Genomic DNA, 72,089 nt, shown 5'->3' with positions numbered 1-72,089 from the left:
TAAGCCTAGATCACCAACCAAGATTCATGAAAAGATTATGTTTGAAGGCAAATTTGAAAGGTGTACACAAAGAGGATGTATTGGAAATGAAACACAATTTATAAAAGAATGATGAAGGATCGATATGAAAAGAAAATTCAAAATTAAAGGGGAGTGTTAGAAATATAATTTTGAATGTTCTAGAATTACTAGGTGCATGTTGGTGTTAGCCATGACTTTTAAGATACCTAGGTGCGTGAATTTATGTTATCTAAGTTCATTGTCTTTTATATTATCTAGGTACATTATTGTGTTTTCATGCAGGTCAAGTTCATAGTGAGAGTGTGAAAGCATTTACTAGTATGAGTTAGAATTATCTTTTAGCACCTATATAAACCCCCTTTATAATGTTATTATATAAGAGTGGAGCTTTTTATAATGATCTGAAATGAGCTTAATGCCTATCTCCCTGTTCCCTCCTCTTTGTGTCCTATGATATTATCAGGGACCCGCCTTATATTTCCAACACAGTTAACCTGAATATTGTTGACACCCAATTTTGTCCTTCCTTTATTTTTACTTACTCGGGCGTCTAAATTAACTGACGAGCTAAATACTTTATTTTCACTACTATTATTTTCTACTTTGCAAAATATTTATTTTTCTACATATTAATTATTTATTGTCTTTACATAATATATATTGTACCAGCTATCAAATTAGAAGCCCGAAAATAATTTAAATAAAGAAAGAGGAACCCATATTTTTGGACCAACATTTGAGCCCAAATGCCCAACCAATGTTTAATTCGGATCAGCCCACACCCTTTAACAGCTTACACGGACCAGCCCACACCTTATCACACCCGACCCGGCCCACTTCACTCATTTATCACCCACACCAAAAGAGCCCTAATCTCTTTCTCTTTCTCTTTCATCCGCCGCATCTCATTCCCTCTCTCTACTCTCCCTTTCTCCCTCCTCTCCCTCACGTTCTGCCATTTCCACCATACCTCTGTCCCCCACGTTCGCTGCCATCTCCACTTTCCCTTGCCCCCACGCTCTATCCCCCACTCCCTCTCTCATACGATCCTCTCTCTCTCTTTTCTTAAAATCGAATCGAAACCCTATAAATGGGACTGTCTTGAGACGTTTCAGGGGGCGGAACATCATTTTAGAAGGGATGGGTTTTTGGGAGTGAAACCTAATCAACTTTAGGCAAAGGAGACCGAAAATCCCGTGAAAATCACAAGGATCTGGAACCACGAAAATCCCCTACAGAACACAAGTTTTAATCAACAAAAACACCCAACATATTACTCTACTTTCATTTTTCAGTCTGAGACTTTAGTTACTTTAATCGGGTTCGAGTTTTGTCGAGTTCGGGCATAGATTCGATGACTTCGACACCCCAGTTCATTGCACACAAAAGAGGTAAACTTCGATACATTCATTACTCATGGTCTTTAGTTTCTGTTTTGTTTAAGATTTTTAGTTTATTCTGCGATATGTTTAGTGATTGTGTAATTTCTTTGTCGTCGCATTATTTGTTTGATGTTTGGGAGCTGTTAGGATAGGATATTAATCGTTAATTGAATTTGAAAGATGTCTAGTGTAGTTCGAATGCTTAAGATTGAATTTCCAGGACTTAGAATCTATTTAAAGTCGAATATACCTAGGATATACAGTGGGTTAAGGTAGGAAGGAGATATACGTTCGACATACACCCGATATACACACCCGGATGTGTATATTCTAGGTATACTGTGTATATGTTTAGAACAGTTTGACACTGACCCTTTTTTTTTTTACTCTATTTGTTCAAATAAGATACCATGTCATGAATGTAATCTGTTTGGGTTGATATGATGAAATGATCGTACGATACGTCGATGTTGGTTGTTGATTTAATTTGGTCTCAAATTTGTGTTCTGTGCTCAGTCCTATTAGCAATCATATTGTTCTAAATAATGTACCCTGGGACGAATGTAATATGCTCAGATTTAAATACGATAAAGTGATTATATAGCATGTCGATGCTGGTGGTTGGAGTTCTGTTAGTCGAAATCCTGTTCTTATTGGATATTTGCTGGCTCATTAGTTATTAGGTAAGACTTATCAGGAATCTTGCTTAGTTGTAGGTCTGTTAGGTTTACCCAGATTAATCAACATATTTCGTACTCTGACTATGCTATTTGGATTGCTGTTTGTCTCGGTACAGGCTAACTTGGTTTAATCATTAACGATTCAGCTTAATCACTGCCAATACTTAGATATGTCTAGTTGTTTAACATATAGATGTGGTTGATCTGATTTAGTTTCTCGTTTAATAATAAGACGATTATTAGCAAGCCTATAAGTTTGTTCAAAATTTGAATATTGTCAAATCCTGTATATTAGTCATCTGCTGGTTCCTTAGTATACCAAGTTGTTTACCTGTATTGCAGTTTTGATTAACACAATTTATGTGGAAATAGAACCAGCCTGTGGTTTTGAGTAAATTATTTAGCATGGATATTAATGTACATTTAGAGAATAACTCCATTCGAATAGATTACAAGCGTTGTTTAGAACTGGTCTAGGTGCTAATGCATATTGTCATCTATTATCATTCTTATTTGGCTCAATATGAATACTAGTGGCTGTCGATGAAATCTGGTTACCGGTCGAACTCTATGTCATTATGCTTTGTTGAATATAAACTGATCAGCTAAGTGTCAATTTGAAATATGGTGTCAGTTGAACTCTAGAAATGGGCAGTCGTTGTTGTTTTTGTTTTTTTTTTCTTTTACAAATTTTTCCTAAGTTTTTCTCTGTGTGAAACAAATGCTGACTTCGTGAGTATTCGGATGCACAACTGTACCTATCTGTTAGAATATATGTGATATTCATTTTATGCCGAAACATTCTAGACATGATGAACTTGATAGGCATTAATTTAGAATTTTGATTGTTATTTGAGATAATTCACTTTGGATTGGGTTTCTTTAAGGTTTTAGAAATGCTGAAAGTTCTACTAATTGTCTTTGATCAAAAGTGCTGAAAGTTAATAGAATCAGTAATATTCTTTCTTTCAAACTTTTCTTTTCTGAGTCCAAAAGGTTGCAAAGTATGCTCTTTCAGTTCCGAATCTTAGCACCACAAAATGTTCAGAGAACTAAACCATTATTCTCATAGCTAGCTATCATGCCAATGAAATATCATTTCACCGAAAAGCATACAAAAGAAATATTTTGCTACTTGGAATATTAATTAAAAAGAGTAGTTAAAACGTTGATCGGTGTAACACGGGTGAAGCACATATACGAATAGTGTGAACTTTTAGTACCTGAAATGTCTAGCACGACATTTATCTTTATGTTTGGTTTGTTGACTGCCTATCTTTAATAATCAAATCCAAGTTTTGCTGGCAACACGTTGAGGCTTTTACAAAGCAAAACGCTATTGGGATCTTACAGATTTTAACTTTAACATAAAATTTGGTGTTCGACTAATCTTCAAGATTTGCTGCGACTTTCTTTATGCCTACTATCAACATGTGTATTTGGAAGTTTAACATTATATATGTTTTTGCCTTATTTAGCAATTATGTGCGACTCTAATCCTCTTGATCTTTTTTTTTACATGTACACATCGGAGAAAAAATGGAGTCCTAATTCGGGACTCGACATCTTCCGTATTCGATGTTGGGCTAAAGCCCAACGAAATCTTCTTCTCGAGTCATTCCCAACCCGTACTGTATAAAGAGATTCTTGGGCCAAAGCCCATGTGGTGAAAGGAAAATTTGCAGCCATGCTTAAATGGGTTAAGCCCATTTAGTTGTATTTGCTCTTTACTTATTGTGTGTGTTTGATTTGTATTATATGACTAACACTTTATCTTATTTTTGTTATTTTGACTTAGATGTATCTTGGCGGGGTTTGTAGGAATTCTAGTTTTCTTTAGAAGACTAAGTAGGGTCGTTTAAAACTTAGAATGAATTCAAATATTAATGTCTGCAACATTTTTGGCTACACAAAATGATTTCCAAATAGGACGCCAAGAGAAAATAATAACTATACTTTCCAAACAAATCATGTTGATTTCAAAACATTCTAAAATAATGAAGGCTTGAATCATTCCCTTTTATATATTAAACTCCTCTCTCCGACTGTCAACGATTTCGTCATATTTTAATAATGTAAAACTTTAAAACTTTACCGATAATGTAAAACTTTAAAACTTTACCGATACCAATCTTACAATGATTCTTTTAATTTGTTAGTCAGTATAACTTATTTTCTTCAAGTATTTACAAAACGTCATACATCCCGCACTTTCTCCGTTCATTTACAACTAAGCTACTTTATATCAATTATTATTTTCCTACAAGTCCTATGTTAAATAGCATTACTGTATGTCTATCTACAACTTTAACAATTCTTATTTTATTATAAATATTACATCACAATCTTAGCTTAATTAATTGTAAGTCCGGTCGGTTAATCATTGTTAATGGGTCTTAAAGGATGCCTAATACCTTCCCTTTAGACTAATTGAACCCTTACCTAGAATCTTATGTTTCGCAGACCTTAAACAGAGTTAAATTTAAACATAACTTTAATAAACTTTAAGTGTCCTAATTCACCATAATAATTAGGTGGCGACTCCTTAAAACAAACAAAAAATAGGAATCACCAATATTGTCGTACTTCTACTTTAACCCGGTTAAAATGGGATATAACAAATATCACATAAAATGCTTCTTTTATTTCTTCAAAATAACTTTTTATGATTTTTAAGCAAGCTTGAGTAACTTTTACAAAAAATAGTTTAGTGACTTACATTATATTTCGATAAAATTAAATAATTTTTTTCGTTAAAAACCAATCTAGTGATTGTGTGCAATAAAACAAAAATTAGGTGACCCATCTACGAAATCAATCCCAAAAGAATGTTAGAAAGAAATTATAAAGTGGAAAAGAAAAGACGTAAAAAAGAAACAAACCGTTGCAAGGATGAGTTCATCAGATTAGGTAGAAGGTTTAATGGAACCATTTCTTTCTGACTTACTGGAGGTACCTGGGAGAGGTGGTTTTTGATTTTCCATTTCTGGAACTCAAAGGGAAAAAGAGGAAAAGCTTAGAGAAAACTATTGTTTGTTTAGAGGAAAGTAACATTTGTTGTTTGGGACAGTGAAGAAAGGGGCTGCTTATATAGTGATCATTGCTCAATTACAACTTGACAGACACTTACTAACGTGTGTGTCTGCATGTTTATCTTTTAACTTGCACTGTTTTAACAATTTAATTTGTTTGTGTTTCGTATCTGTTGGTGTCTACAATCAATGGAACTGGAGCTGTAATTGATGTCATTTATGTTCTGGTCTTCTATTAGTCCTTTTTTGTTTTTGCTGCTGTAGCTCTCGTTTCCATGCTCGCTTCACATGGAAATAGCAGAAAACTCTGCTGCGGTATCGCTGCCACTATCTTCTCAACCATTATGTATGGATCTACTCTATCCATCATAGTAAGCTCCTTAACACCATTCTTAACTCTTTTTCTGCAGTTAATGAAAGCTCTTTTTTTCATTCTCTTGCCTGTACTTTATAATTTCTGTAAACTTGATAGAAAGGTCCAGACTTTAGGTGTTCAGTTTTTAAGGGCTAATGTTAAAATGTCCAGATCTTATAACAAATGGTACTTTAACATCATTTCTTGTTCTTTTTTCTACACTCACAATTCTTGTTAAGCTGACGAGAAAGTCCCAAATTTGGATGGGGAGTTAGATGAGTTGTGTTATTATTCAATTATGACATAAGGGATATTCCTACTTTCGAGAATGTTTGATTGCTTTCAATAATTAAGTCAATTTACCATGTAGCAGCTATAAACTCGAGAACAATTTTATGTATACAACGACTAGTCATCAAGACGAAGAGTGTGGAGTTCATGCCATTGTTCTTGTTCCTATGTGGCGCTTCCTGCTTCGCCTTTGGTCTTCTTGGCAAGGATCCCTTTGTTGCTGTAAGTACCTTTGCATCTCTCATGTTGATTTAGAGATATGAAGTATACCAAAATATGGATCTTGCAGTTGATTAAGGATTTACTTGACAAGATGTGTGTGCTGTTGCATTGCAGATTCCACATGGATTTGACTTTGGCTTAGGAACAATGCAACTATCTTATATGCAATATACTGTGACAAGAAGGGATCTACCTAGAAATCGACCCCTGATGAGTACTGAAGGCATTTACCTAGAAATCGACCCCGGGTGAGTCCTTGGAGATGAGAAATAACAAAATTACTTAGCAAGTCTCACCATGAGGAAAGCAATCTAGCTTCCATAACAAGTCAAAGCTTGAGCAAGTTTAGACAAATGCTTAATTCTCGAATGAAGTTATGAAATTTGTATTTTTTAGGCGCTAATACCTTTGTGATTTTCTCTTGAGACATGCTTATGATTATCTTTCGAGATATTTGACATCTGTTTGTACTGTTTAGAATTGGACTAGTTCTCACCTTGTCATCCCCAATGACTGCAACCAAGAAAATTGTTGCAAAGGCTCTATGGGAATGGCTAGATGACATCGTCCAGCAATGGATATATGGTACGATATCGAATGATCTTCTCAACACGATTATTCATCAAGAGGACACCGCAGTCGAGGCTTGGAATCGTCTTGTTCATCTCTTCCAGGACAACAAATGGGCTAGGGCTCTTGCTCTTGATGCAAAATTCACGAACACCAAATTGGTGGATTTCCCGAACGTGAAAGCATACTGCACCCGGCTCAAGGTTCTTGTAGACAACCTCGCCAACGTCAGCCACAAAGTTTCCGACGAACGACTTGGTGCAGCACCGTACTCCTCTCCCATCCTTTGACATTGTACGGTCGATGCTCGAACTTGAGGAAGACAGCAATGGAGAGGACGCCATTTACGAATCCGGTTCGAATGCTGCTCTCGTTTCCCACAATATTAATTCTCATAAGTTCTCTATTAATGGGCAGCCCAACAATTCTGAAAATACCTCCAATAATCGAGGAAATTCTCACAATCGTGGAAAGAAGAACAACCGCGGTCGTGGCGGCGGGAACCGTAACAACAACCGTGGTGGCGCTGGGAATGGCCAGAACAGCGGCGGGGGCAGCCAGAACAACCACCAGACTAGTCTGCCCGCCGCGTCGCAGCACCAAGGCGCTACTGCCCAGCCTTGGTTTTTCTCCCCTTGGGCTGCTTCCACAGCCGTGGGCCACCCCACCGTGTCCCTACCCCACCACAGGGTGGCAGCAGCCACGCCCAGCCCAGTCACAGCAGGGCATTCTCGGTGCTCGCCCTCCCTAGTCGTTCTATTCGGCAGCCTCGTCATCATATGGTGGGTATGTGCCCACGGATATTGATCAGGCTATGCATACAATGTCCTTGAATCCGCCCGATGACAACAATTAGTACATGGACACCGGAGCCACATCTCACACGACCAACTCTCCAGGTACTCTCTCGTCTTACTATCAATTGAGGAAAAACAATGGCATTATTGTTGGTAATGGTAACATGATTCTGATTCGTGGTTATGGTCATACTTCCCTTCAAGTCAATCCCTCCCTAAACTTGAAAAATGTTCTACATGCACCTAAACTCATCAAAAACCTTATTTCCGTTCGTAAATTTACTATCCATAATATGGTTTCTGTTGAATTTGATCCTTTTGGTTTTTCTGTGAAGGATTTACAGACGGGGAGAAAAATCATGATATGTGAGAGTTCAGGTGATCTTTATCCATTCTTCAAAAATTATCGAGCCATTTCATCTTCCGCACCATCTGCTTTTACTGTCATCTCTCCTCATATTTGGCACTCCCGTTTAGGTCATCCAGGGGATGTAATTCTTAGTTCTTTACGTAGTAGTAATTTGATTGAATGTAATAAGGCTCGAAACAATGTTTGTCATTCTTGTCCTTTGGGGAAATTAATTAAAATGCCTTTTTATGACTTTCTTTCAACTACTACTATGCCCTTTGACATTGTTCACAGTGATTTATGGACTTCACATGTTCTTAGCTCTTCCGGTCACAGATATTATGTTTTATTTCTTGACAATTATACTAATTTTCTTTAGACTTTTCCCATCAAAACAAAGTCCCAAGTTTATGATTGTTTCTTGTCTTTCCGGATTTTCATTCGCACTCAATTTGAAAAAAAAAATCAAAACTTTTCAATGTGACAACGGGCGTGAATTTGATAATGGTCCTTTTCATAAATTTTGTGAACAAAACGGGATGCTTTTTCGATTTTCTTGTCCGCACACATCACCCCAAAATGGTAAGGCGGAACGAAAAATTAAATCCATAAACAACATGGTTCGTACACTCCTTGCCCATGCATCTATGCCCCCCTCCTATTGGCATCATGCTTTGGCCATGGCAACGTACCTAACAATATTCTCCCTTCTAAAATCTTAGCATATAAGACACCCACTCAGATTCTTTATTAAAAGAATCCATCCTACTCTCATCTCCGAGTTTTTGGTTGTCTATGCTTTCCTCTCTTCCCTTTCACACAAATTCATAAGCTACAATCTAGGTCCACTCCATGTGCTTTCCTAGGGTATCCTTCCAATCATCGGGGGTACAAATGCTATGATTTATCGAGCCGAAAAATAATCATAGCCCGGCATGTGTGGTTTGATGAAAAATCCTTTCCATTTTCACAAATAAATAATCCAACTCCTACCTCATATGAGTTTTTGGGTAATGATAATTCCCCATTAAGAATACATTTGTTGCATGACCAGGCCAATGCTCTACAAATGCGGCCCCCTCAACCTCCTGCAACCCAACACCCGAGCTCACCCATCTCCTCTCCTTCCTTGTCGCCTGTCCAGCAGGCCACTCCCACCACCCCAGCTGCCCGCCAGCTTCTTTCCTCTCCTGGCGCGGCCCAACCCTCTCCTTCACCCTCGCTGCATCACCACGGCAGCAGCCACGTCCCTGCCATCCCCCCACCCGTTCCTCGCATGACTACACGTAGTCAACATGGGATATTTAAGCCGAACTTGAAATACCATAATCAAGCCTTAAGTGCCACCAACAACTCTATCTCCCCTACTCCCCGGAATCCAGTTGGTGCGCTTAATGACCCGAATTGGAAAAATGTTATGCACGATGAATATAATGCTCTTATTGATAGTAAGACTTGGGAGTTGGTCCCTCGTCCTTCAAATGCTAATATTATTCGGTCTTTATGGATTTTTCGGCATAAAAAGAAATCTGATGGTTCTTTTGAGAGGCATAAATCCCGTCTTGTAGGTGATGGCAGGTCTCAACGGGAAGGTGTTGATTGTGACGAGACTTTCAGTCCAGTTATCAAACCGGCAACTATCCGTGTGGTTCTTACTATTGCTCTATCTCACTCTTGGCCCATTCACCAACTTGATATAAAGAATGCTTTCTTACATGGAAACTTGAATGAGACCGTCTATATGTATCAGCCTTTGGGATTTCGGGATCCGACTCGTCCTGATCATGTTTGTCTCTTGCGTAAGTCTCTTTATGGCTTGAAACAGGCACCACGGGCATGGTATCAGCGTTTTGCTGAATATGTGGCAACTATTGGTTTCTCGCATAGCACATCTGACAACTCTCTCTTCACTTACTGTCGTGGAAAAGATACTGCTTACATTTTGTTATATGTGGATGATATTATTGTAACTGCATCTTCAGATTCTCTCATACTCGGTATTATGTACAAGTTAGCTACGGAATTTGCAATGAAAGATTTGGGTCCGTTGAGCTATTTTTTGGGGATTGTCGTCTCCCGGGACAAAAATAGCCTATTCATGTCTCAGAGTTCTTATGCAGAGGATATTCTTGATAGGGCTGGCATGTCACAATGTAAGCCTTGCTCCACACCAGTTGATACAAAGGGCAAACTCAGCGCTACTTCGAGAGCCCCATATGAAGATCCTACGAAGTATCGCCGTCTGGCAGGTGCCTTGCAATACTTGACATTTACTCGGCCAGACATCTCATACGCAGTACAACAGGTTTGCTTGTTTATGCATGATCCCAAAGTCGAGCATATGGAAGCATTAAAACGCATTTTGCGTTACATTCGAGGTACGATTGAGTTTGGTACACATTTATACAAAACCTCTCTACGGTCACTACTATCATATACAGATGCTGATTGGGGAGGATGTCCAGACACTCGACGCTCCACGTCGGGTTATTGGGTATATTTTGGGGACAACTTGATTTCTTGGTCTTCAAAGCGCTAACCTACTCTATCTAAGTCTAGTGCTGAAGCTGAGTATAGAGGGGTTGCTAATGTTGTCTCTGAATCATGTTGGATTCGTAATCTGTTGCTTGAGCTCAATTGCCCTATTCGTAAAGCAACTTTGGTCTATTGTGACAATGTGAGTGCCATTTATTTATCTGGAAATCCGGTACAACATCAACGTACCAAGCATATTGAAATGGACATTCATTTTGTTCGCGAAAAGGTTAGACGTGGAGAGGTTCATGTCCTACATGTTCCGTCCTGTTATCAGATTGCCGACATTTTCAACAAAGGTCTTCCACGCGTACTATTTGATGATTTTCGGGACAGTCTAACCGTTCGTAAACCTACCGCTTCGACTGCGGGGGTGTGTTAGATTATGTAAATATTTAGTCAAAAATATTTTGTAATCTTCTATTTTAGGATAGCATACATTAGAATCAATTAGTCAAATTAGTTCCTAATTTGTAGCCTACAATTACGTTGTAAAGGATGTATATTAACCTATGGAATGAATGAGAATAATCACGGCAAATATTCTCTTACTGTGTTAAATATCAGGGAGTTAGTCAATTCATTTTGTTCATTGGAGAGGCACTTAGCAACCAATAAGTCGATTGTAAACTTCCGCTGCATGAACAATTTGATTGTGCCTTATAAAATTAGAAAATGGTAAACGATAGAGCATGAAGTTGCAAAGGTAACAGAAAAAATTTGTGATTAGTCCATGATAATGCAACATAAATTTTAACAAACATGGGAAGAATGGCAGTAACATCAATAGAATGTTTAGTTTTACAATCAAAACGCGTCAAAGAAAGGAATGAAAAGATTAGCATCGAGAGGAATAATTGATTAGAGAAAGAACGTATAAGTAATGTAATGAAGGAGGCAACAAAGTAGAGATTTTCAATGAGTACACGACCAAATGAAGATTATATTTTCAACCGATAAATACCAACAAAGACAACAAAAATCTAAAAACGGGAAAAAAAGAAGGCGACAAAATAAAGATTTGCGGTGATTACACACAGTACATAAAATTTAACAAAAAGTAGGGGAAGAATGCCAATAATGTTGACACTGTTTAGAATTACAATCAAAACGCGATAAGAAAAGAGGTTGAGAGCGCGTGTAAAAGTATTAAGAAGGTTTTGAACCCTATAACGAAACTTGTTCGAGCATCAACATCACATGACTAGTTCATGCACTTAGGTAGTGTTTGGTTGGAGTTTGAAGGGATTTAATCCCTACATTAAAATCTAAAGTTATATCATGTTTGGTTACTTACTTTTATTTACTCATAAATAACACTTGCATAAGCTATATGCAAAAAATTATTATACACCATTAATTTGGTTTGCGGTCGTAAATTTAGAATAGTGTAATTCAAAGATTAATGTCAGAAATGTTGCGTCAAATTAATCATCCGTGATTTTATAGAATAAACGAAGTATTAATTTAGGGGTGGGCGTTCGGTTCTTTCAAACTTCGATTTGGTTCTTCGATTATTCGTTAGTGCATACCAAATACCTGACCGAATTCGATCCAGTTCAGTTTATTCGATTTTTTCTAATTCGGTTCTTTGATATGGGCTATTCTTTTTAAATCAAAATGAGCTATTTTGTGTTTTTTCTTTAAAAAAGGGGCCACAAAGTTACAAACGTAGCTATATTTTCTCCATTATAAATCATAGTATATGTTGTTCATATTACGCTAATATCACACGGCTCACAACAAATACGCCATAGTATATAGAAAATTGACTCTTCAAACGTATCGACCGAACAGGGCAAACTACATCATATGATTTTCAAAGTTATATCATGATGAAAGAGCACATCAACAAGCAATCGTGCAGATTTCTACTGTTACTAAACACTTGCAAAGCTAGGAAACATGGAACCATTTCAACTTCAATTTGATTAAGATTGAGGAAATAAGATCCAGGACATGTAATTAAAATTGCGGTTAATTGAAGAATCGAAGAATTGAAATTCTATAACCAAGAACCGAACTAAATATTGAAGTTTTTAAAAAATTGACATAGATACCAAATCGATGAACCAAATTAATTCAGCTCTGTCGGATTTTGCGGTTCTTCTGTACGAAAATTTCCTATTTTAAAACTAATCCATCCTTTAGGTTTAAACTTCTCAAAAGAGATTGGAACTCAAATATATTAGGAGGTAATAAATTTTTAGAATTTGAGACAGTATTCAATTCGTGTAAGAATCACCGCTTTTTGATAAATAACTAAGTATTACATTTCGATTATGATAATTAGTTACAAAATATTCTCACATCTAAATGACTGATTAGAATCCAAAAAGAAGCCATGAAAAACAAAAGGGCCCTAAATGGATAACAAAAAAAACACAAGTGATTAACTCTAATATTTGATGAAGTTGAGAACTTCTCAAAATCTTATTCATTACATTATTCCTAGACTTTGTAAAAGTTACAACAGGAACTGCCACTTTATTTATTACTACTAGAAATTATTATTCAGTGCAAATTACAATGCACCATATTTAGTGGCAAATAACTCCATCTCCCCTCTCAGATTCCTTCACTTCCTTCCAGCTGCATCAACGGTAGTAGCTTCCTCAGATCCTTCATTTGCCTTTTTTCTGAAATAATATTATCTCCATTAGAATCTGATTTTCAATTATTTTGTCAAATCCTTTGGTCATAAATCGCGTTCAAAGAATAGTAATCTACTGTTTTTGATTGTTGTTGTTAAAAGCTCATAAAAAAAGTGACAAAAGAAGAAGATAAAATCTAAAGTTATATCATGTTTGGTTACTTACTTTTATTTACTCATAAATAACACTTGCATAAGCTATATGCAAAAAATTATTATACACCATTAATTTGGTTTGCGGTCGTAAATTTAGAATAGTGTAATTCAAAGATTAATGTCAGAAATGTTGCGTCAAATTAATCATCCGTGATTTTATAGAATAAACGAAGTATTAATTTAGGGGTGGGCGTTCGGTTCTTTCAAACTTCGATTTGGTTCTTCGATTATTCGTTAGTGCATACCAAATACCTGACCGAATTCGATCCAGTTCAGTTTATTCGATTTTTTCTAATTCGGTTCTTTGATATGGGCTATTCTTTTTAAATCAAAATGAGCTATTTTGTGTTTTTTCTTTAAAAAAGGGGCCACAAAGTTACAAACGTAGCTATATTTTCTCCATTATAAATCATAGTATATGTTGTTCATATTACGCTAATATCACACGGCTCACAACAAATACGCCATAGTATATAGAAAATTGACTCTTCAAACGTATCGACCGAACAGGGCAAACTACATCATATGATTTTCAAAGTTATATCATGATGAAAGAGCACATCAACAAGCAATCGTGCAGATTTCTACTGTTACTAAACACTTGCAAAGCTAGGAAACATGGAACCATTTCAACTTCAATTTGATTAAGATTGAGGAAATAAGATCCAGGACATGTAATTAAAATTGCGGTTAATTGAAGAATCGAAGAATTGAAATTCTATAACCAAGAACCGAACTAAATATTGAAGTTTTTAAAAAATTGACATAGATACCAAATCGATGAACCAAATTAATTCAGCTCTGTCGGATTTTGCGGTTCTTCTGTACGAAAATTTCCTATTTTAAAACTAATCCATCCTTTAGGTTTAAACTTCTCAAAAGAGATTGGAACTCAAATATATTAGGAGGTAATAAATTTTTAGAATTTGAGACAGTATTCAATTCGTGTAAGAATCACCGCTTTTTGATAAATAACTAAGTATTACATTTCGATTATGATAATTAGTTACAAAATATTCTCACATCTAAATGACTGATTAGAATCCAAAAAGAAGCCATGAAAAACAAAAGGGCCCTAAATGGATAACAAAAAAAACACAAGTGATTAACTCTAATATTTGATGAAGTTGAGAACTTCTCAAAATCTTATTCATTACATTATTCCTAGACTTTGTAAAAGTTACAACAGGAACTGCCACTTTATTTATTACTACTAGAAATTATTATTCAGTGCAAATTACAATGCACCATATTTAGTGGCAAATAACTCCATCTCCCCTCTCAGATTCCTTCACTTCCTTCCAGCTGCATCAACGGTAGTAGCTTCCTCAGATCCTTCATTTGCCTTTTTTCTGAAATAATATTATCTCCATTAGAATCTGATTTTCAATTATTTTGTCAAATCCTTTGGTCATAAATCGCGTTCAAAGAATAGTAATCTACTGTTTTTGATTGTTGTTGTTAAAAGCTCATAAAAAAAGTGACAAAAGAAGAAGATAAAATCTAAAGTTATATCATGTTTGGTTACTTACTTTTATTTACTCATAAATAACACTTGCATAAGCTATATGCAAAAAATTATTATACACCATTAATTTGGTTTGCGGTCGTAAATTTAGAATAGTGTAATTCAAAGATTAATGTCAGAAATGTTGCGTCAAATTAATCATCCGTGATTTTATAGAATAAACGAAGTATTAATTTAGGGGTGGGCGTTCGGTTCTTTCAAACTTCGATTTGGTTCTTCGATTATTCGTTAGTGCATACCAAATACCTGACCGAATTCGATCCAGTTCAGTTTATTCGATTTTTTCTAATTCGGTTCTTTGATATGGGCTATTCTTTTTAAATCAAAATGAGCTATTTTGTGTTTTTTCTTTAAAAAAGGGGCCACAAAGTTACAAACGTAGCTATATTTTCTCCATTATAAATCATAGTATATGTTGTTCATATTACGCTAATATCACACGGCTCACAACAAATACGCCATAGTATATAGAAAATTGACTCTTCAAACGTATCGACCGAACAGGGCAAACTACATCATATGATTTTCAAAGTTATATCATGATGAAAGAGCACATCAACAAGCAATCGTGCAGATTTCTACTGTTACTAAACACTTGCAAAGCTAGGAAACATGGAACCATTTCAACTTCAATTTGATTAAGATTGAGGAAATAAGATCCAGGACATGTAATTAAAATTGCGGTTAATTGAAGAATCGAAGAATTGAAATTCTATAACCAAGAACCGAACTAAATATTGAAGTTTTTAAAAAATTGACATAGATACCAAATCGATGAACCAAATTAATTCAGCTCTGTCGGATTTTGCGGTTCTTCTGTACGAAAATTTCCTATTTTAAAACTAATCCATCCTTTAGGTTTAAACTTCTCAAAAGAGATTGGAACTCAAATATATTAGGAGGTAATAAATTTTTAGAATTTGAGACAGTATTCAATTCGTGTAAGAATCACCGCTTTTTGATAAATAACTAAGTATTACATTTCGATTATGATAATTAGTTACAAAATATTCTCACATCTAAATGACTGATTAGAATCCAAAAAGAAGCCATGAAAAACAAAAGGGCCCTAAATGGATAACAAAAAAAACACAAGTGATTAACTCTAATATTTGATGAAGTTGAGAACTTCTCAAAATCTTATTCATTACATTATTCCTAGACTTTGTAAAAGTTACAACAGGAACTGCCACTTTATTTATTACTACTAGAAATTATTATTCAGTGCAAATTACAATGCACCATATTTAGTGGCAAATAACTCCATCTCCCCTCTCAGATTCCTTCACTTCCTTCCAGCTGCATCAACGGTAGTAGCTTCCTCAGATCCTTCATTTGCCTTTTTTCTGAAATAATATTATCTCCATTAGAATCTGATTTTCAATTATTTTGTCAAATCCTTTGGTCATAAATCGCGTTCAAAGAATAGTAATCTACTGTTCTTGATTGTTGTTGTTAAAAGCTCATAAAAAAAAGTGACAAAAGAAGAAGATAAAAATAGTTGCACCAAAGACAAAAACAACCGAAGAAGCAAATTAAGAATAAGAGATGCGAAGAAGTTCTGAATTCTACCCACAAACCTTAATTTCATGTCCTCTTATGAGTTGCTTGCAAATTGCATTTTGTCGGTTAACATTGTTTAGCTACTTAATTAAAACTGGTCATTTTTAAAGTAGTCAATTTTTTCTTCTTCTATTATTTATATTTATGCAATATCAAACATATTTATATTTATGCAATATCAAACATATGAGGAGCTTTCTTGATCCAAAACTTATGAGTCTTGGAGGTGTAGAATTCTAAAACGATGTATCATCAAACTTTTCTCATTTGTACAAGTTTTGGATTGTCTTTTTCTTTTTCTTTTTTTCTTTTTGTTTTTTCGTGAATGAAGATTTAATTTGAGGGGGCGAGGGGTTGGACACTCAACCTGAAATTTCACAACCTGAAATTTTACCTTTTTTCTCAAGAAACTGGGTTAAACGCCTCAACGCTACTTCCCGAAAAGAATTAAAAAGGATAGTTGTTAGTATTCTAATTTCCAATAAACCATAATAACTCACGACGATTGCACCAAAACGATTACATTATAAATATTTTCTGACTCAAATTTGCTCAATTATTACAGAAAGTTACCACATAACTTTTTTTGTTACAAAAAAAAAAAGATCAATTGAACCTTGTCTAAATATCATATCTCTTTGTTTTTCTAATGATTCTCTACGATACTTAAGCAAGCCGAGTAATTTTTCTGATACGAAAAATTGTGTGAAACTTAAGTAAAATTGAGTGATTCTTTAATTAAAAAAAATAGTGAATTTATTGCAGTGAAATAAAAATTAAGAGACCATTTATAAAGCAAAGAATGAGAGAAAGAAATACGAAGTGTAAGATTTTTTTAAATGATGAAAAACAATGTAGAAAAGAAACAAAACCTAGCAAGGAAGAGTTCATCAGAGAAGGCAGAAGATTTAACAGAACCAATTATTTCAAGCTTACTGGGGCTACCAAGGAGTGGTGGTTTCTTGTTTTCCATTTTCTTCAAAAGGAAAAAGAGAGAGAGCGCTTTTAGGGTTGTGGTATTGGCTTGGTTTGGTGAAATAAAATTGGATGCTTATATAATTATAAGTGGCCAATTAGAGGTTTACAGCTAATTCATAACGTGTCTTTCTTGTGTTTTTTTTTCTTTTATTTTAAATTGTTTTGCCTACTGTGTTTCTGTTGGTTTTTTGTTTCCATTCTTTTGTTTCCTCCATATATAGTACAAAAGCAGGCAACTGAAATTGGCCAGCAAATAGGAATCCTCTATGCGAATACTGTTCTCTTTCTCCAAAAAGTTTTCTTTTGGATGAGTAAGATATTAAAATGTGATTGGTTCCTCAAATATTTGGATGCGGCTATCTATTTTTAGAGAAAGAAATGGTCTTTGTTCATTAACATAATAAAGATTGAAATGATTTTCCCACTCTAAAAATACATTTGGAAGCCTATCTCATCTAGATTTTGTTGTAGAAGTGATGTATGTTATCTTGAACTGGTTTGTTTGTCTCTCTCAATTGGATTGGTATGGCTTACTATTTGTGTCACCAAACAATATGTTGGTGTCTACAATCAATGGGGTTGGAGCTGTAATGAGAGCAGTTATGTGCTGGTCTTCATTGCATATGCACAAAAGAAAGAGAAGAAGAAAATCTGAGCACTTCTTCTATTTGCCCTTACTGTTTTTTCTGTAGTAGTCGTTACTCCTTTTTTGCAGTTAATAAATTAAAGTTCTTTTTGACTATTCTCTTTTAATTTCTATTAAGTTGATAGATAGATAGGTTCAAACTTTGGATGCCAAGCGGTGGTTGGGGGTTAGGAGAATGTGTTATTAGATGTTCAGTTCTAGATAAGGGGCTCTTGTGTAATAAGAAAATGTCCAAAACTTGGAAATAGATAAGCCCTTTAACCCCATTTGTTCTCTTTCCTACAATCTTATTTGTCCTTATACTGATGGACAAGTTCCAATTTTGGATGGAAACGGCCTTACCCTAGCAAGAACGAGTTCATTAGGAAGGCAGAAGGTTTAATGGAATCAATCCTTTCTAACTTACTGGAGCTACCTGGGAGAGGTAGTTTTTGATTTTTCATTTTTTGGAATTCAAAGAAACAAAGAGGAAAACCTTACAGAGAAATATTGTTTGTTTAGAGAAAAGTAATGTTGTTGGCTTGACTTAGTGAAGAAAATTGCTGCTTATATAATGATCAATGCTCAATTACAGCTTGCCACACACTATCTAACGTGTTGTTCTGCATATTTAATTTTTAACTTAAATTGTTCTCCAACTTTGTTTGTGTTGGTTTTTGTTTTTGGTTTCTTGTTTTACTCTTTTTTTACCCTCCTATTTTTTCTTGTGAAAAATATATAGAATATAAAGGCAGCCAACTGAAATTGGCCAGCAACACTTAAGAGGAAAAACATAAGATTTATGGTTAGGAACCAACTTCTTCCCTTCATTTCTTTTATTAATTAACTTTTCTCTTTGTTCTTTTGCCGTTGGTGCAACTATTTCTATCCTCTTCGTTGTCACTTCTTGTTTTATGAACTTTTAACAAAAAACAACATTGAATTACTCTTTTGGACACAATTTATAACTGGAAGAGTTGACAAAGATTGAACTTCATCTAATATTAGAGTTATTTTTCTTCAAAAGATTCAACTCCATCTAATATTAAAGTTATTTTCTTCCTTTGTTATTCATTCAGGGTCTTTTTTATCATGGCTTCGGTTTGGACTCTGATTCGCCAATTAGATGGGAGCATATTTCATGTTATTAGAGTTGGCACAGACTCTTGGTTCAAATTTCACTGTCACTCTAAAATAAAAAGAAAATTTGCACGTGTTTTGCACATGAAATGAATCAAGCTCACACGTGCAAGGTACGTACATTAGGGGTGTACAAAGTAAACCGACAAACCGCACCAAACCGATAAACCGAGTCAAACCGAGAAAAAAACCCGACTAGTGGTTTGGTTTGACTTGGTTTGGTGTTGGAAAAAAAAACCCGACCATAATTGGTTTGGTTTGGTTTTAGCTAAAAAAAAGTCAAACCGAACCAAACCAACCCGACATTACATGTATTCAATTTTTAAAATATTTTATACATAAATATATTTATTTGTAATGTAATTTATAAATATTTCTTAATTTTTTTCATAGTTTTTCATCTATTATCATATTATTCAAGCTTGAACTTAGGATTTTGAATGTGAATAAGTTTTATATCCTATGGATGTTAGTAACTCATATAAAGTCCAAACCAAAACCAACTCAACACTAATACTAACAAAAGAATTTCAATTTACCCATAGAAAAGACAATAATGTTGGATATCTATTCTTTAGTTTTGCATAATTGGTTTAGAGAGTGAAAATACAGAACTTAAGTTTTTTTTCTTGTCATGTAATTAATACTTATTTGCCATACTTATTTTAGCATGACTTAGTATTTTTAGATTATGGTCATTTTCTTTATGGCTTATTAATTAGCAATATTTATTTTAACCGATTTTATTATCTTTTGTTGAATATTTTAATACAATGTCATCACTCTTCTCACATTTTGTGTTATTTTCTTATGAAACACCTTAATTACATAGTTGTATCTTATTAGGACTAAAGAAATATTTGACGTAAAAGTTATATGTTTTGTATCAAGATTATTCGGAAAAAAAACCCGAATAACCCGAGAAACCCGAATAACCCGAGAAAACCGAATAACCCGAGAAAACCCGAGGTTGAAAAACCCGAATTTTATTGGTTTGGTTTGGTGTATAAATTTAAAAACCCGACGCAATTGGTTTGGTTTGGTGTTTAAGAAATCCGAACCAACCCGGTCCATGTACACCCCTAACGTACATGGTGGTTAGTAAAATAGTAAAAGGCCAAAACACGGTGAAAATAATTAGTTAAAGATCCCCAAAAGCAATTCTGCGAACTAAAAATCAAATTAGATGTGTTTACAAGGTAAAATTAATAGTTGACAATAACTAGTAGGCCAAGTTCACAAATTTTCTCCTGTTAACCATAAAACATGTGATTCCTATGCTTTTATTGTTTTGGACATAAATTACATTAAAGAGTAGTGATGCAGTATTGTTTCGTGTTAAAAGCTCAAAAAAGAAGATAGTCATAGTAGTTACGCCAAAAAAACAAAAAAACAAAGATACAAGCCAAAAATAATGTGAAGTTGGGTCTTTAATTACCACAAATGTCAAATTTGTCCTCTTAGGGGTATAAGATGCAACATGTACGTTGTAACGTCTCCTCTTACTTTTTTGTCGAATAAAATTGTTTAAAGTTTAAATCTATTATTTATAGTAGTCACTTCTTGTTTATTCAATCTCAAATGAGCTTTCTTCATCCAAATTTTAGGAGTTTTGGTAGTGTAGAAAGTCTAAAATTATGGATCATCTCCCTTCTCATAGTCCTTCACTTCTTTCTAGCTGCATCAAACAGTAGTAGGTTCCTCAAATCCTTCATTTGCCTTTGGTCATAAATTATGTCCAAAGAGTAGTAATCCAATGTTTTTTGTTTTTTGTTTTTTTTTTTGTTTGTTTGTTAAAAGCTCATAAAAGAAGTGACAAAAGAAGTTATTCTGAATTCTACCCACAGCCTTAATTTGTCCTCTTATGAGTTGCATGCAAATTGAATCATGTACTTTGTAACCTCTCCTTTTTCATTTTTGTCGGTTAACATTGTTTAGCTACTTAATTAAAACTGGTCGTTTTTAAAGTAGTCAATTTTTTCTTCTATTATTTATATTTATGCATTATCAAACATATGAGGAGCTTTCTTGATCCAAAACTTATGAGTCTTGGCGGTGTTGAATTCTAAAACTATAGATCATCAAACTTTTCTCATTTGTACAAGTTTTGGATTATCGTCTTTTTTTTTTTTCAAAGATTTGAGGGGGGGGGGGGGTGAAGGTGGGTGGGTGGCTTGGTCACTCAACCTAACCTGAAATTTCACTATATACCGTATAAAGGCAGGCAACTGAAATTGGCCAGCAAATAGAAAATCCTCTGTGCAAATACTATTCTCTTTCTCCAAAATGTTTTTTGTTTGGATGAGTAAGATATTAAAATGTGTTTGGTTCCTCAACTCTTTGGATGTGGCTAACTATTTTTAGAGAAAGAAATGGTCTTTGTTCATTAATATAATAAATAGTGAAATGATTTTCGCACTGTAAAAATATTTTTGGAATCCCATCTCATCTAGATTTTGTTGTAGAAGTGATGTATGTTTTCTTGAACTGATTTTTTTGTCTCTCAATTGGATAGGTATGGCTTACTATTTGTGTCACCAAACAATATGTTGGTGTCTACAATCAATGGGACTGGAGCTGTAATGAGAGCATTTATGTGCTGGTCTTCATTGCATTTGCACCAAAGAAAGAGAAGAAGAAAATCTCAGCACTTCTTCTATTAGTCCTTACTGTTTTTTCTGCAGTTAATAAATTAATGTTCTTTTTGACTATTCTCTTGTAATTTCTATTAAGTTGATAGATAGATAGATAGATAGGTTCAAAATTTGGATGTGCAAGAGGTGGTTGGGGGTTAGGAGAATGTGTTATTAGATGTTCAGTTCTAGATAAGGGGCTCCTGTGTAATAAGAAAATGTCCAGAACTTGGAAATAGATAAGCCCTTTAACCCAATTGTTCTCTTTCCTACACTCATATTTGTTCTTGTACTGATGGACAAGTTCCAATTTTGGATGGAAACGACCTTACCCTAGCAAGAATGAGTTCATCAGGAAAGGCAGAAGGTTTAATATAACCAATCCTTTCTAACTGGTTGGAGCTACTTGGGAGAGGTAGTTTTTGAATTACTCTTTTGGGCACAATTTATTTTCTTGAATTCAAAGGAAAAAAGAGGAAAACTTTACAGAGAACTATTGTTTGTTTAGAGAAAAGTAATGTTGTTGGCTTGATTTTGTAAAGAAAATGCTGCTATATAATGATCAATGCTCAATTACAGCTTGACACACACTATCGAACGTGTCGTTCTGCATATTTATTTTTTAACATAAACTGTTTCTCCAACTTTGTTTGTGTTATTTTTTGTTTTTCTGCATATTTATTTTTTAACTTAAACTGTTTCTCCAACTTTGTTTGTGTTGGCTTTTGTTTTTGGTTTCTTGTTTTACTCTTCTTTTACCGTCCTATTTTTGCTTGTGAAAAATATAGAGTATAAAGGCAGCCAACTGAAATTGGCCAGCAACTCTTAAGAGGAAAAACATAAGATCTGTGGTTAAGAACCAACTTCTTCACCTTTTTTCCTTTATTAATTAACTTTTCTCTTTGTTCTTTTGCCGTTGGAGAAACTATTTCTATCCTCTTCGTTGTCACTTCTTGTTTTATGAGCTTTTACCAAAAACAACATTGAATTACTATTTTGGACACAATTTATAACTAAAAGAGTTGACAAAGATTGAACTTCATCTAATAATAGAGTTATTTTTCTTCAAAAGATTCAACTCCATCTAATATTAAAGTTATTTTCTTCCTTTGTTATTCATTTAGGTTTTTTTATTTTTTTATTTTTTATCATGGCTTCGGTTTGGACTCTGATTTGCCAATTAGATGGGAGCATATTTCATGTTATTAGAGTTAGCACAGGCTCTTGGTTCAAATTTTACTGTCACTCTAAAATAAAAAGAACATTTGCACGTGTTTGGCACATGAAGTGAATGAAGCTCACACGTGCAAGTACCGTACATGGTGATTAGTAAAATAGTAAAAGGCCAAAACAAGGTGAAAATAATTAGTTGAAGATCTCCAAAAAGCAATTCTGCAGACTAAAAATCAAATTAGATGTGTTTACAAGGTAAAATTAATATTTGACAATAACTAGTGGTAAAGTAGTCTAACGAAAAGAAGAACCAAAGTGAAATCCCTAATTGGAAACTAAGAGTGCCGGTGCTGAAGCTCATTTTCGGTCAATTGTGGTCTTGTATGCTGGTAAATTTTGCAACTCTTCTTTGTTTCAATTCCATCCAGTCTCTGCTTTTTTATCATTGCTGACTTTCCAGTTTTTTGTATCTTCGAATCTGTTTGTTTTCCTGTTTTTTGGATTGTCCTTGTGGTGGTCCTACTATGTTCTTTATGCTTATGTATATGGTACCTGCAAAACAGGGAACTAATGTTAGATAAACTTATTTCCCATGTTCTCCTTCTACAAGAATATTTGAACATAGAAAATATGACTTGTCCTCCTTCCTTCAATGTTTTCATCTATCTCTTGCACGGTCTGATCCTTAAGTATGGTAATTGTAATATTTTTTATGACAAGGGAACTGGAGCCGCTATCCTTCGAGTGCGCACATGTTAAACCCCGCTCCTGTACAATATAGCACGCAAACCACACAGAAGAGACAATCCGCACTAGGCAAGCATGGTGCGACGAACTCAACCCAGAAGGCAAATCCCCTGTTATTATAGGCAGGGGGTTTCGAACCTGAGACCTCCATTACCAACTGAGCCACCTTTGCGGGTTGGTAATTGTAACTTATCATTGTTAATCAATCTCCTCCCTTGAGTTCCCTACCCCTTGAAAGATTCTGAAGCCACTTCTCCATGATCTAGTGCAAAATTAGCTAGGTGATCTGCCAACATATTACCCTCTCTCATTATATGCATCACCCTAACTGTTTTATTAGTCATTAATCTCCGGATTTCCTCCACCACTTCAATTATCTACCAGGGGATTTCCTAAGCTCTGAGAATGATATTCTTTAATAAAAGAGAGTCTGTTTCAATTGTAATCCTGATAATACCGCCTTTCCTCCATATATCTCAGAGCTTGTACTATAGCCATAGCTTCCGCCTGAATATTAGTACAATTAGGATCTTCCATCTGTTTTGCCTTAGCAACTATCAAATATCCAGTCTCATTTCTCACACAGAATCCCCATGATCCTCTTCCAGAATTTCCTCTAGACGCCCCATCAGTATTGCATTTCACCCAACCAGTATCTGGGGGCTTCCGGAGAACTTTAATCACCTTAGTTCTTGGGGCATAAGATTGCGACTGCCTGTTTGAAATTGCTTCTTACCTTCATGAAAATTATGATGTTGTGCATAATTTGATACATTTACTTCACCTTGGACATTTTTTCTCCACGTCTTATGGCATTTCTCCCCTTCCAGAGTTCCCACTCTATGATAGCTGGAATAACCCGAAAGTTGCATGCACTTCATATGATGATTAACATGAACATCCCACCATAAGTTAAAATTAGTCCCTCCATCTCAATTCATGTGATATAGTTTGATTAGGCACAAGATTTAAAAAAGAAAGGAAGACTTTTGAAACTTGTGGTCTAAAACATGTCATAGATATTTGATATAATCTGATATGTAATGCAATGAGAGAAGGAAGAAGATGACATGATGAAGAAGAAGAAAGGAGTATTATTCAGATTGTATGTCCAAGCTGTATATCAGGCCTTTTATAGGCTGTGTACAAATAACTAACTAACTACTTAATGGATAACTAACTTTACTAACTACATTTAATACAAAGGACTAAACTACCCTTTATGCTAACTAGCCTTTACACATAATCTCTCAACACTCCCCCTCAAGCTAGGGAGGGTGAAAAATGTTTTGAACACCTAGCTTGCAGGTAAGGTAGTGATGTTGTACTCTGTTGAGCCCTTTTGTTAGTAGATCAGCTGGTTGATCCTTGGTTGAAATGTACTTGGTTGTCATCAATCCTTGAGTGATTTTTCCCCTTGTAAAATGACAATCAATCTCAATATGTTTGGTCTTTTCATGATATACCGGACTGACTGTAATTTGCATTACAGCCTTGTTATCAGTAAAAATGTTAACAGGATGCTTGACTTCAATTCCTAGTTCTTTCAATAAGCCTAACAACCACATCAACTCAGTAACAGTAGTAGCCAAGCTTCTGTATTCTGCCTCTGCAGAACTTCTAGAAACAGTTGTTTGTTTTTTTTATTTCCAAGAGACAAGAGAATCTCCTACTTTCACAAAATAGCCTGAAACTGATTTTCTTGTGGGTGGCTATGCAGCCCAGTCAGCATCACAATATGTTGTGGCTGTGGTGTTGTTTTTGCTTGACAATAGAATGCCAAGGCCAAGTTGCTGTTTGATGTACTTAACTATTCTCAAAGCAGCATCCATGTGAGAAGCTTTTGGTTGCTATAGGAACTGGCTTAAGGTTTGAACCCCCAAAAGCTATGTCAGGTCTTGTCATAGTCAAGTATAAAAATTTGCCTATTAGTCTTTGATAGGCAGCCTGATCAGTTAATGGATCCAATACCTCCTTTGAACTACCATGTCCTTGTGAGTCATTAGCAGCTTTCACAAAGTCATCATACTGTTTCAGATGTAAGTTCCAAGAATCTTCCTGTTAGAATGTTACTAAAAAACAAAAAGCACTTGAACACCATTTCTTACTCTTTTTCTGCAGTTAATTAAAGTTCTTTTTTAACATTCTCTTGTAATTGATAGATGGGTCCAAACTTTGGATGTGCAAGAGGTGGTTGGGGGTTAGGAGAATGTATTATTAGATGCTCAGTTCTAGATAAGGGGCTCCTGTGTAATAAAAAAAGTCCAGAACTTGGAAAAAGATACGCGCTTTAACACCATTTGTTCTCTTTCCTGCACTCATATTTGTTCTTATACTGATGGACAAGGTCCAATTTGGATGGGAGTTCGGATGATTTTGTTGTTAGATATTCAATTTTATTGAAAGGGAGTCCTACTTTCGTTACAAATGGCGATAGCTCTAAAAAGATTAAGCCACTTCACTTGGGTGTCGTTTTGTTGGGTTTGAAGGGACTTAACTCCTACGTTAAGTTCCAAAGTATAGTGTTATATCATGTTTACTTTTATTTTTCTTATAAATAAAATTTGCATAAGCTATATAAGAAAATTTATATATTATCTTATACGGGATAAACAACAATAACATACCCAATGGAATCTCACAAGTGGGGTCAGGAGAGGGTAGAGTGTACGCATACCTTACCCCGACCTTACAGATAAAGAGGCTTATATCGGATAAGATGTTAAATAAAGATGAGGGTATTAATAATACATGAATAAAAAATATTTACATAAGCTAAGGTATAAAAGTGGATTCCAAGTGTGTTGTGCAAAATTGAGGATGAAACTCGAGATCATTTGTTCGTTAGTTTCCCCTTTGTGGTCAAGGTGTGGTCTAGCTTATGCGTGGCTACAAATTCAGCAGCCTACAGGACAGAACTGGACACAAAATCTGCAGTGGTTGCTCCACTGAACAAAGATCAAAAGCCAAGCAGCTACAGTGGTAAAACTAGTGTATGGAGAGTTTGTAGCGCTCGAGCTCATGATGCCAGTAGGACTTTCTTGGAGAAATTAATATTCTAAAGCGAAGCCAGATAACTTTCTTGATCAAGCTGGATGAGTTATCTCGCTTCGCTTTGTGAACATTATTTGGAGATTAATAAAATGCTTAATTACCAAAAAAAGAGAAAAATAATGTTGAATTTTTTATTTGATGAAAGATAAATGCAAGGATGGTTAAGCAGTGAATAATAAAAACTGATTGTTACATATAGATATATTTGTCTAATTTAAGAGCGTATTTGTCTTTAAATTCTCTTATAAACGTATTGCTATACATGTATTCTTATCTTACATTCTATCGTGTCTGAAATATTTCTCCCGTACAAAATAATGCATACTATACAAGAAAAAGGAACTACTCACCAACAAATTATGTGGTTGAATAGCAAAATTCTGTTGGTATCCTATTATACAGATTGGTGAAAAATTGTAGTTAATTTCTTTTTGTAGTAATTAATTGTATGTATAACATATATTAATATTAAATTATGTTGATTCTCATATAAGTTATACCAGAATTAGTGTATACCATTTGGTTTGCGATGGTACACTCGGAATAGTGTAACTCTGATTTAATGCTTGAAACAACACGACAAATCAATCATGCATGATTTTATAAAATAAACTAAATATTGTGTGACTGATACAAAACTTTATATGGAATTTTCCTAAAACTACTCGATCCTTTAGGGTTTAAACTTCTCCAAAGAGATTGAATCTCAATATACATTAGGAGTTAGTTAGCTTATAAAATTAGAGACTATATACTAGCCGTATAAGAATCGCTTTTCGCAAAAGAACTAAGTAGTTCTTTGATAATGATGATTAGTTTTTAATTAGTCATAAAATATACTCCTATCATGACGAATTAGAATCCAAAATGGAAGCCATGGAAAAGAAAAAGGCCCTAGATAAATAACAAATTAAAGAAACGCATCAAGTAACTCTAATATTAGATGAAGTTGAGAACGTCTCAACTTCTTATATATTATTATTCATTGTCATAGGAAAGAAAAGGTTACAATAAGAGCTGCCACTTTATTCATTACTACTAGATAATATTATTAAGTGCAAATTATTATGCACAATATTTAGTGGCAAATAGCTCCATCTCCCCTCTCATTTTCCTTCACTTCTCTCCAGCAGCACCAACAGTAGTAGCATCCTCAGATCCTTCTTTTGGTTTTGGCTTGGCTTTTTCCTAAAATATTATTAGCTCCCTTAGAATCTGATTTTCAATTATTTTTTTTAAATTCCAATTCCGTCATAAATTGTGTCCAAAGAGTACTAATCCAATTTTTCTTTCGTTGTTGTTAAAAGCTCATAAAAGTAATGACAAAAGATGAAGATAAAAGTAGTTGCACCATGGCTAAAAAACAATGAAAGAAGCTAATTAAGAAGAAAAAAATGTGACGTTCTCTTTTTACGGAAAACCTTTGTTTATCCTCTTCAGAGTTGCATGCGACTTGTGTTTTTGCAACGTCTTCGAGCCTTTTTCCTTTTTTTGTCGGATAACATTGTTTAACTACTTGAAACTGGGTCATTTTTATGGTAGTCAGTTTTGTTTTTTCTGTTATGTATATTTATATTTATTCAATATGAAAAATATAATCTTTCTTGTTTAATTTCATGATCCAAAACTTACGAGTCTTGGTGGTAGAAGTCTAAAACTATGGATTATCACACTTTTCTCATTTGTATAAGCTCAGATAATTTTTTTTTTTGTGACTGAGGATTTTTTTGGGGGTTGGGGATTGGGGGGGGGGGGGGGTTGTGTGTGTTAAATTGGACACTCAACCTGTGCATCCTCACGGTTTTTCTCAAGAAACTGGGTTAAAGACTTAATGTTGCTTCCTGAAAAGAACTTGAAAGGATAGTTGTTAGTATTCTATTTACTAATAAGCCAAAATTTCTACTATATAGAAGAGCCAGTTGGCTCACTTTTTCATCGTCAGTCCATTAAAAAAAAGTGTGGGCCCCATATTAAACACAAATCAATATTTAAAAAAAAAGTGGAACCCACCATCTCCAAATTCATGGGAAAAAAAATGGACCCCATATTAACAAAATCAAGCAATATAAAAAAAAATAAAATGAATCCCATATTAAAAAAACAAACAATGTCAAAAAAAAAAAAAAAAAGTGAATCCCATATTAAAGAACTTGAAAAGTCAAAGGTGAACAAGTAAAAGTGCACAGAGGAAATAAATATGTCGGAGAATTAAAATTGAAGTGCATACGTGTATACATGGGAAGATAATAAATATTCAGTAATATGACATATGTCCACGTGAGATAAAAAAATAGTTGATTAAAGTGTACAATTTATATAGCTTTTGGTATAACCATTCATTACTATGTCCGTCCCTCTTGGACAGTTATATACAATATTCCCTCCGTTTTAATTTATGTGAACCCATTTGACTGGGCAAAACATTTAAGAAAGATGGAAGACTTTTGAAACTTGTGATTCAAAATAAGTCTTGAATATTTATGTGGCTGTAAATCATTCATAAAGTGAATTTGTTTCCAAATTAGGAAAGAGGTCATTCATTTTGACATAAATTAAAAAAAAAATAAGTTCACATAAATTGAAACAAGGGAGTAGAAGAAAAGAACACCTAATAACAAAGCAAAGAAGGAGCAAACGGAAAAATGAAGTGAAGCAAATAGCCCATCCACAAGGGAACACGTGTACCAAAAAGGCAATGATGAATCGGAAAGTATGCTTAAGACAGCAAATTGACCAGCCCATTTGAAGGACAATTCGTGCAATTTCTTTTATTTTTTTAGTTTTTAATTTGTAATAAAAAATATTTTAAAAAAAAACTAAACTATATGAATGCATTAGTTGAAGAAGTGCATCATCTTCTATTCAGTAAAAAAGAAGGAGCAATGGAAAAATGAAGTGAAGCAAATTGGCCATCCACACGGGAACACGTGTACCAAAAAGGCAATGATGAATTGGAAAGTATGCTTAAGACAGCAAATTGACTAGCCCATTTGAAGGACAATTCGTGCAATTTCTTCCATTTTTTCAGTTTTTAATTTGTAATAGACAAATTCCCTTTTTTAAAATCAAACTATATAAAAGCATGAGTTGAAGAAGTGAATCATCAACTAACGGCAGCCAAGGGCAATTTGGTCAAAGCACTTGCCATTTTCATTAGTTAAAAGGAGAATCTTACTATGGTTGTAACGACTCGGTTGGTCGTTTAACACTTTTGAACTCGTTTTCGCTAAAATACCCTTTTCGTAGTTTTAAAGGTTATTCTTGACTTGCGGGAATTGGTGGCATGGTGATTTAATTGGCGGGTAATTTTTAAAATATATTTATTTAATATGTGTAAATAGTTTATTTATAGGAATATGAGTTTCACACATATAAAGTCTAAGTTGGTAAATAAAGTATTTAATGGAATGACTATATTTATTACAATGGTCAAGTGAGTAAGTAAATTGTAGAAATTATTGGGCAATGTTATGGGGCTTAACCCACTTCTTATGACCCATATATATTAGAAGCCTAGGATTTAAATATAATTCATTTATTGTGGGCATGAAAAATAAAGAAAATAGATACACTTTGACGAGTGACGGCAATAACTGAAAGATTTTTGGTGGACCAAAAGTTTAAGGCATCAGGTACGTCCCATTTAAAATTGGTTCGTGTAGTATAATTGATTCCTTGTATGTTAAATGATTGACTAATAATGAACTAATGATGAACAAATCTTTTTGGGAAAATAATGATAAAATTGATGAAGGGTAGTTGCTTTGGCCAAGCTGTTGGCTCGGTACTATATTAGGCTCTAATGATGTCCTCACCTATGCTATAAACGTGTATGATGATGCAAGTGATTATAAAAATAAAATAAAATTATTGCTACTTATTAAAAGCTTATGGTTTTATAGAATTGAGAATGAGGGTGTAGAGAATTAATAAGTTTTTGTCTTGTTCTCTTTACCTCGTTGTTATTTTTAAAGCAACAATGAGAGTACTATGTCCAGAATTGTGAGGGGTCATGTACGTTTTTTTTTTGTTGAAGGTTACTATTTCAAAATTTGCATCTGGTTTCATTTTTTTATTTTTTATGTTTAGCATGTATCAATTTCAACCTTTATATATTGGGTCTACCTAATTAAATATTATATTATTGAATGATATGAACACCTTCAAATCCATGGTATTTGAGTTGTGGGAAGTGAGATTTTAATCCTAAGTTAAGATTTAGACTCATAATTAACGTAAGTTATATATTTGATAGACACTGTTCATTCGGAAGCGCTCCGGAAGGGAAAAGGTCAAGTTTGAGTGTTTGTGGCACCCGCTCGGCCTTGAGGTAGGTTACGGTCTACTTTAGTTAGACTCTGATTAGAGAATCGTATGTAGTTGTAGAAAGTGAAGGGGATAGCATGATAAGCCTTCGGGCATGAAGTGGAGGTGAATTCCAATTAGGTTGGCTCTGTTAGTTGTTATGTGGGCTTGTCGCCATATGTGTTATTTTATGTGATTATCACTTGTTTGTATCGGTGTCACATACTAGCTCACTCATCACATGAAAAGGAATGGTAATATTAATATGACTTGTAATTGTTGATTGTATATTGGTGAGACTGATATCATACATGACATGCCTTCCATATTATTCTTGTGATGATGGTGAGGTAAGTGATTGAGAGACTCCGAGGTCTTTGCCGGAGATTGAGAGTGACTGAGAGACTCCGAGGTCTTTGCCGGAGATTGAGAGTGATTGATAGCCTCCAAGATTTCTGTCGGAGAGCATGAGTGGTACATGGACTTCGCGGGTCCCCCATGGGTCATGGCTTTGAGGCACTGCCCTTAGCATATGTGTACGAGAGTGGATTGAGAGAGGTGACGGTTGCATTGCATTCATCCACTCATATATTTGATTGATCATTTGGTGAACTATATCTGTCTTGGTTGATTTCATGATTCCTTTACACTTTACTTGTATATGATACGTGACCATACCTGTTTGCTCTATGTGCTACTTGTTAGTGTCCACTTCTTCATGCGTTATCTAATCATTATCGGCCTATGATGCTTACCGGTACTAGTGTTGTACTGATGCTACTCTTGCTGCACTTTTTGTTGAGTGCAGAGTACGATCCAGGATCCAGTTCTACACCCCGTGGCTGATACGCGAGGGTGACATCTTTCAGTCATTTAGGGTGAGCTACTTGGTCATCTGTGGCCCCTGAAGGACCTTCTTTATTTATTTCTGTTCTTGTATTCGACAGACAATATGTAGCCTTCGGGTATTTTCAGACTTGTATTCCGGACTGTGTTTAGCGCTCTTGTGCCCTTTGACCAGATTTTGGGGATGTCGTGACCTTTCTAGTGATGATAAGTATTTAAGACTTGATAACTTTTTCTTCTTTTATTTCTGCTTATTTAGCTTGTTACTAGGAATGTGGTTCGCCTATTCGGGGGGATAGTGTAGGTGCCACCACGACTCATGAATTGGGTCGTGACAGTAGCTTAGTATTAAATATATTCGTACTTTTCCAATTTTGCCCCTGCTCATAAAAATTGCGTCACAACAGATGATGTACATCTCAATTGGCAGGTATTAATTATGTTTTTGGCCACGTGTCACTTTTACACTCCTTTTACTTTTCACTATTTTATCATGCTCACATAATTCCACTTAATAAACAAATAACATTTGTATATGTATTAATGTTCATCTATATATATGCATTGACAGTGTAAATTTAGATATGTTTATTAACAATATAAAATATATATGCTATCACTACCCAATACATAAATCTTTACAATTGTACACAACAACATACACATAGATACACTATATAATCCAAAGTGGTTTCGTCTAAAAAAAAAAAAGGAAAAAAAGTGAACCTCACCACCTCCAAGCTCATGTTAAAAAAAAAAAAAAAAAAAGTGGACTCGATATTAAAAAAAATAAAGCAATATCAAAAAAAAAAAAAGTGAACCCCATATTAAAAAAAACAAGCAATCTCAAAAAACAAAAAAGGCCACTCAATATTAAAAAATTAAACAATATTCATGTAATTCCCAAAGTATCCCCATTAAGTCAATAATGGTGGATTCATTTCCACATGCGTATCAACCCATTAGTGGGAGCAAATGAAATTATTGTACAACAAAAAACGTAGACCCCATATTATAGCTTTTCTTCAAAAGGTTAAGTAGTCAAACCATACAATTTCCTTTCTTTTCTTATATTAGCCTGAGATCTAATCTAGATATTTAACTGTTGTATTTGATATTCCACCATGTCATTTATTTGTTATGTTTACGAAAATAAATATACTTAAAATATTTTATATTTTAAAATAAGAGAGAATTTAATTACTTTTTCATTTTTATTCTTACTCTAATAAATGTAAAAAGAGATTAATGTCGTAAAAGAAAAAATAATATTAAATGGAGATCAAATAATAAATAAGGTAAATTAGTCAAATTATAATTCTAATTGACATTTCCTTAAAAAACCGTGCAAAAGACAACATGACACGCAAAATGAGCTAAACCAAGAATATTCACCAAAAATTAAAAAATAGTAGTTCTTCATTTACATAAAAAATCAAATTTCTACTTTGTTTCTTTTTAAACATGTAGATCAGATGAAATAGGATGAATTGAGACGGTATTTTGTAAATACGTAATTATCTTGAATATATTAACCATTTATTTCTTTTCCGATCGCCTGGAAGGGACACAAGAAATTAATTTAATAATTTGAATTACAATTATCCAAATCAAAATTTGATAAAAAATACTAAGTATTGATTAGGTCCAATCTACATACATTAACAATAGAATATTTTACACCTTTAAAATAATCGAATTAAAATTCAAAGTATCAACTGATACTTAAATATTGCTATTGTTTTGTCTCAAAGAGAGGAAAATAGTTTTCTTTTAAACAAGTCTTCTCTTTTAAAAAGTATTTATAAATTTTTTCAAACTTTGTATTCGTAACAAACGTTATTATAAAAAAGTTTTGAATACGGAGCACAAACTATAATGTTATATGAGTCGTGCTTTGAACACTATATATATATATATATATATATATATATATAAACAGCGCAAACTTATGCATGTTTATTAGCAATATAAAATATACATATATTATCACTATTCAAACACAACTACATACACATAGATATACTATAATTTAAAGTGTTGGGCCCGTGACGCCGTCTAGTAACTAAAGATGAAGCTGATTTCATTGATATGGTCACATAACTTTCAAATATTACACCAGTAAACTATATTTTGTGGCATAAAAATCAATCAATCTTGATTTAAGTATGACAGAAAATTACTAAGTAATTTATTTCTAATGAAAAAGTGATTAAACTTTATCTAAATATCACATAAAATGCTTCTTTTATTTCTTTGAAATAACTTTTTATGGTTTTTAAGCAAATTTGATTAACTTTTACAAAAAATGGTTTAGTGACTTTCATTATATTTCGATAAAATTAAATAATTTTTTTCTTTACAAACCAATCTAGTGATTGTGTGCAATAAAACAAAAATTTAGTGACCATCTATGAAATCAATCCCAAAAGAATGTTAGAAAGAAATTATAAAGTGAAAAAGAAAAGACGTAAAAAAGAAATAAACCCATGCAAGGATGAGTTCATCAGGGAAGGTAGAAGGTTTAATGGAACCATTCCTTTCTGACTCACTGGAGGTACCTGGGTGAGGTGGTTTTTGATTTTCCATTTTCTGGAACTCAAAGGGAAAAAGAGGAAAAGCTTAGAGAGAACTATTGTTTGTTTAGAGAAAAGTAATGTTGGTTGTTTGGGTTAGCGATGAAAGGGGTTGCTTATATTGTGATCATTGCTCAATTACAACTTGACAGACATTTACTAACGTGTGTGTCAACATGTTTATCTTTTAACTTGCACTGTTTTAACAACTTAAGTTGTTTGTTTGTGTTTTTTCGTATTTTTTGGTGTCTACAATCAATGGGACTGGAACTTTAATTGAGGCCATTTATGTGCTGGTCTTCTATTAGTCCTTTTTTGTTTTTGCTGCTGTAGCTCTCGTTTCCATCCTCGCTTCACATAGAAATAGCAGAAAACTCTGCTGCGGTAGCGCTGCCACTATCTTCTCTACCATTATGTATGGATCTCCTCGATCCATCATAGTAAGCTCCTAAACACCATTCTTAAATCTTTTTCTGCAGTTAATGAAAGCTCGTTTTTTTCATTCTGTACTTTATAATTTCTATAAACTTGATAGAAAGGTTGGAGAAATGCATATTCTAATTCTGTAGGAGAAATGCATATTCTAAAGCGAAGCCAGATAACTTTCTTGATCAAGCTGGATGAGTTATCTGGCTTCGCTTTGTGAATATTATTTTGGTGATTAATAAAATGCTTAATTACCAAAAAAAGAGAAAAGTAATGTTGAATTTTTTATATGATGAAAGATAAATGCATGGATTGTTAAGCAGTGAATAATAAAAACTGATTGTTACATATAGATATATTTGTCTAATTTAAGAGCATATTTGTCTTTAAATTCTCTTATAAATGTATTGCTATGCACGTATTCTTATCTTACATTCTATCGTATCTGAAATATTTCTCCTGTACAAAATAATGCATACTATAAAAGAAAAAGAAATTACTCACCAACAAATTATGTCGTTAAATAGGAAAATTCTGTTGGTATCCTATTATACAAATTGGATAAAAATTGTAGTTAATTTCTTTTTGTAGTAATTAATTGTATGTATAACATATATTAATATTAAATTATGTTGATTCTCATATAAGTTATACCAGAATTAGTATATATCATTTGGTTGCGGTAGTAGACTCGGAATAGTGTAACTCTAAATTAATGCTTGAAATGACACGACAAATCAATCATGCATGATTTTATAAAATAAACAAAATACTGTGTGACTAATACGAAACTTTATGGTTTAAATTTGTCCAAAGGGATTGAATCTCAATATACATTAGGAATTAATTAGCTTATAAAATTAGAGACAATATATACTAGCTCTAATAAGAATCACTTTTTGCTAAAGAACTAAGTAGTTCTTTGATAATGATGATTAGTTTTTAATTAGTCATAAAATATACTCCTATCATGATGAATTAGAATCCAAAATGGAAGCCATGGAAAAGAAAAAGGCCCTGGATGAATAACAAATTTAAGAAACGCATCAAGTCACTCTAATATTAGATGAAGTAGAGAACTTCTGAACTTCTTATATATTGTTATTCATAGACATAGGAAACAAAAGGGTTACAGTAAGAGCTTCCACTTGATTCATTACTACAAGATATTTTTATTAAGCGCAAATTAATATGCACTATATTTAGTGGCAAATAGCTCCATCTCCTCTCTCATTTTCCTTCACTTCTCTCCGGCAGCACTAGTAGTAGTAACATCCTCAGATCCTTCTTTTGGCTTTAGCTTGGCTTTTTCCTGAAATATTATTAGCTCCCTTAGAATAGGATTTTCAGTTTTCTTTTTTTAAAATTTCAATTCTGTTATAAATTGTGTCCAAAGAGCAGTAATCCAATTTTTATTTTGTTGTTGTTAAAAGCTTATATATGTAATCACAAAAGATGAAGATAAAAGTAGTTGCACCATGGACAAAAAACAATGAAAGAAGCTAATTAAGAAGAAAAAATTGTGACGTTCTGTTTTTACGGAAAGCCTTTATTTATCCTCTGCAGAGTTGCGTGCGACTTGTGTTTTTGCAACATCTCCGATCCTTTTTCCTTTTTTTTGTCAGATAACATTGTTTAACTACTTGAAACTGGTCATTTTTATGGTAGTTAGTTTTGTTTTTTCTGTTATGTATATTTATATTTATTCAATGTGAAAAATAAAATCTTTCTTGTTTCATGATCCAAAACGTACGAGTCTTGGTGGTGTAGAAGTCTTAAACTATGGATTATCACACTTTTCTCATTTGTACAAGCTCAGATAATTTTGTTTTTTGTGACTGAGGATTTGGGGGTGTGGGGGTGGGGGTAAAATAAATTGGACACTCAACCTGTGCATCCTTACAGTTTTTAAGAAGAAACTGGGTTAAAGACTTCAATGCTGCTTCTTGAAAAGAGCTTGAAAGGATAGTTGTTAGTATTCTATTTACTAATAAGCCAAAATAACTAAAGATGAAGCTGATTTCATTGATATGGTCACATAACTTTCAAATATTACACTAGTAAGCTATATTTTGTGGCATAAAAATCAATCAATCTTGATTTAAGTATGACAAAAAGTTATTAAGTAATTTATTTCTGATGAAAAAGTGATTAAACTTTACCTAAATATCACATAAAATGCTACTTTTATTTCTTCGAAATAACTTTTTATGATTTTTAAGCAAATTTGATTAACTTTTACAAAAAATGGTTTACTGACTTTCATTATATTTCGATAAAATTAAATAATTTTTTTCTTTACAAACCAATCTAGTGATTGTGCGCAATAAAACAAAAATTAGGTGACCATCTATGAAATCAATCCCAAAAGAATGTTAGAAAGAAATCATAAAGTGGAAAAGAAAAGACGTAAAAAAGAAACAAACCCTTGCAAGGACGAGTTCATCAGAGTAGGTAGAAGGTTTAATGGAACCATTCCTTTCTGACTCACTGGAGGTACCTGGGAGAGTTTGTTTTTGATTTTCCATTTTCTGGAACTCAAAGGGAAAAAGAGGAAAAGCTTAGGGAGAACTATTGTTTGTTTAGAGAAAAGTAATGTTGGTTGTTTGGGTTAGTGAAGAAAGGGGTTGCTTATATAGTGATCATTGCTCAATTACAACTTGACAGACACTTACTAACGTGTGTGTCTACATGTTTATCTTTTAACTTGCACTGTTTTAACAATTTAACTTGTTTGTTTTTGTTTGTTCGTATCTGTTGGTGTCTACAATCAATGGGACCGGAGCTGTAATTGAGGCCATTTATTTGTTGGTCTTCTATTAGTCCTTTTTTGTTTTTGCTGCTATAACTCTCGTTTCCATGCTCGCTTCACATGGAAATAGCAGAAAACTCTGCTGGGGTGTCACTACCACTATCTTCTCTACCATTATGTATGGATCTCCTCTATCCGTCATAGTAAGCTCCTTAACATCATTCTTAACTCTTTTTATGCAGTTAATGAAAGCTCGTTTTTTTCATTCTCTTGGCTATACTTTATAATTTATGTAAAATTGATAGAATGTTTGGTGAAATGCATATTCTAATTCTATAGGAGAAATGCATATTCTAAAGCGAAGCCAGGTAACTTTCTCGATCAAGCTGGATGAGTTATCTGGCTTCGCTTTGTGAATATTGCTTTGGTGATTAATAAAATGCCTAATTACCAAAAAAAGAAAAAAATAATATTGAATTTTTTATATGATGAAAGATAAATGCATAGATTGTTACGCAGTGAATAATAACAGCTGATTGTTACATATAGATATATTTGTCTAATTTAAGAGCATATTTGTCTTTAAATTCTCTTATAAATGTACTGCTATGCACGTATTCTTATCTTACATTCTATCGTATCTGAAATATTTCTCCTGTACAAAATAATGCATACTATAAAAGAAAAAAGAAATTACTCACCAACAAATTATGTCGTTAAATAGAAAAATTCTGTTGGTATCCTATTATACAAATTAGAGAAAAATTGTAGTTAATTTCTTTTTTTTTAGTAATTAATTGTATGTATAACATATATTAATATTAAATTATGTTGATTCTCGTATAAGTTATACCAGAATTAGTATATACCATTTGGTTTCGGTAGTAGACTCGGAATAGTGTAACTCTAAATTAATGCTTGAAATGACACAGCAAATCAATCATGCATGATTTTATAAAATAAACAACATATTGTGTGACTGATAGGAAACTTTATATGGAATTTTCCTAAAATACTCGATCCTTTATGGTTTAAATTTGTCCAAAGGGATTGAATCTCAATATATATTAGGAATTAATTAGCTTATAAAATTAGAGACAATATATACTAGCTCTAATTAGAATCATTTTTTTGCTAAAGAACTAAGTAGTTCTTTGATAATGATGATTAGTTTTTAATTAGTCATAAAATACACTCCTATCATGACGAATTAGAATCCAAAATGGAAGCCATGGAAAAGAAAAAGGCCCTAGATGAATAAAAAATTAAAGAAACGCATTAAGTAACTCTAATATTAGATGAAGCTGAGAGTTCTCAACTTCTTATTTATTATTCGCTCCATCACATAATAAGTGTAATCTTACCCAAAATGTTTTGTCCCATAATAAGTGTCCCTTAGAATATCAATGCATATATTGATTTGCTTTTTCCATCTTTGCCCTTGGACAAAAAATGGCAAGTTTCTTTATTCAAGGTCAAAAGTTAGATTCACAATGTCAAATTTTGGATTTCACGTGAAAATGAAAGTTTTGGCCTATGGAAGATAGGATTAGTAAGAGGCAAAAGAGGTAGTAGTACTCCAAATGATGATGGTTGGAATCCCAATGTCAAAAGATGAACTACTTGTGCACGCTCTAATCATCAAGAGGAATTTTTTTTACATAAGAGTAATTTGGTAAACTTTACACTTCAGCATTGATTTCTTAATATGTGTGCTTTTGGCTATGGTGACATTTATTATGGGACGGAGGGAGTATTATTCATAGACATAGGAAAGAAAAGGGTTACAATAAGAGCTGCCACTTCTGATGTAGTGTATTGATTTTTAAAGCACATTTACCAAGGATTTTCTCTCTCCTACTTTCTAGGATTGCAGAAGCTCACTTTTCCTGCAAGGAATACCGGAATTAGACCTTTTCTTTCAAGCCAACAATAGTCACCCACTGTGATTATTGCCAAAATCCCTATTTTTTCAGTGAGGAGAACAAAATTTATTTCAATGCTAGTTTCAAGTCATTTGACATCACTAGGTGTCTATCAAGCAATACCATCTGGTTCGACTGGGTGGAAAGAAGCAGGAACAGGTTGAGAAGGATAACTTTGAGCAAGAAGATCATGGAGTGGGTATGCTTCACCTTCGAGGAAGCTTCAAATGACCAAAAAAAGTTGGTGAGGAGATGGAGGACAAAAGATCAGGTGGCTGACTTCTTTGGTACTAGGAAGTACAATGAACATGGCAAATACACGAGCATTTTGTCCCTCAAAGGAGAAATGAGATCAGTTATTATTGTACCTGAACTTTCTTGATCAAGATGGATGAGTTATCTGGCTTCTCTTTGTGAATATTACTTTGGTGATTAATGTCACGCCCCTTTTTTCGCTCCCTGCACGATAAACACACAATGAGTTTTTATTATGAAAGGGTTTTTCCAATTGAAGTGACAGTTTTGAATATAGATTAATTATTTTATAGAGTCGCCACATGGAATTGAGTTTTGGTGTTCCAAGTCACCTTATGAATCCCTAATCAAAAGGACATGACTCTATTTATTATTGGTCCACGAAAACAAAAGTCCAGGTAAGGAATTCTGTTGACCGGGGAGAAGGTGTTAGGTATTCCCTGAGTCCCGTGATTTTAGCACGGTCGCTTTTATTGACTAATATTCAACTTACCTAATTTTATGATAAAGATTATACATATGAGCCCTTGAATGGTTTGCTCGCCTTTTGTTCGCTTCAATACTTATTTTATTTTATTAAAGTGTGATGTAGCAGCGCTTTTGTAACGACCCGCTTAGTCCGTATGCGTGCGTTGACCATACTACCCTTGCTAGTACTTTCTCGAGGTTAGGAATGAGCGGACCTAAATAAATTGGGGTGTGTTCTATGTTGTGTTTTGTGACTTATAAGTGACTCTATGATGTGTTTTTAACTTGGTTGTTTGCTGGCTTGTGTTCATAGGGCCTTAGAATGATTTTTAGAGACTAAGTATAAAAAGTGAAAAAATTTCATGCTCACTGCCTAAAATCCACCACTGCAACGGAAGGATTTCCGCTGCCACGGTACTGCTGCAGCGAGGTGGGTCCCGCTGCAGCGGGGGAGGGGATTCTTCGAGGTCCTACTACAGCGAAGGGGTGTCTCGCTGCAGCATCCATTAAGCCAGAAGCATGATTTAAGTACCTTATTTCGACCCCACTCCTCACATAATCCCAAGAACAGTTCCCAAGAGCATAGAGGCCACTTTCTAAGGCTAGGGCACTATTTTCCATCAAAGGTAAGCCTTAATCACTAACTTTCTTCGCGTAATGTTCTTATTCGATTCTTGTTTCAATCAGAGGACCTTTAGTGGGAATTGAAGGGTAGAGCACAAATACCAAGGAAACCCTAGAATATCAATGGGTATTGTTTATTGTTGTCTAATATTAGTTAATTTTCTAAGAGTAGAGATTATCGCCTCATAGCTTGAGAACTTGTTATTTAATCATGAAAATTGGTTGTTGAGACCTAGGATTTCAATAAAAAAGGGAACTTTGGCTAAAACCAGATTTGTACGGTTGAAATGATTAGAGTGTTGAAGATCATGATAAAGATGATCAAGATCATGATAACAATCATGATAAGGATAAAGGTTAGGATTAGTATTAATGATATACTACTTGTATTAGAAGAGTTATTTGAAGACCATGATGAAAATGATCAAGATCATGATAAGAATCATGATAAGGATAAAGGTTAGGATTAGTATTGATGATATACTACTTGTATTAGGAGTGTACTAAGTAGAGATGTAGTTTAATAGAGTTACAACTCTTAGGAATATCTTTTGTATATTTCATGTATATCGGCTGTATAACTCTCCTATAAATAGGAGCACTTGTATTCGACTATAATTATCAATCAAACAGTTCTTCTTTCCCATAAAATAGCCTAAGATTTCTACATGGTATCAGGGCATTGAGCTCTTCTTGCTGCTTAAACGTTGAATTATCAAAACAACACACAAACTATTCTTCTGTGCATAAAAAATGGCCTCTACAACATCTGCTGCCAACACTCTCTCAACCTCATCCCTTCACCATCTCATTGCCTCTTGTTCTATCAAACTTAAGCCAACAAACTACCTAATTTGTAGGACACATATGCTCCAATTGATTCAGGTGATGAGATTAACTTATCTCATCAAAGAAGTTGCACTTGAATCAACATCTGTGAAAACCAAAACTGGTTAGACTAGTTCTGAGGAGACTGATGTAACAAAGTCTGGAAAAGATGTTGTGGATAGTAGCAGTGATGATGATTGGGAAGAAAAGGATGTACTGCTCAGGAGTTGGATCTTAGGTACCTTGACAGAAGAAAGTATGTACCTCATAGTAGACTGTTCTACTGCAAAGGAAATGTGGGAGTGTTTGGAGGAAGCTTACCTTCAAGCAACCAATGACAAGGAATTCCAACTGAAATAGAAATTGCAAAATGTTAAGTTGGGAAACAAAAAGGTTGATGAATACATCAAAGAGTTCAAAGGCATCTGTGATGGTCTTGCAGCCATACACAAGCCTGTTGATGAATATAGCAAAGTAATAAACTTTGCTAGAGGCTTAGGTCTCCAGTAAAAGACATTCATGACAACAATGCTAGGTAAGGCACCTTATCCTACTCTAAATCTGTTTGTTAATGCTCTTAGGGGCTTTGACACGAGAGAGGATGAAGAAGAGGTGCCTCAGAATCATAACATGGCATTTGTTACTAAAAGGGGCAGAGGAAGAGGAACTAGAAAATTCAACTCTAGAGGAAGAGGTTTTAGGCCTGCTGGACAAGCAACAAACAGCCAGCCTAATCAAAACCACAGAGGAAATCTGAATAAGGGAAAATATGTGTCTGAAGCATGTCAAAATTGTGGTAGGAATAATCATACTGATCTAAAGTGTTTTTATAGGTGGGATTATTCATATCAGGCTGCAGATGAATTACCACAAGTCTTGGCTACTATGAACCTTCACTCAACTGCTGAGGATGACACTATGTATATGGATTCTGGTGCTACTAGTCATATAGTGAATTCATCAGGCAATTTTCTTGATCTCAAAACCTACAATGGACCTGATAAAATTGTTATTGGAAAATGGTTCTGAACTAAATATCACTCATGTTGGAAATACAACTAAGTCAGAATTGAAATTGAAGGAAGGAAGTTCTTGTGGTACCAAAGGTTACTAAGAATCTACTTTCAGTAAGTAAGATTGCTAAGGATAATTGTTGTACCCTTGAATTTGATGAATCTGATTTTATTGTAAAGGACAAGAAGACAAGGAACCTACTAGCCGTGGGATCTAAGAAAGGTGGACTCTATGCTTTGGAAGATAACAACCTGTTTGTCTTGACTGCTTCACAATACTGGAAAAACTCAGACAGTATTTGACATGTTAGATTAGGACATCCTATTTTGAAGTCTTTAAAGATTTTGAGTAGAAATAGTTGCATTATTGTTAGTAGTTGGAATAAAATGCCTACTGTTTGTTCTAGTTGTCAGTTAGGGAAAGGTTGTAAACTGCCATTTAGTTTGAGAATTAAAATTTAAGAAGAACCATTACTGAAAATCCATTGTGATCTTTGAGGTCCGGCTCTTGTTGAATCATCTCAGCATATGAGATACTATGTAGTTTTTGTTGATGATAACACAAGATACACATGGATTTGTCCTTTGAAAAAGAAATCAGAATTCTTTGAAGTGTTTCTCAAGTTTCAGAAAATGGTAGAAAGGCAGTTTTCTAAAGTGATAAAAATATTCCAATGTGATGGAGGTGGTGAGTTTATAAAAACAAAATTCATCAAGAACTTGGAAGATTATGGCATTGTTAGGCATATATCTTGTCCAAATACACCAGAAAAAAGTGGAATCTCAGAAAGAAAGCACATACATATAGTTGAGACTGGCCTGACTTTGCTGTTACATGCAAAACTCCCTTTGTTTTTGTGGGTGAAAACTTTCTTAATTGCTGTATTCCTCATAAATAGGTTGCCTTCCTCTGTGTTAAAAATAGAGTCTCCTTTTGTGAAGTTATATGGTGCTCAGCCTGACTATAATAGCTTAAAGGTGTTTGGTTGTAGGTGTTTTCCATACCTAAAAGGCAGTATTAGCACCAAGTTTTCTCCAAAAACTTACCCCTGTGTGTTTATAGGATATAGCAGTCTTCACAAAGGCTACAGATGCTATCATCCTCCCACAAGAAGAGTTTATGTTTCTAGACATGTGATCTTTGATGAGTACACGTTGCCTTATGTTCACTCAGATCAGTCCAAGGCAAATGTTGACACTTCAACTCACTTAGCTACTTTTGTTGAGTTTTTTTCTCAACTGCAGGATCACAATACATGTGTTGATACTTCAAAGGAAGTGTTGAAGTCAAGTACTGACACAAATGGTGAAGTTGCTGATAAAATGGAAGCTGTCAGGCTCTCAGGAGATAAAGTTGCTGCACCAAGTGGAGTATCATGTGGAGAACATTATGTTGCACCAACATCAGCTGAACAAGTTGTTGATGCTACTAACTCAATCACTCAAACATCTGTACAAGTTTCCAGTTTTAACTCAGAATCAAACACTAATGAAGATCATTCAGGTGCAGAGTTAGAGGAAGTAGGGAATTCAGCTGAGACCAATAATATCAGCAATGCAGAAGTACAGCAAAATGTGTTCTCAGTATCAAACTCTCAAGGTATAAACCTTGAAGTTGACTTCTCAAAATGGTTTAACACTAAGGGAAATGATCAAGAGGAAACAACCATTGGAGATAAGCCTGGCCAAGCTGAAGTAAGTGGAAAAGCAATACAAGAGCAACCAAGACATCATATGGTGACAAGAAAAAAGTAAAAAATAGTACATATTACTCATATGTCTCTCATTGCAGATAAAAAAGATGCATATAAAGAACCAAGGACTGTAAATGAAGTACTCAAGATCCCACACTAGCTTGCAGCAATGCAGGAAGAGGTTGATGCCTTGCATACCAATAGGACTTGGATCTTAGTACCTAAAACTAAAGGTATGAACATAGTAGGGTCACAATGGGTGTTAAAAAAAATAGCTAAAGACAGATGGAACCATAGATAGATACAAAGAAAGGTTGGTTGCAAGGGGATTTCTCACAACTTAAGGGAATTGATTTTGAAGAAACTTTCAGTCCTGTGGTGAAGGCTACAACTATCAGGGTTGTACTGGCAGTAGCTGTAAGCTTAAGATGGGATATTAGACAACTTGATGTGAAGAATGCATTTCTACATGGATATTTACAAGAAGAGGTTCACATGAGCCAACCATCAGGTTTTGTTGATCCTAGATATCCAGATCATGTGTTCTTGTTGAAGAAAGCCTTGTATGGTCTTAAACAAGAACCTAGAGCATAGTTTGATAGGTTCAGTATGTACTTGCTTCACATTGGTTTTAATTGTAGTAAAGTAGATCCTTCCTTATTTACACTTCATAGTAAGCAGGGCACAATTATTCTCTTACTATATATAGATGATATAATTGTCACTGGAAGTAACCCTCAATTTGTTTTAGAGATTGTTACAAGTCTAGGGAAGGAATTTGCAATGAAGGATCTTGGACCTTTACACTTTTTCTTAGGTGTTGAAGTCAGATACTTCTCAGGAGGAATACATTTAAGTCAAAGCAAGTATGCAGGTAAGCTTCTTAGCAAGACTGATATGACATGTGCAAAGGCAATAAATACACCTTTGTCACAAAAGCATGGGCTACAAGAAGCTACAGGAGAACTTGTTGATACTTCCGTATACAGAAGTATTATGGGCAGTCTTCAATATCTAACACTCACTAGACCTGACATAACTCATGCAGTGAATCTGGCAAGTCAGTTTATGCAAAATACAAACAATGTACACTTTCAAGGAGTCAAGAGAATACTCAGATATATCAGAGGTACAATACATCATGTTCTAGAATTATCTCACAGTCACCTCTCAGGCTATATGGTTACTTAGATGCTGATTCAGGAGGATGCACTACAACAAGAAGATCAACTATTGGCTACAGTGTTTATCTTGGTGCAAACTGCATATATTGGGCTTCAAAGAAGTAGACTATAGTAGCAAGATCAAGTGCTAAAGCTGAGTATAGAACACTTGCCTCAACTGCAGCTGAAATGACATGGATTACCTATATTCTCTATGATATAAGAGTGTATCTGAAGACAATACCTTAGTTGTTTTGTGACAATTTGAGTGTATTATATATGACAGTGAATCCTGTTATGCATGCCAGGACAAAATATGTTGAAATGGACTACCATTTTGTTAGAGAAAAGGTGGCTAGGGGACAATTAGATACATAATTTGTGAGATCACAAGATCAGCTAGCAGACATACACACAAAGGCCCTGACAAAGAAGGTGTTTTCTACTTTCAGAAGCAAACTAGGATTGAGTGTTCCACCAATCACTAGCTTGAAGGAAAGTGTTGAAGATCATGATAAAGATGATCAATATCATGATAAGAATCATGATAAGGATAAAGGCTAGGATTATTATTGATGATATACTACTTGTATTAGGAGTGTACTAAGTAGAGATGTAGTTTAATAGAGTTACAACTCTTAGGAACATCTTTTGTATATTTCATGTATATCGGCTGTATAACTCTCCTATAAATAGGAGCACTTGTATTCAACTATAATCATCAATCAAACAGTTATTTTCTACATAGAGAACCCATTAATTGATTCAATATGATGCTTGAGACTAGCATTAGGATGATTATGACCCTAAGGATAATTAACCCATTTGATTAAGGGTAGAATTGGTGGGGGTTGTCATCCCCAATGTGTTATTGTTAAGTTGATGATCCTTTACTTACTTAGAATTGTAATTCTAGACTTTAAATGTTCTGAAGATTTCAGGAAAGGAAAAGCTATTGCGGAGTGATTGCATTGTTCCAGTTCGGCTTCGAGGTAGGTTACGGTTTACTTGAGTTAGACTTTGATTAGTTGATTGTATATGTCATAAAATCTATAGGAGAAAGCATGTCTAGGACTTCGGACATGGAGCTTGGTGATTTTTGTTAGTTGTATGATTAAATTGTATGAAGTGTTTCCCCATTGTTGAGGTTGATAAACTTGAGTTGTTTTCTTGAGACCGTTGTAAGGAAGGTCCATTTCTCACCTCCTTTAGGAATTACTCACTAGCAAATTATGTCGTTAAATAGCAAAATTCTGTTGATATCCTATTATACAGATTGGCGAAAAATTGTAGTTAATTTGTTTTTATAGTAATTAATTGTATGTATAACATATATTAATATTAAATTATGTTGATTCTCGTATAAGTTATACCAGAATTAGTATATACCATTTGGGTTACGATGGTAGACTTGGAATAGTGTAATTCTTATTTAATGCTTGAAATGACACGACAAATTAATCGTGCATGATTTTATAAAATAAACAAAATATTGTGTGACTAATACAAAACTTAATATGGAATTTTCCTAAAACTACTCGATCCTTTAGGGTTTAAACTTCTCAAAAGAGATTGAATCTCAATATTCATTAGGAGTTAATTAGCTTATAAAATTAGAGACAATATATACTAGCTCATATATGTCACGACCTATTTTGCCTAGGTCGTGCGTGGGCACTTACCTTCCTACCTCGGTAAGAGAACCCTCAACCCAACAATGAATAAATACATAAAAGAATGAAACTAAGCAACGGAGTAGAATAAATAATACGTAAGTCTCACTATATATATATAAGTAGTAGAAAAGTGCGGAATGGCGATAAACACCCCAGGGTCAAGTCTGAATAACATAAGAGCATCTAAAGGGAAATAATACAATCCGGAATACTAATACATAAAGTGTCTATGTCTCTGAATAGAATAAGACATAAAGATAGAAAGCCTTCAAGGCAGCAGACGGCCATGCTCACCTTGGAAACTCAAGAGAAAGCTGAAGCGTCGATCAACCACGCGTCGCGGAAGTGGATCCGACCTGATACTCTGCATTCATAAAAGAATGCAGCAAGTGCAGGTCAGTACAAACAACAGTACTGGTAGGCTTCATCGGCCGACTAAGCATAGCTAACACAATTCAGATAATAAGGTAGATGAGCAACAAACCCACGAGTATAAGACAATATAATAAATTCTAAGTATCCGTCATCACTGATGTAAGCATTTAATCCCAAATATATCAAGTCTGAATATATCCAATCCAATCCAACATCACAATACAACACCAAAACATCTCAAAATCAAGTCATAATGCAATGCAATGCAGTAATGGTATGAATGCAATGCAATGCCATGCAAATGCAGTGTACACATGTACTTCGGACGAAAATATCGACCTCTCAGTAGCACAAACCCAGTGTGACTCGCGAAGTCTAAGTGCCACCCGTCTTGGATCTTTGCCTAACAGACAGACGGGGCCCCGGATCTTTGCCCACGAGAGGTTTTCACCGGCATCACCCTGAGGGACCGGCAGAGTCCATGTACTAACAACGATTTCGGAACTAACATCGGATATAGGCCACACAACAATGATTCTGGAATTGATCATCAGACATCGGCCTCTCACATTACTCAAGTAAAAGAGTTTCATCAAGTATCCATTTCACACAATCAATGATTCTGGGATGAACATCGGATATCGGCCACCTCACGTCACTCAAGTAAAAGAGTTTTATCAAGTATCAGTTTCCCTCAAACAACGATTCCGGGATAAACCTCAGATATCGGCCATGCAGTAGTGTATCATGAAAATGAGACTACATGCAATGCATGGATCAACAATCGATAATCATGCCCCATATCACAAGTACCAACAATGGGTAAGCCACAATACATTCGAATCACAAATACCAACAGTGGGTATGCCAATAATATAACCGAATCACCAGTACCAACGAATGGGTATGCCAATAATATAACAGGATCACAAGTACCAACAGTGGGTATGCCAACAATATATCCAAGTACAATTACCAACAATGGGTATGCCAACTATATCATAATCAAGGTGATAAAACAAAATCCAATATCTACCAACGACTCGTGGCATCAAGCAGGCACAATAGAACAATCAAATCACACATAACGGGGTGGCTAGCCCCAACACACAACAGGGCCCAACCTAAGGCAATATCCAACCCAACTTCATACCCGAAGGTTCACATGCTGTCTCCGAAAATATAATCTAAATATGCGCTTCGTTATACAAAGTCTCACCAAAGGTAAGCTATAACCTACCTAGATGGCCAAACTGCAACACCACAACTCACTCCTTTGCCGTGCCTTTCCGCTGAACCTCAGAACAAAAGTAGTCTAAGCATAATAAAAATCTAGATTAGAAATCATGAAGAATGATACTAATATTGCTACTATTTCAATTAGGTCAATTCTAACCCTAGAAATTGGGAAAACGGGCCCACAAGGGCAAAACGGGAAATTCAGAAGCAAAATATGAAATTAAGCACTAGGTGATCATAACCCAACCACTAATTGATGATTTTAACTCAAAGATTATCCTAATTTATAATTTCAAGCAGAACCCCCAATTTGGGTATAAACCCTAAGTCTTTGATTTCGAAATTCAACACTAGAAGTGGAAGATATATGAATAATAAGCTTAGATTAGTCAAAATCTAACATAAACATCATCAATTTCCTCATATATGAGCCTAAGGAAAAGTTTATCAAAACCCTCTTTCAACTTCCATCATTAAGAGATTATTAAAGGGAGGGGGAATTCTAGGAAGATTATGATTAAGGAAGAGTAAAGGAATAGGCAAGATTTACCTCCAAGAATGTCTCCAAAATATCTCCAAGAACTGTTCCCCAAAGCTCTAATTTCGAAATGGGAAATAATGAGGGTCTAAGACTTATTTAAATCACACTTAATGAAATTACCTGGCTCGTCACCGCCACGATGGTAGCGGGGAAGCTACAGCGCCCTTAAGGCCACCATAGCAGTCTGGCCAGCAATACACGTGGCCTCCCCAACGGCCAACACACCGCAAACGCAGTGCCGCCATAGCGGGCACCAGGTTCCAGAGTCTCCCGATTTTTCTAAGTCTTCAATCGAAATCCCGGGCCATTCCCGAGGCCATCTGTTCGTAAATCATACAGACAGACCCTTGCAAAAATACACTATGAACACGCTCGTGGCCTCGAAATTTCCAACGGAGGTCTCGTTGACCGAGTCAACCCCTGACGCCTTAGTTCTAATTTCCAACCCAAGTCCCTAAATGCATCTAAGTGTATTGGGAACCGAACCAAATGCACACCCGAGTTCTAAATGACCATCCGGACCTCTCGGAATCGACGAAATTCCAAAAACGGTTTGTTTACCCAAAAATCAACTTTGGGTAAACTATTTTTCACTTAAAGCCTATATTTCACAAAAGTTGCCCGAATCCGGTCTAGATACCTCGGGAAGCGTGTCAACGGTCCCCTCGGGTCAAAAGTGAGATAATCAATGCTCGGGAACTAGCAAAATGCCGAAAAGGCTATAACGATCAAACGGGTCGTTACAATATAAAAGTTACTTTTTGCAAAAGAACTGAGTAGTTCTTTGATAATTAATGATGATTAGTTTTTAATTAGTCATAAAATATACTCCTATCATGACGAATTAGAATCCAAAATGGAAGCCATGGAAAAGAAAAAGGCCCTAGATGAATTACCAATTAAAGAAACGCATCAAGTAACTCTAATATTAGATGAAGTTGAGAACTTCTCAACATCTTATTTATTATTATTCATAGACATAGGAAAGAAAAGGGTTACAATAAGAGCTGCCACTTTATTCATTACTACTAGATAATATTATTAAGTGCAAATTATAATGCACTATATTTAGTGGCAAATAGCTCCCTTTCCCCTCTAATTTTCCTTCACTTCTCTCAAGCAGCACCAGCAGAAGTAGCTTCCTCAGATCCTTCTTTTGGCTTTGGCTCGGCTTTTTCCTGTAGTATTATTACCTCTCTTAGAATCTGATTTTCAATTTTTTTTTTAAATTCCAATTCCGTCATAAATTGTGTCCAAAGAGTAGTAATCCAATTTTTATTTGTTGTTGTTAAAAGCTCATAAAAGTAATGACAAAAGATGAAGATAAAAGTAGTTGCACCAAGGACTTAAAACAATGAAAGAAGCTAATTAAGAAGAAAAAAATATGACGTTCTGTTTTAACCGAAAACCTTTGTTTATTCTCTTCAGAGTTGCACGCGACTAGTGTTTTCGTGTCGTCTCCGAGCCTTTTTTTTTTCCAGATAACATTGTTTAACTACTTGAAACTGGTCATTTTTATGGTAGTAAGTTTTGTTTTTTCTGTTAGGTATTCAATGTGAAAAATATAACTGTTCTAGTTTCTTGATCCAAAACTTAATGAGTCTTGGTGGTGTAGAAGTTTAAAACTACGGATTATCACACTTTTCTCATTTGTACAAGCTCAGATAATTTTTTTTTTTTTTTTTGTGTGTGTGAATGAGGATAGGGGTGGGTTTGGGGGTGGGGGTGGGGGGTGTAAATTGGACACTCAACCTGTGCATCCTCATGGTTTTTCGCAAGAAACTGGGTTAAAGACTTTAATGCTGCTTCCTGAAAAGAACTTGAAAGGATAATTGTTAGTATTCTATTTACTAATAAGCCAAAATAACTAAAGATGAAGCTAATTTCATTGATATGGTCACATAACTTTCAAATATTACACCAGTTGGCTATATTTTGTGACATAAAAATCAATCAATCTTGATTTAAGTATGACAAAAAGTTCCTAAGTAATTTATTTCTAATGGAAAATTCATTACAGTTTGTTAGAAATATTCTTTTGAATGTTCTAGAATTACTAGATGCATGTTGGTTTTAGCCATGACTTTTAAGATACCTAGGTGCATGAATTTATGTTATCTAAGTTCATTGTCTTTTATATTATCTAGGTACATTATTGTGTTTTCATGAAGGTCAAGTTCATAGTGAGAGTGTGAAAGCATTTACTAGTATGAGTTAGAATTATCTTTTAGCACCTATATAAACCCCCTTTATAATGTGATTATGTAAGAGTGGAGCTTTTTATAATGATCTGAAATGAGCTTAATGCCTATCTCCCCCTTCCCTCCTCTCTGTGTCCTATGTATTATCAGGGACCCACCTTATATTTTCAACAAGTGGTATCAGAGCATTGGTTCGATCCTGGAAGGTGTAAAGGTGAAATTTTGGCTATCTCCATTGAAGGTGTGTCTCCAGGTTTCATGACCTGTTAAGAGGCCGGCTATTTGCAAGAGAAGAGTGGATCCCTTCGGGTTTGTGAAGAGAAGAATTAATAACCCGTCGAGAAGGTGTGAGTCTTGAAGGACTTCACAAGATAAGAAACAAGACATGAAGAGTCTTCCGTGAATTTGTATTTGCAAAAGCCAAAAGTTGAAAGAAAATGGAGAGTGAACTGCGTGTATCATGTGATTGTTCATTTTGAGCCAATTTTGAGGAATTGCTGGAAAGTTGAAATTATAACCAGCAATTTGTGAATGTGGAAAGTTATGCCTAGATCACCAACCTAGATTCATGAAAAGATTATGTTTGAAGGCAAATTTGAAAGGCGTACACAAAGAGGATGTATTGGAAATGAAGCACAAATTATAAAAGAATGATGAAGGATCGATATGAAAAGCAAATTCAAAATTAAAGGGGAGTGTTAGAAATATAATTTTGAATGTTCTAGAATTACTAGATGCATGTTGGTGTTAGCCATGACTTTTAAGATACCTAGGTGCGTGAATTTATGTTATCTAAGTTCATTGTCTTTTATATTATCTAGGTACATTATTGTGTTTTCATGAAGGTCAAGTTCATAGTGAGAGTGTGAAAACATTTACTAGTATGAGTTAGAATTATCTTTTAGCACCTATATAAACTCCCTTTATAATGTTATTATGTAAGAGTGGAGCTTTTCCTAATGATATGAAATGAGCTTAGTGCCTATTTCCCTCTTCCCTCCTCTCTGTGTCCTATGATATTATCAGGGGCCCGCCTTATATTTCCAACACAGTTAACCTGAATTTCACATAAAATGCTTCTTTTATTTCTTCAAAATAACTTTTTATGATTTTTAAGCAAGCTTGAGTAACTTTTACAAAAAGTAGTTTAGTGACTTACATTATATTTCGATAAAATTAAATAATTTTTTTTGTTAAAAACCAATCTAGTGATTGTGTGCAATATAACAAAAATTAGGTGACCATCTATGAAATCAATCCCAAAAGAATGTTAGAAAGAAATTATAAAGTGGGAAAGAAAAGACGTAAAAAAGAAACAAACAGTTGCAAGGACGAGTTCATCAGAGTAGGTAGAAGGTTTAATGGAACCATTTCTTTCTGACTTACTGGAGGTACCTGGGAGAGGTGGTTTTTGATTTTCCATTTCTGAACTCAAAGGGAAAAAGAGGAAAAGCTTAGAGAGAACTATTGTTTGTTTAGAGGAAAGTAACATTCGTTGTTTGGGGCAGTGAACAAAGGGGCTGCTTATATAGTGATCATTGCTCAATTACAACTTGACAGACACTTACTAACGTGTGTGTCTGCATGTTTATCTTTTCACTTGCACTGTTTTAACAATTTAATTTGTTTGTGTTTCGTATCTGTTGGTGTCTACAATCAATGGAACTGGAGCTGTAATTGATGCCATTTATGTTCTAGTCTTCTATTAGTCCTTTTTTGTTTTTGCTGCTGTAGCTCTCGTTTCCATGCTCGCTTCACATGGAAATAGCAGAAAACTCTGCTGCAGTATCGCTGCCACTATCTTCTCAACCATTATGTATGGATCTACTCTATCCATCATAGTAAGCTCCTTAACACCATTCTTAACTCTTTTTCTGCAGTTAATGAAAGCTCTTTTTTTCATTCTCTTGCCTGTACTTTATAATTTCTGTAAACTTGATAGAAAAGTCCAGACTTTAGGTGTTCAGTTTTTAAGGGCTAATGTTAAAATGTCCAGATCTTATAACAAAGGGTACTTTAACATCATTTCTTGTTCTCTTTTCTACACTCACAATTCTTGTTAAGCTAACGGGAAAGTCCCAAATTTGGATGGGGAGTTGGATGAGTTGTGCTATTATTCAATTCTGACATAGGGGATATTCCTACTTTCGAAAATGTTTGATTGCTTTCAATAATTAAGTCAATTTACCATGTAGCAGCTATAAACTCGAGAACAATTTTATGTATACAGAGACTGGTCATCAAGACGAAGAGCGTGGAGTTCATGCCATTGTTCTTGTCATTGTTCTTGTTCCTATGTGGCGCGCTTCCTGCTTCGCCTTTGGTCTTCTTGGCAAGGATTCCTTTATTGCTGTAAGTACCTTTGCATCTCTCATGTTGATTTAGAGATATAAAGTATACCAAAATATGGATCTTGCAGTTGATTAAGGATTTACTTGACAAGATGTGTGTGCTGTTGCATTGCAGATTCCACATGGATTTGACTTTGGCTTAGGAACAGTGCAACTATCTTATATGCAATATACTGTGACAAGAAGGGATTTACCTAGAAATCGACCCCTGATGAGTACTGAAGGGATTTACCTAGAAATCGACCCCTGATGAGTCCTTGGAGATGAGAAATAACAAAAGTACTTAGCAAGTCTCACCATGAGGAGAAGCAATCTATCTACCATAACAAGTCAAAGCTTGAGCAAGTTTAGACAAATGCTTAATTCTCGAATGATGTTCTGAAATTTGTATTTTTTAGGCGCTAATACCTTTGTGATTTTCTCTTGAGACATGCTTGTGATTATCTTTCGAGATCTCTGACATTTGTTTGTCCTGTTTAGAATTGGACTAGTTCTCAGGTGTTTTTTACACTTTCTCCTCATTGCTGCTGAAATAAACCACGATCCTTATTATTTGGAGAATCTTGTAAGCTGAACTTAAGATTTCATTTCCTTTTTTCCCCCTCAAAAGGTTCATTTTGATGGACAGTGTGTCTGACTGTCTGTGAATGCTGAGGCACATCCTTAACATATACCAGAGGCCCAGAGGTAATATTAACATGACCAGCCCATTAATGTGAGGCACATCGTTCATACTCGATGTGTTAAATACCAGGGAGTTAGTCAATTCATTTTGTTCATTGGAGAGGCACTTAGCAACCAATAAGTCGATTGTAAACTTCCGCTGCATGAGCAATTTGATTGTGCCTTATAAAATTAGAAAATGGTAAAAGATAGAGCCTGAAGTTGCAAAGGTAACAGAAAAAATTTGTGATTAGTCCATGATAATGCAACATAAATTTTAACAAACATGGGAAGAATGGCAGTAACATCAATAGAATGGCAGTAACATCAATAGAATGTTTAGTTTTACAATCAAAACGCGTCAAAGAAAGGAATGAAAAGATTAGCATCGAGAGGAATAATTGATTAGAGAAAGAACGCATAAGTAATGTAATGAAGGAGGCAACAAAGTAGAGATTTTCAATGAGTACACGACAAAATGAAGATTATATTTTCAACCGATAAATACCAAAAAAGACAACAAAAATCTAAAAACGGGAAAAAAAGAAGGCGACAAAATAAAGATTTGTGGTGATTACACACAGTACATAAAATTAACAAAAAGTAGGGGAATAATGCCAATAACGTTGACACTGTTTAGAATTACAATCAAAACGCGATAAGAAAAGAGGTTGAGAGCGCGTGGAAAAGTATTAAAAAGGTTTTGAACCTTATAACGAAACTTGTTCGAGCATCAACATCACATGACTAGCTCATGCACTTAGGTAGTGTTTGGTTGGGGTTTGAAGGGATTTAATCCCTACATTAAAATCTAAAGTTATATCATGTTTGGTTACTTACTTTTATTTACTCATACATAACACTTGCATAAGCTATATGCGAAAAATTATTATCCACCATTAATTTGGTTTTCGGTAGTAAATTTAGAATAGTGTAATTCAAAGTTTAATGTCATAAATGTTGCGTCAAATTAATCATCCGTGATTTTATATAATAAACGAAGTATTAATTTAGGGGTGGGCATTCGGTTCTTTCAAACTTCGATTCGGTTCTTCGATTATTGTTAGTGCATACCAAATACCGGACCGAATTCGATCCAGTTCGGTTTATTCGATTTTTTCTAAGTCAAATTTACTTGTCATAGCTACCTCTAAGACTTATTTATGAATAATAACTACCTTATTTTTTATTTAATTTTTATAGCTTTATTTTTCTAAAATTACATTTCATAACTGGTCCAGTAATTTTTGCATGTACCTCTCTATTCTCTTTCACTACACATTTAAGATTTATCATCTTCTCCAAACCCTAAAAAAAAAATCTCTCTCCTCTCTCCCCTTCCCCTCACTGCCGCCTCTCTCCCTCCCTTTCTCTATCTCTGGTCTCTTTTCTCCTTTAGCCAAACTTCGTGAGGCAACTGAGCGTTAAAGCTCGTAGAAACTATAGCAACATCGTTGTTGCTGCTTCCTAGTCGAATAACAACCATGACTTTACTCCGGCGGCTGCTAAAGTCGTCGATGCAGCTGCCGTTGCTCCTGTTGATGATGATGATGATGATGAGGTGGCAGCGATGGTGGTGGAACGACGCCAAATCTGAGAATACACTCAGATCTGAAAAAGAGGGAGCAGTTATCATTTCATCATCTTTTTATTTTTTCTTTGTTTGAACAGAGTCCATTAACAAAAAGACCAGCAATGGAGTTATTCCACAAAGAAAAAGCAGTACGTTTACAAGTCATCATGACAAGTATTTAGCAGCTGATGAAGATGAAGAATCAGTAACACAAGATCGTAACGGTGCTTCAAAAATGCAAAATGGTTTGTTGAATTTGTGAAAAAAACAGACAATGTTAAACGTTTAAAAATTTGTTATGGAAAGTATCTTACTACTTCAAATCAACCTTTTCTTCTTGGTATGACTGGTAGAAAAGTCTTGCAAACTTTGCCTCAAAGACTTGATTCCTCAATGAGGAGGTTTTTTTTCAGTTTGTTCTGGTGGTTCGGTAGGGTTTGTGGTTGTGGTGTTTCAGTATATTTCGCTATATTTCAATGTACTGTTTCAGTATATTTCAGTGTACTGTTTCAGTATATTTCGCTATATTTCAATGTATTTCTAATTTACGAAACAGTTTCTGATACATTTCATTGTATTCCATTGTAAATACGCATACTACAATTTTATTGTCACGACCCGACTAGGGGCCGCGACGGGTACCCGGGGCTAACTACCGAGCACCAATCGTTCTATGTCTCATCATACTCATTTAATGCTCTTTTATCACTTTTATACTCAAATCGTAGGAAAATCATATTCCATATAAAACATAAATACTTATATATATGCCTCTTGGCCATCAAAATAACATTCATACTAAATAGCATCTCGTGAGACCATCTAACCCACACTGCGTATCTACAAGCCTCTACTGGAGTACTAAACATAAGGACGGGACAAGACCCCGTCATGCCCAAAATACATATACATATATATATACACAAAAGTATAACCCGATTAGCACCTCCGGAATAATGGAGTGCTCCTGAAAATCTGCTGATAGCTCCTATAGGTCTGCGCCGTCTCCCTGTCTACCTGTGGGCATGAACACAGCGTCCAAAAAAAACGGACGTCAGTATGAATATTGTACTGAGTATGTAAGGCATAACAATGAAAATACGTCAATAAGATAAGTGAAGCATCAATACGGAGCAACTATATATGACTGTAACTTATAGAAGAAATAGCACATGCTGACTTACTCATAATCATCATCATCTCATGTATGCAATAATGTATAAGCTGCCCGTCCATATAGGTACGGTGTGATAATGTATAAGCTGCCCGTCCATGTAGGAGCGGTGTGATAATCATAGCCTGCGTCCAGGCCTCCCGCGTCCGGGGTATAAGCTGCCCACTATAGTGGTGTGTATGTCTGCCCGTCCATATAGGAGCGGTGTAATATCATCATCATAATATGCTCATCATTATATACTCATTGTAATACATGCATGAGAACTCAAGGACAACTATACTTTGTCGGGGTGACGTAGGGTCGTGATCCCCCGACTTTATTATGGACATCTATAAGTATTCTGCCTCACCATGAAGGAAGTAGTGTATAAGGTGAGTGTATGCCATAACAGACATCTGTAACTTAATAATGTTCTACCTCACCTTGAAGGGACAATACATAAGGTGAGTGTATACAATAGAAGACATACTTAACTTAATGGTATTCTGCCTCACCTCAGAGGGAACAATGCATGAGGTGAGTGTATACAACATACGACATCATTACCGTTATAGGAACGCCATAGCATGAACTCTAGAATCTTTAGACTCAAGCTTATCATCATTGTACTCATAGCATATCTCTTATCTCATATAGCTATTCATGATCATAGACTCTTGACTTTCTGGGGTATATATATAAAGAATTCATGTAAAGAAAGGAGAATCATACCATCAGATTCATGCCATAGAAATAAAGGACTAGCCTCACATACCTTTGACGTTTACTATTCTTATCGCTTGCTTGCTTCCCCTATGATGCACTCATGTATACCTTCAAGAGAATTCATGCCGTCATTAGCTAAGCAATTATAATAACGGACTGCTATTTTTAGGGAAAATTGGGCAGCATTTCCTTTGTTTCTACTACTTTTCCCATATTCTGTTTCAGCTCCCAAACATTCGCAACCATAATCGTAATATAGAAACCAACAATCATCATTTATATACATTTAGCAAAATCCACCAATTTCCTCCAATTTCTCCACATTTAGTGGTTTTAGCTTATCGTCACATTTTTCTCATACATCACACTCATTTCATGGTCTAAACATCATTTATAGCATACTCATGATCACAACATATCAACGTTCATGGTTTCATTCAACTACCATTCAATAGTGACACTACTCATCCTTCCAAAACTCATTTTCCATGTTTTTCTACAATCCAAGCATCTTAGTTTTACAATACCTTAAATAGCACAATAAAACCATGAAACATACCTTAGATGATGGTGGAACAAGCTTAGAGTTGAATCCTCCCTTTATCACCAAAACCCTTTTTCACCTTCCTTAGGATTTTCTTGAAGAAGATGAATCCTACTTGAGTTTCACACACTTGGGTTCATGAATTTGATGTTGTTAATCTTGGTTCCCTTTGATTTTTCTTGTGGATGAAATGTTGAGAGGGTTCTAGAGGGTTCTTAGAGAGAAGTGGTGTGGAAAATGAAATGAATTTATGAACTTGGGTCCTCTTTTTAAAAGCTTGAAATCTGATCCTTCGAGCAACTCTACGCCCATTTTTACGGACCGTCAAACTGTTTGACGGACCGTCAAAATGGACCGTAAAATTGCCCAGCAAAATATGAGTTTTTGTGACCGTTTTACGCTGGTCTGGGTCCATTTTACGGACCGTAAAAATGTTTTACGGTTCGTCAAAAATTTCTACGGACCGTCAAATGGTCCGTAGAACTTCTCTGCTCAGACAGTCTGTCGTAAAATGCCCATAACTTTTGATCCCGATAAGCTGTGAGGGCCCACGACCTATGGTTAGAAAGCTCTTTCAATTATCTACAACTTTCATCCTGTGGTGTTGTTCCCAAATTCCAACTTTATAATAGCGTTTTGGCCCCTCCAAAACAGATCATCCGAAAATGTTTTCCTTAACTCGCCCTTTTGGATGGCTTATGCCCATATTTGGCTTATGGGTCCTTCTTGACACTTACTTAACACTTCATTACCAATATAAGGGACATTATAACTCTTCTCCAAAATGTCATTAAGCCATCATTAATTCGATACTCGAAATTATTTCCCGATACACAACATATACCTTTCTTTCCTTAACAACTTTCGTCTCCTACCTCCAATGGCTTTGAAATCTCATTTAGAATCATTAAATATTATTTCTTACTTATCAAAACATCATATGCATCATGCCCTTCTTCAGTCAATTCACTGTGCATGAACGGAAAATTTTCCGAGGTGTAACATTTATATTTCTTAAACAATCAACCATATTTCATTGTATTCTAGTGTATATTTTTCTGTATTTAGAAGTATTTCTAAAAGTTTGGAATGGAGTAATTTGGAGAGAAAAACGTGGGTTGTTATGAAATTTCAGCCGTTATGCGTGATAAATGGTTGATTTAATTTGACTTACCATTTAAAATGAAAGAAGAGAATATGTTCCATAAATACAGCCTATTTTTACTCTGCCAAATTTTGTATTTTCGTGTATTTCAAAAACGCAAAATACAACCGAATACAACAAAACCAGCAAAAAACTTTTGAATGGACTGATTTTGATAAAGAGATGTTAGCTGTAATGGAACCTCATGAGGTTTGCGTGAATCATCGAACCATTAATCCAAATTATCATATAATTTGAAAAAGATTTTTATTGCCATAAATATAGCCTTTTTTTAATTCAACAGCCACGCTGTATTTCGCTGTATTTCACTGTATTTCACTGTATTTCAAAAACGCGAGATACAACTGAAATACAGCCAAAAGCAGCTACGAATTATAAATCTTCAACTTATAGCTATAACTTATTAGAAGCAGTTAAAAGGTAGTTATTTGTGTAAGTTTTACTTTTTCTAATTCGGTTATGGGCTTGATCAATGGGCTATTTTTCTGCTAGTAAAATGGGCTATTCTTTTTAAATCAAAATGAGCTATTTTGTGTTTTTTCTTTAAAAAAGCGGCCACAAAGTTACAAACGTAGCTATATTTTCGCCATTATAAATCATAGTATATATTGTTAATATTATGCTAATATCACATGGCTCACAACAAATACACCATAGTATATAGAAAATTGACTCTTCAAACGTATCGACAGAACAGGGCAAACTACATCATATGATTTTCAAAGTTATATCATGATGAAAGAGCACATCAACAAACAATCGTGCTGATTTCTACTGTTACTAAACACTTGCAAAGCTAGGAAACATGGAACCATTTCAACTTCAATTTGATTAAGATTGAGGAAATAAGATCCGGGACATGTAATTAAAATTGCGGTTAATTGAAGAATCGAAGAATTGAAATTCTATAACCAAGAACCAAACTAAATATTGAAGTTTTTAAAAAAATGATATCGATACCAAATCGATGAACCAAATTGATTCGGCTCTGTCGGATTTTGCGGTTCTTCTGTACGAAAATTTCCTATTTTAAAACTAATCCATCCTTTAGGTTTAAACTTCTCAAAAGAGATTGGAACTCAAATATATTAGGAGGTAATAAATTTTTAAAATTTGAGACAGTATTCAATTCGTGTAAGAGTCACCGGCTTTTGGTAAATAACTAAGTATTACATTTCGATTATGATAATTAGTTACAAAATATTCTCACATCTAAATGACTAATTAGAATCCAAAAAGAAGCCATGAAAAACAAAAGGGCCCTAAATGGATAACAAAAAAACCACAAGTGATTAACTCTAATATTTGATGAAGTTTGAGGTTGGTAACTCAACTTTATTTTTAGTTTTTTTTTTATTTTTGCATTTCTTAAGCATCCTCATTCGCAATATCATCATAGAGTGCATTATAAACTCTGTGATGATAAGAGAATATCTAGTTTTCTCTAGCTCTTATTTTCTTAATTAGTAGAGGTTCATTACCTCATTAGGATTAGTAAGGTAGCCTAGCTCCCCTTGCTTGTACTCTTCTCTTTGAGGTTTGCTTTTATTGATTAATAAAAATTAGCCCTAGGCACTGCCTAGTGAATTGAAAAAAAATATATATATTTGATGAAGTTGAGAACTTCTCAAAATCTTTTTTCATTACATTATTCCTAGACTTTGTAAAAGTCACAACAGGAACTGCCACTTTATTTATTACTACTAGAAATTATTATTCAGTGCAAATTACAATGCACCATATTTAGTGGCAAATAGCTCCATCTCCCCTCTCAGATTCCTTCACTTCTTTCCAGCTGCATCAACGGTAGTAGCCTCCTCAGATCCTTCATTTGCCTTTTTTCTGAAATAATATTAGCTTCATTAGAATCTGATTTTCAATTATTTTGTCAATCCTTTGGTCATAAATCGCGTTCAAAGAATAGTAATCTACTGTTCTTGATTGTTGTTGTTAAAAGCTCATAAAAAAAAGTGACAAAAGAAGAAGATAAAAATAGTTGCACCAAAGACAAAAACAACCGAAGAAGCAAATTAAGAATAAGAGATGTGAAGAAGTTCTGAATTCTACCCACAAACCTTAATTTCATGTCCTCTTATGAGTTGCTTGCAAATTGCATTTTGTCGGTTAACATTGTTTAGCTACTTAATTAAAACTGGTCATTGTTAAAGTAGTCAATTTTTTTTCTTCTATTGTTTATATTTATGCAATATCAAACATATTTATATTTATGCAATATCAAACATATAAGGAGCTTTCTTGATCCAAAACTTATGAGTCTTGGAGGTGTAGAATTCTAAAACGATGTATCATCAAACTTTTCTCATTTGTACAAGTTTTGGATTGTCTTTTTTTTTTTTTTTTTTTTTTTGTGAATGAAGATTTAATTTGAGGGGGCGAGGGGTTGGACACTCAACCTGAAATTTTACCTTTTTTCTCAAGAAACTGGGTTAAACGCCTCAACGCTACTTCCCGAAAAGAATTAAAAAGGATAGTTGTTAGTATTCTAATTTCCAATAAACCATAATAACGCACGACGATTGCACCAAAACGATTACATTATAAATATTTTCTGACTCAAATTTGCTCAATTATTACATAAAGTTACCACATAACTTTTTTTGTTACAAAAAAAAAAGATCAATTGAACCTTGTCTAAATATCATATCTCTTTGTTTTTTCTAATGATTCTCTACAATACTTAAGCAAAGCTGAGTAATTTTTCTGATACGAAAAATTGTGTGCAACTTAAGTAAAATTGAGCGATTCTTTAATTAAAAATAAATTAGTGAATTTATTGCAATGAAATAAAAATTAAGAGACCATTTATAAAGCAAAGAATGAGAGAAAGAAATACAAAGTGTAAGATTTTTTTAAATGATGAAAAAAAATGTAGAAAAGAGACAAAACCTAGCAAGGAAGAGTTCATCAGAGAAGGCAGAAGATTTAACAAAACCAATTATTTCAAGCTTACTGGGGCTACCAAGGAGTGGTGGTTTCTTGTTTTCCATTTTCTTCAAAAGGAAAAAGAGAGTGAGAGAGAGCTTTCAGGGTTGTGGTATTGGCTTGGTTTGGTGAAATAAAATTGGATGCTTATATAATTATAAGTGGCCAATTAGAGGTTTACAGTTAATTCATAACGTGTCTTTCTTGTGTTTTTTTTTAATTTTCTTTTATTTTAAATTGTTTTGCCTACTGTGTTTCTGTTGGTTTTTTGTTTCCCTTCTTTTGTTTCCTCCATATACAGTATAAAGGCAGGCAACTGAAATTGGCTAGCAAATAGGAATCCTCTATGCGAATACTGTTCTCTTTCTCCAAAAAGTTTTCTTTTGGATGAGTAAGATATTAAAATGTGATTGGTTCCTCAAATATTTGGATGTGGCTATCTATTTTTAGAGAAAGAAATGGTCTTTGTTCATTAACATAATAAAGATTGAAATGATTTTCCCACTCTAAAAATACATTTGGAAGCCTATCTCATCTAGATTTTGTTGTAGAAGTGAGGTATGTTATCTTGAACTGGTTTGTTTGTCTCTCTCAATTGGATTGGTATGGCTTACTATTTGTGTCACCAAACAATATGTTGGTGTCTACAATCAATGGGGCTGGAGCTGTAATGAGAGCAGTTATGTGCTGGTCTTCATTGCATATGCACAAAAGAAAGAGAAGAAGAAAATCTGAGCACTTCTTCTATTTGCCCTTACTGTTTTTTCTGTAGTAGTCCTTACTCCTTTTTTGCAGTTAATAAATTAAAGTTCTTTTAGACTATTCTCTTGTAATTTCTATTAAGTTGATAGATAGATAGGTTCAATCTTTGGATGCCAAGCGGTGGTTGGGGGTTAGGAGAATGTGTTATTAGATGTTCAGTTCTAGATAAGGGGCTCCTGTGTAATAAGAAAATGTCCAGAACTTGGAAATAGATAAGCCCTTTAACCCCATTTGTTCTCTTTCCTACAATCTTATTTTTCCTTATACTGATGGACAAGTTCCAATTTTGGATGGAAACGACCTTACCCTAGCAAGAACGAGTTCATTAGGAAGGCAAAAGGTTTAATGGAATCAATCCTTTCTAACTTACTGGAGCTACCTGGGAGAGGTAGTTTTTGATTTTTCATTTTCTGGAATTCAAAGAAACAAAGAGGAAAACCTTACATAGAAATATTGTTTGTTTAGAGAAAAGTAATGTTGTTGGCTTGATTTAGTGAAGAAAATGGCTGCTTATATAATGATCAATGCTCAATTACAGCTTGCCACACACTATCTAACGTGTTGTTCTGCATATTTAATATTTAACTTAAATTGTTCTCCAACTTTGTATGTGTTGGTTTTTGTTTTTGGTTTCTTGTTTTACTCTTTTTTTACCCTCCTATTTTTTCTTGTGAAAAATATATAGAATATAAAGGTAGCCAACTGAAATTGGCCAGCAACACTTAAGAGGAAAAACATAAGATTTATGGTTAGGAACCAACTTCTTCCCTTCTTTTCTTTTATTAATTAACTTTTCTCTTTGTTCTTTTTCCGTTGGTGCAACTATTTCTATCCTCTTCGTTGTCACTTCTTGTTTTATGAACTTTTAACAAAAAAACAACATTGAATTACTCTTTTGGACACAATTTATAACTGGAAGAGTTGACAAAGATTGAACTTCATCTAATATTAGAGTTATTTTTCTTCAAAAGATTCAACTCCATCTAATATTAAAGTTATTTTCTTCCTTTGTTATTCATTCAACGTCTTTTTTATCATGGCTTCGGTTTGGACTCTGATTCGCCAATTAGATGGGAGCATATTTCATGTTATTAGAGTTGGCACAAACTCTTGGTTCAAATTTCACTGTCACTCTAAAATAAAAAGAAAATTTGCACGTGTTTTGCACATGAAATGAATCAAGCTCACATGTGCAAGGTACGTACATGGTGGTTAGTAAAATAGTAAAAGGCCAAAACAAGGTGAAAATAATTAGTTAAAGATCACCAAAAAGCAATTCTGCGAACTAAAAATCAAATTAGATGTGTTTACAAGGTAAAATTAATAGTTGACAATAACTAGTAGGCCAAGTTCACAAATTTTCTCCTGTTAACCATAAAATATGTGATTCCTATGCTTTTATTGTTTTGGACATAAATTACATAAAAGAGTAGTGATGCAGCATTGTTTCGTGTTAAAAGCTCAAAAAAGAAGATAGTCATAGTAGTTACGCCAAAAAACAAAAAAATAAAGATACAAGCCAAAAATAATGTGAAGTTGGGTCTTTAATTACCACAAATGTCAAATTTGTCCTCTTAGGGGTATAAGATGCAACATGTACGTTGTAACGTCTCCTCTTACTTTTTTGTCGAATAAAATTGTTTAAAGTCTTAAATCTATTATTTATAGTAGTCACACCTTGTTTATTCAATCTCAAATGAGCTTTCTTCATCCAAATTTTAGGAGTTTTGGTAGTGTAGAAAGTCTAAAATTATGGATCATCTCCCTTCTCATAGTCCTTCACTTCTTTCTAGCTGCATCAAACAGTAGTAGGTTCCTCAGATCCTTCATTTGCCTTTGGTCATAAACTATGTCCAAAGAGTAGTAATCCAATGTTTTTTTTTGTTTTTTTTGTTTGTTTGTTAAAAAGCTCATAAAAGAAGTGACAAAAGAAATTATTCTGAATTCTACCCACAGCCTTAATTTGTCCTCTTATGATTTGCATGCAAATTGAATCATGTACTTTGTAACCTCTCCTTTTTCATTTTTGTCGGTTAACATTGTTTAGCTACTTAATTAAAACTGGTCTTTTTAAAGTAGTCAATTTTTTTCTTCTATTATTTATATTTATGCAATATCAAACATATGTGGAGCTTTCTTGATCCAAAACTTACGAGTCTTGGCGGTGTTGAATTCTAAAACTATGGATCATCAAACTTTTCTCATTTGTACAAGTTTTGGATTATTGTCTTTTTTTTTTCAAAGATTTGGGGGGGGGGGGGGGGGGGGGGTTGAAGGTGGGTGGGTGGCTTGGACACTCAATCTAACCTGAAATTTCACTATATACCGTATAAAGGCAGGCAACTGAAATTGGCCAGCAAATAGAAAATCCTCTGTGCAAATACTATTCTCTTTCTCCAAAAAGTTTTTTGTTTGGATGAGTAAGATATTAAAATGTGTTTGGTTCCTCAAATCTTTGGATGTGGCTAACTATTTTTAGAGAAAGAAATGGTCTTTGTTCATTAATATAATAAATATTGAAATGATTTTCGCACTCTAAAAATATTTCTGGAATCCTATCTCATCTAGATTTTGTAGTAGAAGTGATGTATGTTTTCTTGAACTGGTTCGTTTGTCTCTTAATTGGATAGGTATGGGTTACCATTTATGTCACCAAACAATATGTTGGTGTCTACAATCAATGGGACTGGAGCTGTAATTGAGTGCATTTATGTGCTGGTCTTCATTGTATTTGCACCAAAGAAAGAGAAGAAGAAAATCTCAGCACTTCTTCTATTAGTCCTTTCTGTTTTTTCTACTGTAGTTCTTACTCTTTTTTTTTTGCAGTTAATTAAAGTTCCTTTTGACCATTCTCTTGTAATTTATGTTAAGTTGATAGACAGATAGATAGGTTCAAACTTTGGATGTGGAAGAGGTGGTTGGGGGTTAGGAGAATGTGTTATTAATTAGATGTTCAGTTCTAGATAAGGGGCTCCTGTGTAACAAGAAAATGTCCCGAACTTGGAAATAGATAAGCCCTTTTACACCATTTTTTCTCTTTTCCTACACTCATATTTGTTCTTAGACAAGTTCCAATTTTGGATGGGAGTTCGGATGATTTTGCTGTTAGATGTTCAATTTTCTTAAAAGGGAGTCCTAGATACTTTCGTTACAAATGGCGATGGCTCTGAAAAGATTAAGCCACTTCACCTACTATTGTGGGCCGGCTGGAGGTTAAGGCCTCTAAGGCCATTGCTTTAGACCCCCAAGTTTTTTTTTTTTTTGGCAATTAAATTTTTTTTAATCACCAAAGTAGGCATTACAATCTAGAAGCAAGTTAACACAACTTACTTACATCAAAAGCAAACACAAAAGCTATCCTAGAAAACAAGAGAATGCAAAAAATGATGAAACCTAGGTGGAGCTCTAACACAAGTTACATAAACTATCTCCTTTGTCACTGCTTCCCAATTCTTGCTCAGCTTTTCAAATATCCTCCTGTTTCTCTCAATCCAGATAGCATGAACAACCTTTGTACTTAACATTTTGAAGATCTGGGCTCTCAGGGACTTACCTCCTGAATGTTTGATCAACCATTGCTGATGCTGATCCCAAGTAGCTGGATAATAATTTTGTAATTGTACCCATTGTAACACCCTATTCCACACAACTCTAGTGTAAGTGCACTGGACAAACAAATGCTCCCTTGTTTCATCACAACTTTGGCAGAGGCTACATTTAGGCTCCACCTTAATATCCCATTTGTTGAGTCTGTCAGTTGTCAGCAACTTACGTAGCAGATGCAACAACATGATGAACAAAGCTTTAGGTCTAGCTGCATTTTGAAACATAATACATTTCCATGGCACCCTAGGTGCAGTATCAAGAGCATGATAGTAATAGTATGTGTATATGTTTCTTAATTTTTTTTTATTGAAAAGTATATTGTAGAAACTACAAAATATCCCCCCCCCCCTCCCCACCCAATCCCAAAATAATTGGTATCTTTCACTTCTCGAGAATCAATTTGATTAATATTCGGAGCTAACTTGTATTAAATTAATTCAATATTAGAAATAAAAGTATATATATTCAAAACCTATACGGAAAGTACTACTCCCTCTATCCCAATTTATGTGATACACTTTCCTTTTCAACCCTTCTCAAAAAGAATGATACATTTTCTTATTTGGCAACAATTTAACTTTAAATTTTACCTTCTATGCTTAACGAGATGATTTATAACTGCACAAATATCTTTGGCTTGTTTTAGACCGCAAGATTCAAAAGTCTTCCTTTATTTCTTAAACTGCGTGCCCAGTTAAACTATATCACATAAATTGGGACGGAGGGAGTATAAGTTGCAACTTTTCTCATATCAATATAATGAAAAAAAAATGTCTTAAAAATGTTGGAAAAAGTGTATACGATTTGACTCTTTAGACACGAAACATGACAAGCATTTTGGGATGTGGGAGTATGGCGGTGTAGAAAAGTTCAAAACTGTTTCGGACAGCTTATGTCCTTTTCGGGATGTGTTCCTAGACTTATACTCCGTTTAGTTCGTTCTTGTACTAGTGACACTTGATTCGGGGATGATTGTACTTTTATTTTCGCATTTTATGACTATAAGGTGTTGTAAAGACTTAAAAGTTGACTTGTATGTTTATTCATCTTATTTCCTCCTTAAAGTGTTTAATTAGTGGGTCATAGATGGCTTGCTGACTCGTGGGAGTTAGTGCCGTCACGACTCGACAAATTGGGTCGTGAAAATATATGTTGGCTCAACAAGTAGGATAGTTTGTTGAAGCAAAGTTCCCAAATCAGGTGGTTTGAAGAGGGTGACAGTAACACCAAATACTTTCACTCTGGGACAAGGAACAGAAGAGGCTATATTTGACGAGTTTCTCATCTTTCATGTTTTTAACATCATCTGGTCTGCTACTTCTTCTTCCATCTCTTTCCACTCTATGCCATAAACACACTCTCTCCTACTTGTGTGAACTTGTTTTTTGGCGATCATGAAAATGAAAAAAGTAGATGGTTCAAAGTGTTGGATTTTTTTTTGGCCTATGATCTGACCCTGTTCTTGGGAGGTGTGTCACGGTGTTAGAAATGAAATTTTGAGCCCATTGGTCATTTATAAATACCCTATCCAACCTTTTCCAAATTCTCTTGCTTGGCCTCCAATTATTACACTAGGTGAATTTTGATCCAGAATATCCAATATCCACCATCTCACATGAGTCCATGCATTCGGAAAAATCAAAACTTTCCCCTATTTCTATGAGGTAGACCTCCCAGCTTTTCTCCATGCATCCTCACAATTTTTCTTAAGAAACTAGTTTTTCTCAAGAAACTGGATTAAAGACCTCAATGTTGCTTCCTCAAAAGAAATAAATGTTAGTAATTTATCAACAAATAAGCCAAAATAACTAAAGAATAATGTAGCTGATTTCATAGATATGGTCACTTAACTTTTAATTATTGCACTAGTAAAATATATTTGTAACATAAAAATCAATCAATTTTGATTTAAGTATAACAAAATGTTACTAAGAATTTATTTTTAATAAAAAAGTTAATGAACTTAATTACCTAACTATCACATAAATTTTTTCTTTTATTTCTTCAAAATAATTATTTATGATTTTTATGCAAAGTTAAGTGACTTTTTTGTTACAAAAAATAGTTTAGTGAATTTGTCATACATACATCGATAAAATTGAATTTTTTTTGTTAGAAAACTAATTTGGTGATTTTCTTGCAGTAAAATAAAAGTTAAATGGCCTTCTATGAAATCAATCCGAAAAAAAATGTGAGAAAGAAGTTACAAAGTGAAAAACAAAAGAAGTAGAAAGGAAATGGCCTTACCCTAGCAAAGACGAGTTGATTAGAGAAGGCAAAAGGTTTAATGAAACCAATCCCTTCTAACATATTGGAGCTACCCGGGAGAGGTAGTTTTTGATTTTCCATTTTCTGGAATTCAAAGGAAAAAAAGAGGAAATCCTTATAGAGAACTATTGTTTGTTCGGAAAAGGGTCAAAATTACGCTCGAACTATTCGAAATAGACCACATATACCCTCCATTTGGTTTTGGTACCAAAAATGCCCTTGCCTTCTAACGAAGGGACCACAAATGCCCTCGCTTTTAACGGACTAACATCCATGTTGACTTCGTTACACGGCAAGGGCATTTTTGGTACCAAAACCAAACAGAGGGTATATGTGGTCTATTTCGAATAGTTCGAGGGTAATTTTTACCCTTTTCCGCTGTCTGTTTAGAGAAAAGTAATGTTGTCTTGGCTTAGTGAAGAAAATGGCTGCTTATAAAATGTCAATGCTCAATTACAACATGACAAACACTATCTAACGTGTCGTTCTGCATATTTATCTTTTAACTTAAACAGTTTTGCCAACTTTGTTTGTGTTGGTTTTTTTTTTTTTTTTTTTGGTTTCTTGTTTTACTCTTCTTTTACCCTCCTATTTTTTCTTGTGAAAAATATATACAGTATAAAGGCAGCCAACTGAAATTGGCCAGCAACTCTTAAGGGGGAAAACATAAGATTTGTAGTTAAGAACCAACTTCTTCACTTTCTTTTTTCTTTTATTAATTAACATTGTTTTTTGTTCTTTTGCCGTTGGTGCAACTATTTCTATTGTCTTCTTTGTCACTTCTTGTTTTATGAGCTTTTAACAAAAAAACAATATTGAATTACTCTTTTGGACACAATTTATAACTAAAAGAGTTGACAAAGATTGAACTTTATCTAATATTAGAGTTATTTTTCTTCAAAAGATTCAACTCCATCAAATAGTAGAGTTATTTTTTTCCTTTGTTATTCATTTAGGGTTTTTTTTTTTTTTTTATCATGGCTCTGATTTGGACTCTGATTCGCCAATTAGATAGGAGAATATTTCATGTTATCAGAGTTGGCACAGGCTCTTGGTTCAAATTTTATTGTCACTCTAAAATTAAAAAATAAAAATTTGCACGTGTTTGGCACATGTAAAGAATCAAGCTCACACGTGCAAGGTACGTGCATGGTGATTAGTGAAATAGTAAAAGGCCAAAAAAAAGGTGATAATAATTAGTTGAAGATCCCCAAAAAGCAATTCTGCGAACTAAAAATCAAATTAGCTAGATGTGTTTACAAGGTAAAATTAATATTTGACAATAACTAGTAGACCAAGGTCACAAATTTTCTCCTGTTACCTATAAAATATGGGATTCCTACGCTTTTATTGTTTTGGGTATAAATTACATTCAAGAGTAGTGATCCAATATTGTTTCTTGTTAAAACTCATAAAAGAAGATAGTCGTAGTGGTTACGCAAAAAAACAAAGATACAAGCCAAAAAAATGTGAAGTTGGGTCTTTAATTACCAAAGTCCTTAAACTATATTTTGTGACATCACATATAAAGTCACTAAATAATTTTGTCACCACCAAAGGATGTGGTGCAGCCGATGAGGCTGCTTCTCCTTTAACTAGAGGTCTCAAGTTCGAGCCTTGGGTATGAAAAAATTCATGGTAGGGAGCGCACCCCACGAATGAGGCCCTATACGACGCGAATCCGAATATACTCGGGCTCCGACACGGGTACCAGACACCGGGTTGGAAACCAATAATAATAAGTTTGTTGTAATAGAAGTAACATTTAACTTTACCTAAATATCATATAAAGTGTTTCTTTTGTTTTCTCCTAATAATTTTTGTGATACTTAGTAAAAGCTGGGTAATTTTTTGGTTACAAATTAATTAATTTTTTGTTAAAAAGATAGTTTATTAAATTTCGTGATACTTATACAAAAGTTAAATAATTTACCATGGCAAAAAAAAATTAAATTATTTATTACGATAAAGTGAAAGTTAAGTAGACCATCTATAAAGTAAAGACTGAGCAGAAAGAAATTATAGAGTGTTAGATTTGATTAAGTGAAAAAAGAAGAAGTAGAAAAGCAATATTAAACCCTAGCAAGGACGAGTTCATAGAGAAGGTAGAGAGTTTATTGGAATCAATCCTTTCTAACTTATTGGGGGTTCTGGAAGTGGTGGTTTTTGGTTTTTCATTTTCTTCAACAATATAAAAATAAAAATTGAGAGAGTGAGAGAGTGAACTTTCAGGTATGGTATTGGCACGGTTTAGTGAAAAGGAATTTGAGCCGAGGGTCTTTCGGAAACAGCTTCCCTACCTTCCAAGGTGGGGGTAAGGTCTGCGTACACTTTACCCTCCCCAGACCTCACGTTGTGGGATCCAACTGGGTATGTTGTTGTTGTAATTGGTTGCTTATGTAAAGATATGTGGTCAATTAAAGCTAGACAACTCCTTCATAACGTGTCTTTCTTATGTTTTTCTTTTAGTTTCTTTTAACGTCCAAAGTCATAAGCAGCCCCCTAAACTTGTCCACAGATTCCTCATAGCCACCTAAACTAACGCTTGTTCCAATTGAACACCTAAATCACTCCGGATTTGTACCATTTAGACACCTTTTTTACAATCATCAAAAAATATAAAATGTGTGTATTACACTCGCGGTGACGTGGAAAAATGACCAATTAAATGATGACATATGGCAGATTAGTCCAAAAAACTATTAAAAATGACACTTGGCATTTGAATCCAATTTTTTTGTTTAAAAAAAGTAACTTTATTTAAATAAATCAAAAATACATTTTAATTTTTTTTAATTAACCCAAACACCACAACCCCTGTAACGACCTTACCCGTTTGGTCGTTATAGTCTTTTCGGCATTTTCCTTTTCCGAGCATTGACTAGCGCATTTTAACCCGAAGTTGACTTCTGAGTAAACGAACCTTTTTCAAAAATTTATC

At 34.4% G+C, this 72,089-nt stretch overlaps 1 protein-coding gene and 1 pseudogene across 1 annotated transcript; one reads left to right on the top strand and one right to left on the bottom strand.

The window, feature by feature from the left end:
• The first annotated feature begins 21,283 nt into the window (after positions 1 to 21,283).
• LOC132628908 (bidirectional sugar transporter SWEET1-like) lies at positions 21,284 to 53,940 on the top strand (annotated as a pseudogene).
• Positions 53,941 to 66,633: 12,693 nt separating this feature from the next.
• LOC132628907 (uncharacterized) lies at positions 66,634 to 67,104 on the bottom strand. The gene has a single exon (XM_060344659.1). It carries the CDS (start codon positions 67,102 to 67,104, stop codon positions 66,634 to 66,636), a length of 471 nt encoding a protein of 156 aa, XP_060200642.1.
• Between the last annotated feature and the right edge of the window lie 4,985 nt (positions 67,105 to 72,089).

This window comes from Lycium barbarum, chromosome 2 (genome assembly GCF_019175385.1).
Source record: "Lycium barbarum isolate Lr01 chromosome 2, ASM1917538v2, whole genome shotgun sequence".
In the NCBI taxonomy this organism is placed as follows: domain Eukaryota; kingdom Viridiplantae; phylum Streptophyta; class Magnoliopsida; order Solanales; family Solanaceae; genus Lycium; species Lycium barbarum.
The sequence above is the reverse complement of the archived record's forward strand: the minus strand, read 5'-3'. Positions and strand labels throughout refer to the sequence as shown.

Coding starts and splice junctions, on each gene's coding strand:
- LOC132628907 (XM_060344659.1), bottom strand. CDS start 67,104: ATGTTTCAAAATGCAGCTAGACCTAAAGCTTTGTTCATCATGTTGTTG.